The sequence below is a fragment of the Triticum urartu genome, chromosome 3A (assembly GCF_056163025.1).
Source record: "Triticum urartu cultivar PI428250 chromosome 3A, HENAU_Tu73, whole genome shotgun sequence".
NCBI lineage: Eukaryota > Viridiplantae > Streptophyta > Magnoliopsida > Poales > Poaceae > Triticum > Triticum urartu.
In genome coordinates this window covers 728,784,253-728,856,083 of record NC_141875.1, presented here as the reverse complement: position 1 = coordinate 728,856,083, position 71,831 = coordinate 728,784,253, and the positions used below count along the sequence as shown (strand labels likewise).

Sequence of the window (71,831 nt, the reverse complement as noted above, 5' to 3'; positions counted from 1 at the left end):
ACGTTAGCCACCATATATGCTAGTCGCTTGGTGCAGCTCCACCTTATACCTTTTACCCTTCCTATAAGCTTAAATAGTCTTGATCGCGAGGGTTTGAGATTGCTGAGTCCCCGTGACTCACAGATTACTTCCAAAACCAGTTTGCAGGTGCCGATGATACCGTGCAGGTGACGCAACCGAGCTCGGGGAGGAGCTCGATGAAGTTCGTGTTCGTTATGTTGTTCCGTTTCTAGTTGATCAGTAGTGGAGCCCAGTTGGGGCGATCGGGGATCTGTAGCATTAGGGGTAGTCTTCTTTTATTTTGGTTCCGTAGTCGGACCTTAATTGTATCTGTATGATGTAATGCTTTATTCATGTATTGTGTGAAGTGGTGATTGTAAGCCAACTATGGTATCCCTTTCCTTATTCAGTACATGGGATGTGTAAAGATTACCCTCTTGCGACATGCCTACTATGCGGTTATGCCTCTAAGTCGTGCTCCGACACATGGGAGATATAGCCGCATCGTGGGTGTTACAAGTTGGTAACCAGAGCCTTCCCCGACTTAGGAGCCCCCTACTTGATCGAATCGCTGGCGTTGTTGAGTCGAGAAAAATGTTTTGAGCATTTAGGATTATATATATCGGAGAGTAGGATTCTTTTTACTCCTCAGTTCCTTCATCGCTCTGGTGAGGTATCCTGACGTAAAGTTTTGACTCTTCTCTTCTCAAATTTCACTAATTTTTTTTAGGATCACGCGGGTATCTTAGAATCGTTCCGATGGTTTTGTGACGAGAACATTGTTCTTGGTGCCTCCTGACATTTAGGGGTTGTGGCAGTGTCCCAGGGAGTTGAGCTCTGAGGTGTTGTCGTCACAATTTTATCGTTGCAATTCTGGAATACACGAGTTACGCCAACATCGAAAATCTCTTTTATGCAGTTGTTGGTGAGATAACCTCGACACCACCCAGTACTGGGGCGGGAGTTCGGGAGTATTGCCATAACTCGTATAACGAATGCTTTTCGAAGGTTGAGGTAAATGATTTCCGAAGGTGTCTTGGTTATGTGTTGATGGATGGATACCGCTGGATGTAGGATTTGCTAGTTTTGGGTGAGATATTATGCTTCCCCTGTATCCCCAACACCTGATTGCATAACCGGAAAGTTTCGGGAGTTTATAAGTAGGAATTCAAGTAGCTCTTAGGATATCTTTCCGACAGATGTATGATATGAAATTGGGGTTCGACGTCTAGTGGCCCGCCTATCCACGGTTGGTTTTACAGTGGTCTCGTTGTGTCTTAAAGAGTCCTTGGCTATGCTGACTCGGGGATGCTCCGTATGTCATGTGCACTGCCTTGTACATGATGGTACTGTATGATCGAGCCCGTGTGGGCCCCACCACAAAAACTTCGGACGAAATCTCTATCATATGTTTGTTCCGGCTTATTCTGCAAGCCAATCCTTTGTTTTGTCTTGAGTTGTGGTATTCGAGTTGCTTCGAAGTCAAGTGTTGATTCCATACCTTTCCTAAACGGTGTTCTCATACTCCGATGTGAATACCAATCCTTCTTAATCATCAAGTTTGTCATGTTAATTCTTTTTCAACCGGTGTGCTCCTCTTCAAATGGATCCAATCTTGTCAACTTTCGCAAGATCAATTATCAGTTCTTCTCAACGGTGTTTGTTTCATCCGTCTCCAAGTTGCCTTTGTTTTCCCGCCCACCCACCCTTTTTCTTCAAGGACTCGGATTTCTTAATTCGTTATCCATTTTATGGATGTGAAGGCTCTCCATTATTTTCAATCAACGTTCTTACCCGGTGGTTCTCTTGAAGATGCTCTACTCATTCATCATTCTCCATTATTTTCTTCTCCGGTGGTTTTCAATTCAAGCTTTCGGTGTTTGATCACATTCTTTTCCTTGTTTCAAATGTTTTCTTGTGCCGGTGCACCTCTTAATCATCCACTTCTCGCTATTCAATTATTCCGGAGTGTTGAAGATATCTCAGAAGATTCGTGTTCCCACTCTGCATTCGTTCAAACTTTTGCGAGGATGTTATCTCATTCAAGCCATTTAATTCAACCGGCGCAATCTCTCTTTCAAATCGTTCGACGGTGTTTCTTTTGAGTGGGCCCTAACCCACAGGTCTTTTTCCAGGATCTTACCTGACTCTTTTCTTTTACCGGAGCTATTCTCAAATTATTCAAAGTTTGACGTAACAATGAGTTATCATCAGTCAAATGCCTTCTCCAAGATCTGTCAAATTCTTATCACTGTGGGCTTAACCTTTCTATTCGTCATCCTGGATTATTTCAATAATTCATGGTGGTGTTTCTCGTCGTCATTCTTAGATTTTGAAGACCGAAGAAGAGTTTTTCCTCCAAATCTTTCCCGTTCTCTCAAGACTCGTGGTTCTAGCTTGATGACATCCTCTCATAATTGTTTTTCGATTGTGAGAATTCTTTTCACCCATCCGGAGCAGTTCAGGAGTCTTTTCAGTTTGATTCTTCGAAGCCCATCATTTCAGAAGACCTATTCACTCTCAGCTTTCAGCTATCATTCTCCAAATATTACCGGTGCATCATTCAATATTCTCTAACCAGTTCGTGATCTCTTCGTTTCAGTTGTATCTAAATCCCCTCAAGTATCCTCATTCGTTCTCTAATTCTTACCGGTGATTCATCCCTTTACTTCGTTCATTTTAATTATTACGGTGGGTCATTCAAGATCTCTCTTCCTTGGTTATCATATCAATTCTTTCGTTCTTTCCAAACCCACCGGTGGTTCGTTGAAGACCTTCCCAAGTTGGCACTATATCTACCTTAATCTTTTCTACAAGAATAAGTAGTTTGCTAAATCCGCTGCTTACCATCAATCTAAATTGGTGAAGGATGCGCATAACGTAATTCTTATTATTGTTTCATACAAGTGATCTAATTTCTTCTTTCGGGAGTGGTTCATCATATCACATTCTCGGTTCGAGATGCTTTATCTTTTCTTCCGGAGTTCCAAGTTTCCACTTTATCTCATCATGAAGATCCATCTTAATCACTACAAGGCTTCACCTTGTGTTTTCAACTTCTCTTTCTTTCTATCATCCTTTTGTTATCGAGTTCTTCATGGAGGCTCTACATGGTGGTTCATCAAGGATTCCTTTCATTCTTCAATTGTTCATCAAGATTTCTCTCAAAGCTATGATCCACCAAGCTATACTTCAAGTATTCTTCATCTTGCATTTGGAAGTGCAATTATTTCATATCTCATCTTTTGAGATGGTGTTATGTCACTGTTGATAATTTTCCCTTCGTGTTTCATGATTCACATGTTTTCAAGAGTGACATATCTAAATCCATAATTTTTTTCTCTTCGCTCAAGACTTCTTCTCAACCAATCAATATCTTCTTTGGGACTATCTTGTGTCATGTTTCACCTAAAGCCTTCCCTAAGAATTGTTGCTAATTATGGTGCTTATAAATGATCCAAGTTCTTCATTTATCCTCCCGGTGGAATAAGCTTCTCGTTTCCTTGTTGATATAAATCCAATCTATTGTTTCGTTAGTGGCAGGTTTTCAGCTCAAGTTTTTTTGAGATGTTTTCCATAAGCCCTCAACAAGCATGTTCTTTTCGTTGTTGATTTCCCTACAACTCCGTTCAATCCTTCTTTTAAGGATGCTCTCTCAAATTCATTTGAGGTAGAACATGTTGTTTTCTTCTCCGTTCTTTTCATTGCAGTCTTTCATTTCTTCCGGAGGCATTGTGATGATGCTCTTGTCGGTGTACTAGAGTAGGGGTACCCTAGTATCCCGAACTTGTGCACGGGCAGTCGCAGCATCCCGCGGCAAGGCTTGCCGGGTGACCGCCAAGGTCCTCCGTGGTTCCCCTGGAGCCTTTCAAGGAGACAAGACCCCGGCAAGAGGAGCTTGCCGGGAAGGCCAACTAAGGCACTGCAAGACTCCGGCAAGAGGAGCTTGCCGGGAAGGCCACCAAAGGCATCTCAAGGAACTTGCCACGGCGCGCCACGCGTCCCGGCAAGGCCCAGTGAGCGACAAGCTCCCGGACGCGACAAGACAACGACCGCGGCAAGGCGTTTGCCGCGGCAGGCCACCACTCTGTGTCCATGCTCCAGCACATCCACTGTAATAGGTAGCTGTACCAACCGCGGCACCTTTCCCTTTTTGCCCTTGTCTATGTTGCCACCTGTCGGTGACCCCTTGAGCATATAAAAGGAGGCCCATGCGCAACATAGAGGGGGGTTAGCTGGTTCGAACACTCACGCTCGGTCTCGTTAGCTGCTGGTGTGTACTGTAGCACTCAGCGCTCCCGAGCAAGAAATCAATACAAACCACAAAGCAGGAGTAGGGTTTTACGCATCTGTGCGGCCCGAACCTGGGTAAACTGCTCATGTGTTTCGCCTCGATCCGCTCTTTGCACGACCTCCGCCCCCGCCGAACCGAAAGGGACTCAGCCCGTCGGTCCCATAGGTGCCCGTGGATCAGTACCTCGGCATCTTTGGCATGCCAGGTAGGGGGCGTCGAAGTTGTGTGAACCAGATCCGGCGTTCACGCGAGCTAGATCTTCATCATCTTCATCGACATGCCGCTGAAGAAGAAGGCTTCGGAGGCGGCTGCTCCGTCCGCCCTGCTACCAACGGAGCAAACGGCTGATGGGGCGGACACCATCGGAAGAACGGGCGGGGACGAGGGAGCTCACGGTGCTGCCAGGTCCAAGGACAAGGCTGCGCTGCCCATCGGCGGCGTAGCCGGCTCCCACAAAGACCGGGCGCACTCCAAGACCTCGGCGTCCGTACATGCATCGCGCCCATCTCAGGAGGCGCGGGACCGGCAGCGTCATGGTACTCACGGTACCATGCGATTGCTGGACCAAGATCGAGCTGGTGGATCTCGGAGTGCTCAAGACCAGCATGCACGCGAACATGCTGGCACGAGCGAGGCACGGTCGCCTGGACAGGATACTGCTCCTTCTAACATAGTTAGAAGTCCGAGCATATCCCGCTCCTCGCACTGTTCGCCACCACCACCTGCCACTGTAGCAGAAGCTTTGGCGCGAGCTCAACTGCTCCTTGACTACCCTCCAACAGCAGACAAGATCGACGACTGGAGGGCCACCATCCAGAGTCTCATCGGCTTCGCCAACGGCGACACTCAGCGGCAGTCGAGCACGTCGCAGCCGCGACATCTTTGGCGAGCTCTCTTCACTCATCATCTCGTATTGTGAAGATCATGTTATTTCCTTTGCTTATCCATTCAACCGGAGTGTCGTGTTTTCATTCCAGCTCTCTCATCTTATCAAGTTTTACCTCCCTTCTCAACCGGAATGCTGTCTGAAATCTTTCTTACCCCTTGTGCCATTATTTCAATAGTTCCGGAGGCAGTGTTTTGTTGATTCATCAAGTGTCCTCTCATCTTGTCTAGTTCATGCTCAAATTCTTCCATTTACAGTCAAAGTGTTGTCCAAATTATATCAGTCTTATTCCTTCTCTATCTTGTTTTAACCAGGGTGTTGTGTCTATCATTCCTCTTCTAACCGGAGTCTCATCCAAGTGCTTTCATATTGCAAATCTCATATTCTTTACCTTCCATTTCCAACCGGAGCGTTGCCGTAATTGATCTTTATCATTCCTTGTACATCTCGTGTCAACCGAGGTGCTTGCATGTACTTCTTGTCCATTGCAACCCTTTTCTCATGTCTTCCAACCTACAGGGTTCTCGTGATGTTCCTTGTTCCTCTTTTTCTAAAGGAGTGTTTTCGACTTTGTTCACCTTCGTTGTATCCTTTCTCTAATTTGTTCAACCTCGCATGGTTCTTTGGTTTCACTCATTCATCAAAGAAGCAACTTAGTTTTACCTCTTCTCTTCCTCTTCCTTTTCCCTCCGGTGCCATCCTAGATCTCGGCACGAGATCCTCTCGTAGTGGTGGAGTGTTGTAACGCCCCAAGACCGGAGCTTCGGTTGCCTTCCAGGGTTTTCGGGTTTCGTCGTGTGTTTTGTTTGGTTCTTTGCATTCATCTTTGATTCTTGTGCATTGCATCATGTCATCATGCAACCCGTTTTAAAACTCTCTAAATAAATTGCATAGATCGTTGATCTATTTAAATTGAGGGAACGCACATGGTGGTTTCTCTTTAAAACATACCCTCCCAATATTTAGGGAGCTATTATAAAGTATTCCATTAATTTGGAATTATCCGCAACCCACTTGCATATAATCACATGCCTTTTTCCCGCTTCAAGTTTGGTCCTCAAACTTTGCCCATATCTTCTTTCATCGCTTTCCCGATCTTATTTGAATCACATTCAAATGTGTTTGAATGCAATCCTTTCAAGCGGTGCCAAATGCATTTTCTGGGAACGAACTTATTTTTATGAGTCCGGGAGATTTAACCGCATGCCCAAATTGTTTCTCTAACCCCTCCTTTTCTTTTTTTCTCTCCTCTCTTTGCTTTCTGTTGAAGGGTGTTGAGAGAGAGAGAGAGAGAGAGCAGAGCCCAGCCGCTGGCCACTTGGGCCTCCCACCAGGCCCATCCATTCCCGCAGCCAGTCCTACCTCCTGGGCCGGCCACTAAGGCCCACTTCTCCCGTAACCTAGCCTCGCCCGAACCCCTCTGCCTCTCGATCCCCAACACCGCCGCCATCTCCCTCGCACGCATCCAGATCCCCATCTCCCTCGATCTCTCTTTCACGCACGCAGGCACATCCTCTCCTTTCCTCATCCCGCGCGCCGCTCCTCCTCTTCTCGCTCTCTCCCTCACACAGCGCCGCCAACCTCTCTCATCTCCCTCGATTTGATCCCCTCACCCCCTCCTAGCGCCGCCGCCAAGGCACCGCGCCCGACCCTACGCCACCTCGTCGCGCCGGCCGGCCACCGGAGTTGTAGCTGGCTGCCACACCACAGCTCCCTGCCTCCTGCTCCCTCCTTGATTCAGTTCGAGAGGAGCTCGAACCCCAAGCCGACCCCGAGCGCTTCCTCAGAACGAGCACGCCCCTGTCCGTGTCCTCCCGAGCGCAAGACAAGCAGCACCGCCACCGGGAATGGACCCATCAGCTCTGGGTTCGTCTAGCTCCGTCCCTGCCGGAGCTGCGCCTGAGCTCCTCGCCTCGTCCGCGCTGGAAGCGGCCTCCCCCGCCCCAGCATCGTCGCCGGCCACCACCAGCATCTCCAGCACCGCCTCTTGCTGGTCACCTCCACCCCTGGACCCACTGGTCCTCCTCGTTACCGAGCCGTGCACCTTTGGCTGCTTCCCGCCGCACCACCGCCTCCTTGCTGCTGCCCTCCTGCACCGCCCGTCGCCATCCACCCCTCCACCTGCGTCCTGCAAGTTCTCGCTGCTACCCGAGCGCCCCTGTCCTCGAGCACCTGATGGTTTTGGATCCGGTCAAGCGCTCTGACCCGCCGCTGCCATGGCCTTGAATCCTTCTGGCTCTGTTGTTTTCACGGAGCTACTGTTTCATGGCCACAAATGAGACCCATCGGACATCACCAAGACCCGCTGCTTGGACTAGAACGGTGCCGCTCCAGGCCATCACACGGTACAACTACGTTGAGAGAACCCGAATACGCCGAGACTCGGGCCGACAAGAACCACGACATCCGTCGATTGCCAAGTACCCCTTTGTTTCGTCGAGACCGGCAAGTCCGAAGACCCCAAGTACCACGACAACCTCGAAGGGATTCAACTCCGTCAAGTTCCTCTAACGATGACCCGAACGGCTACGAAACGTGTACCACTACTATCGCCGAAGACCCGTGCAACAGAACCGTCAAGTTCGACTACCTTCGTGTGTACCTTTACTTCCCATGATGACCGTGTACAACTACCATCCCGTGCATGTCGCGAAGTACCTCTTCGAAACGACCTAGTACCACTACCGTCGACCCTCGAAGACCCCGCGGATGACAAGTTCCTCGTTGTGACCCCGAACACCTACGGAGTGTGTACAACTACGAAACGAGAACAACTACTTTCTCTACTTTGCACCGAACGAGAACCGTCCCGTTTGCACGCTTCGAAGGTATAACCCCGAGATGACGCTCGTGAACGAATGAATGCATGTTGTATGAGATGCACCCTTGTTTTGCCTCGAGTCTGAACTATCGGTGCACGTTGCCCCTCTTTTGCCTTGCCACCGACATGTGGGAACCCGGTATCCGGGAGCGCCCCACCATCTTTTGCATCCATCCACACACTTCCCCTTTGCATCAGTATCTCAATCGAGTACCGGAACCGGAACGTTGCCGTGGCACCGTTACCGTTATCGTTGCCGTGGCACCCCTTTTCTTTCCACCACGGTGACAAATGCTTCATAATGCTCTTGTCAACTTTTAATGAAAATTGCATAAACTTGCACATATCATCCGCATCATGATAACAACATTTAAAATGTTTAAAATTGTTTTTGCATTAAATTGCTAATGCATGTGGGGATTTACCGGATTTGTTGTTTGTTATAGCCGGCCCCATTTAAATTGTTTAAACGGTATAGTTTTGTTATGCTTCACCTCTTGCCATGTTAACCAACATTTAATATTGTTGAGTACCTAACCGAGAGAGAACTAAATAAGTCATGTGGTGTTTTCTTCAATATGCAACTCCGTTGCATATTGAGCTCCACTTAATTTGTAGTGTTGTTTGTTGCACTTTGCCATGCCATGCATATTTAAACCGGACATGCATCATATTTGGTTGTGCATCATGCCATGCTTATGTGGTAGTTGTTTTACTATGTTGTTTGCTTCTTTCCGGGTTACTTCTCGCGTTAGCTTCAGTTTCGTTCCGGAGTTGTGAGGATTCGTTGGATTACGTCCGTTTGTCTTCTCCATGGACTCGTTCTTCTTCCTTGCGGGATCTCAGGCAAGATGACCATACCCTCGAAATCACTTCTATCTTTGCTTGCTAGTTGCTCGCTCTATTGCTATGCCTATGCCGCGATACCTACCACTTGCTATATCATGCCTCCCATATTGCCATGTCAAACCTCTAACCCACCTTGTCCTAGCGAACCATTGTTTGGCTATGTTACCGCTTTGCTCAGCACCCTCTTATAGCGTTGCTAGTTGCAGGTGAAGATTGGAGTTTGTTCCTTGTTGGGAACATGGATATTTGTTGGGATATCACAATATCTCTTATTTTAATTAATGCATCTATATACTTGGTAAAGGGTGGAAGGCTCGGCCTTATGCCTGGTGTTTTGTTCCACTCTTGCCGGCCTAGTTTTCGTCATACCGGTGTTATGTTCCTTGATTTTGCGTTCCTTACACGGTTGGGTTATAATGGGAACCCCTTGATAGTTCGCCTTGAATAAAACTCCTCCAGCAAGGCCCAACCTTAGTTTTACCATTTGCCACCTAAGCCTTTTTCCCTTGGGTTCTGCAGACTCAAGGGTCATCTTTATTTAAACCCCCGGGCCAGTGCTCCTCTGAGTGTTTGTCCAAACTAGAGCACCGTGCAGGGCCATCCCTTGGCAACTTGGGTTACGTCGGCTCCTGTACGCTTAGCTTATCCGGTGTGCCGTGAGAACGAGATATGTGCAGCTCCTATCGGGATTTGTCGGCACAGCGGGTGGTCTTGCTGGTCTTGTTTTACCATTGTTAAAATGCCTTGTAATCGGGATTCCGAGCCTGATCGGGTCTTCCTGGGAGAAGGAATATCCTTCGTTGACCATGAAAGCTTGTGATGGGTTAAGTTGGGACACCCCTGCAGGGATTTGATCTTTCGAAAGCCATGCCCGCACTTATGGGCAGATGGGAATTTGTTAATATCCGGTTGTAGAAAACTTGAAACCTTAACTTAATTAAAATGCATCAACCGCGTGTGTAGCCGTGATGGTCTCTTCTCGGCGGGGTCCGGGAAGTGAACACGGTGTTGGAGTTATGCTTGAACGTAATTAGTCTAGGATCACTTCTTGATCATAGATTCTCAACCGTGCCTTTGCCTTCTCTTCTCGCTCTCATTTGCGTACGTTAGCCACCATATATGCTAGTCGCTTGGTGCAGCTCCACCTTATACCTTTTACCCTTCCTATAAGCTTAAATAGTCTTGATCGCGAGGGTTTGAGATTGCTGAGTCCCCGTGACTCACAGATTACTTCCAAAACCAGTTTGCAGGTGCCGATGATACCGTGCAGGTGACGCAACCGAGCTCGGGGAGGAGCTCGATGAAGTTCGTGTTCGTTATGTTGTTCCGTTTCTAGTTGATCAGTAGTGGAGCCCAGTTGGGGCGATCGGGGATCTGTAGCATTAGGGGTAGTCTTCTTTTATTTTGGTTCCGTAGTCGGACCTTAATTGTATCTGTATGATGTAATGCTTTATTCATGTATTGTGTGAAGTGGTGATTGTAAGCCAACTATGGTATCCCTTTCCTTATTCAGTACATGGGATGTGTAAAGATTACCCTCTTGCGACATGCCTACTATGCGGTTATGCCTCTAAGTCGTGCTCCGACACATGGGAGATATAGCCGCATCGTGGGTGTTACAAGTTGGTAACCAGAGCCTTCCCCGACTTAGGAGCCCCCTACTTGATCGAATCGCTGGCGTTGTTGAGTCTAGAAAAATGTTTTGAGCATTTAGGATTATATATATCGGAGAGTAGGATTCTTTTTACTCCTCAGTTCCTTCATCGCTCTGGTGAGGTATCCTGACGTAAAGTTTTGACTCTTCTCTTCTCAAATTTCACTAATTTTTTTTAGGATCACGCGCGTATCTTAGAATCGTTCCGATGGTTTTGTGACGAGAACATTGTTCTTGGTGCCTCCTGACATTTAGGGGTTGTGGCAGTGTCCCGGGGAGTTGAGCTCTGGGGTGTTGTCGTCACAATTTTATCGTTGCAATTCTGGAATACACGAGTTACGCCAACATCGAAAATCTCTTTTATGCAGTTGTTGGTGAGCTAACCTCGACGCCACCCAATACTGGGGCGGGAGTTCGGGAGTATTGCCATAACTCATATAACGAATGCTTTTCGAAGGTTGAGGTAAATGATTTCCGAGGGTGTCTTGGTTATGTGTTGATAGATGGATACCGCTGGATGTAGGATTTGCTAGTTTTGGGTGAGATATTATGCTTCCCCTGTATCCCCAACACCTGATTGCATAACCGGAAAGTTTCGGGAGTTTATAAGTAGGAATTCAAGTAGCTCTTAGGATATCTTTCCGACAGATGTATGATATGAAATTGGGGTTCGACGTCTAGTGGCCCGCCTATCCACGGTTGGTTTTACAGTGGTCTCGTTGTGTCTTAAAGAGTCCTTGGCTATGCTGACTCGGGGATGCTTCGTATGTCATGTGCACTGCCTTGTACATGATGGTACTGTATGATCGAGCCCGTGTGGGACCCACCACAAAAACTTCGGACGAAATCTCTATCATATGTTTGTTCCGGCTTATTCTGCAAGCCAATCCTTTGTTTTGTCTTGAGTTGTGGTATTCGAGTTGCTTCGAAGTCAAGTGTTGATTCCATACCTTTCCTAAACGGTGTTCTCATACTCGATGTGAATACCAATCCTTCTTAATCATCAAGTTTGTCATGTTAATTCTTTTTCAACCGGTGTGCTCCTCTTCAAATGGATCCAATCTTGTCAACTTTCGCAAGATCAATTATCAGTTCTTCTCAACGGTGTTTGTTTCATCCGTCTCCAAGTTGCCTTTGTTTTCCCGCCCACCCACCCTTTTTCTTCAAGGACTCGGATTTCTTAATTCGTTATCCATTTTATGGATGTGAAGGCTCTCCATTCTTTTCAATCAACGTTCTTACCCGGTGGTTCTCTTGAAGATGCTCTACTCATTCATCATTCTCCATTATTTTCTTCTCCGGTGGTTTTCAATTCAAGCTTTCGGTGTTTGATCACATTCTTTTCCTTGTTTCAAATGTTTTCTCGTGCCGGTGCACCTCTTAATCATCCACTTCTCGCTATTCAATTATTCCGGAGTGTTGAAGATATCTCAGAAGATTCGTGTTCCCACTCTGCATTCGTTCAAACTTTTGCGAGGATGTTATCTCATTCAAGCCATTTAATTCAACCGGCGCAATCTCTCTTTCAAATCGTTCGACGGTGTTTCTTTTGAGTGGGCCCTAACCCACAGGTCTTTTTCCAGGATCTTACCTGACTCTTTTCTTTTACCGGAGCTATTCTCAAATTATTCAAAGTTTGACGTAACAATGAGTTATCATCAGTCAAATGCCTTCTCCAAGATCTGTCAAATTCTTATCACTGTGGGCTTAACCTTTCTATTCGTCATCCTGGATTATTTCAATAATTCATGGTGGTGTTTCTCGTCGTCATTCTCAGATTTTGAAGACCGAAGAAGAGTTTTTCCTCCAAATCTTTCCCGTTCTCTCAAGACTCGTGGTTCTAGCTTGATGACATCCTCTCATAATTGTTTTTCGATTGTGAGAATTCTTTTCACCCATCCGGAGCAGTTCATGAGTCTTTTCAGTTTGATTCTCCGAAGCCCATCATTTCAGAAGACCTATTCACTCTCAGCTTTCAGCTATCATTCTCCAAATCTTACCGGTGCATCATTCAATATTCTCTAATCAGTTCGTGATCTCTTCGTTTCAGTTGTATCTAAATCCCCTCAAGTATCCTCATTCGTTCTCTAATTCTTACCGGTGATTCATCCCTTTACTTCGTTCATTTTAATTATTACGGTGGGTCATTCAAGATCTCTCTTCCTTGGTTATCATATCAATTCTTTCGTTCTTTCCAAACCCACCGGTGGTTCGTTGAAGACCTTCCCAAGTTGGCACTATATCTACCTTAATCTTTTCTACGAGAATAAGTAGTTTGCTAAATCCGCTGCTTACCATCAATCTAAATTGGTGAAGGATGCGCATAACGTAATTCTTATTATTGTTTCATACAAGTGATCTAATTTCTTCTTTCGGGAGTGATTCATCATATCACATTCTCGGTTCGAGATGCTTTATCTTTTCTTCCGGAGTTCCAAGTTTCCACTTTATCTCATCATGAAGATCCATCTTAATCACTACAAGGCTTCACCTTGTGTTTTCAACTTCTCTTTCTTTCTATCATCCTTTTGTTATCATAGTTCTTCATGGAGGCTCTACATGGTGGTTCATGAAGGATTCCTTTCATTCTTCAATTGTTCATCAAGATTTCTCTCGAAGCTATGATCCACCAAGCTATACTTCAAGTATTCTTCATCTTGCATTTGGAAGTGCAATTATTTCATATCTCATCTTTTGAGATGGTGTTATGTCACTATTGATAATTTACCCTTCGTGTTTCATGATTCACATGTTTTCAAGAGTGACATATCTAAATCCATCATTTTTTTCTCTTCGCTCAAGACTTCTTCTCAACCAATCAATATCTTCTTTGGGACTATCTTGTGTCATGTTTCACCTAAAGCCTTCCCTAAGAATTGTTGCTAATTATGGTGCTTATAAATGATCCAAGTTCTTCATTTATCCTCCCGGTGGAATAAGCTTCTCGTTTCCTTGTTGATATAAATCCAATCTATTGTTTCGTTAGTGGCAGGTTTTCAGCTCAAGTTTTTTTGAGATGTTTTCCATAAGCCCTCAACAAGCATGTTCTTTTCGTTGTTGATTTCCCTACAACTCCGTTCAATCCTTCTTTTAAGGATGCTCTCTCAAATTCATTTGAGGTAGAACATGTTGTTTTCTTCTCCGTTCTTTTCATTGCAGTCTTTCATTTCTTCCGGAGGCATTGTGATGATGCTCTTGTCGGTGTACTAGAGTAGGGGTACCCTAGTATCCCGAACTTGTGCACGGGCAGTCGCAGCATCCCGCGGCAAGGCTTGCCGGGTGACCGCCAAGGTCCTCCGTGGTTCCCCTGGAGCCTTTCAAGGAGACAAGACCCCGGCAAGAGGAGCTTGCCGGGAAGGACAACTAAGGCACTGCAAGACCCCGGCAAGAGGAGCTTGCCGGGAAGGCCACCCAAGGAATCTCAAGGAACTTGCCGCGGCGCGCCACATGTCCCGGCAAGGCCCGGTGAGCGACAAGCTCCCGGACGCGACAAGACAATGACCGCGGCAAGGCGTTTGCCGCGGCAGGTCACCACTCTGTGTCCGTGCTCCAGCACATCCACTGTAATAGGTAGCTGTACCAACCGCAGCACCTTTCCCTTTTTGCCCTTGTCTATGTTGCCACCTGTCGGTGACCCCTTGAGCATATAAAAGGAGGCCCATGCGCAACATAGAGGGGGGTTAGCTGGTTCGAACACTCACGCTCGGTATCGTTAGCTGCTGGTGTGTACTGTAGCACTCAGCGCTCCCGAGCAAGAAATCAATACAAACCACAAAGCAGGAGTAGGGTTTTACGCATCTGTGCGGCCCGAACCTGGGTAAACTGCTCATGTGTTTCGCCTCGATCCGCTCTTTGCACGATCTCCGCCCCCGCCGAACCGAAAGGGACTCAGCCCGCCGGTCCCATAGGTGCCCGTGGATCAGTACCTCGGCATCTTTGGCGCGCCAGGTAGGGGGCGTCGAAGTTGTGTGAACCAGATCCGGCGTTCACGCGAGCTAGATCTTCATCATCTTCATCGACATGCCGCCGAAGAAGAAGGCTTCGGAGGCGGCTGCTCCATCCGCCCAGCTACCAACGGAGCAAACGGCTGATGGGGCGGACACCGTCGGAAGAAGGGGCGGCGACGAGGGAGCTCACGGTGCTGCCAGGTCCAAGGACAAGGCTGCGCTGCCCATCGGCGGCGTAGCCGGCTCCCACAACGACCGGGCGCACTCCAAGACCTCGGCGTCCGTACATGCATCGCGCCCATCTCAGGAGGTGCGGGACCGGCAGCGTCATGGTACTCACGGTACCATGCGATTGCTGGACCAAGATCGAGCTGGTGGATCTCGGAGTGCTCAAGACCAGCATGCACGCGAACATGCTGGCACGAGCGAGGCACGGTCGCCTGGACAGGATACTGCTCCTTCTAACATAGTTAGAAGTCCGAGCATATCCCGCTCCTCGCACCGTTCGCCACCACCACCCGCCACTGCAGCAGAAGCTTTGGCGCGAGCTCAACTGCTCCTTGACTACCCTCCAACAGCAGACAAGATCGACGACTGGAGGGCCACCATCCAGAGTCTCATCGGCTACGCCAACGGCGACACTCAGCGGCAGCCGAGCACGTCGCAGCCGCGACATCTTTGGCGAGCTCTCTTCATTCATCATCTCGTATTGTGAAGATCATGTTATTTCCTTTGCTTATCCATTCAACCGGAGTGTCGTGTTTTCATTCCAGCTCTCTCATCTTATCAAGTTTTACCTCCCTTCTCAACCGGAATGCTGTCTGAAATCTTTCTTACCCCTTGTGCCATTATTTCAATAGTTCCGGAGGCAGTGTTTTGTTGATTCATCAAGTGTCCTCTCATCTTGTCTAGTTCATGCTCAAATTCTTCCATTTACAGTCAAAGTGTTGTCCAAATTATATCAGTCTTATTCCTTCTCTATCTTGTTTTAACCGGGGTGTTGTGTCTATCATTCCTCTTCTAACCGGAGTCTCATCCAAGTGCTTTCATATTGCAAATCTCATATTCTTTACCTTCCATTTCCAACCGGAGCATTGCCGTAATTGATCTTTATCATTCCTTGTACATCTCGTGTCAACCGAGGTGCTTGCATGTACTTCTTGTCCATTGCAACCCTTTTCTCATGTCTTCCAACCTACAGGGTTCTCGTGATGTTCCTTGTTCCTCTTTTTCTAAAGGAGTGTTTTCGACTTTGTTCACCTTCGTTGTATCCTTTCTCTAATTTGTTCAACCTCGCATGGTTCTTTGGTTTCACTCATTCATCAAAGAAGCAACTTAGTTTTACCTCTTCTCTTCCTCTTCCTTTTCCCTCCGGTGCCATCCTAGATCTCGGGACGAGATCCTCTCGTAGTGGTGGAGTGTTGTAACGCCCCAAGACCGGAGCTTTGGTTGCCTTCCAGGGTTTCCGGGTTTCGTCGTGTGTTTTGTTTGGTTCTTTGCATTCATCTTTGATTCTTGTGCATTGCATCATGTCATCATGCAACCCGTTTTAAAACTCTCTAAATAAATTGAATAGATCGTTGATCTATTTAAATTGAGGGAACGCACATGGTGGTTTCTCTTTAAAACATACCCTCCCAATATTTAGGGAGCTATTATAAAGTATTTCATTAATTTGGAATTATCCGCAACCCACTTGCATATAATCACATGCCTTTTTCCCGCTTCAAGTTTGGTCCTCAAACTTTGCCCATATCTTCTTTCATCGCTTTCCCGATCTCCACAAAAATTCCAAACATTTTTGGACTCTCCAAAAATGTTTTTCTAATTCAAACTTATTTGAATCACATTCAAATGTGTTTGAATGCAATCCTTTCAAGCGGTGCCAAATGCATTTTCTGGGAACGAACTTATTTTTATGAGTCCGGGAGATTTAACCGCATGCCCAAATTGTTTCTCTAACCCCTCCTTTTCTTTTTTTCTCTCCTCTCTTTGCTTTCTGTTAAAGGGAATTGACAGAGAGAGAGAGAGAGAGCAGAGCCTAGCCGCTGGCCACTTGGGCCTCCCACCAGGCCCATCCATTCCCGCAGCCAGTCCTACCTCCTGGGCCGGTCACTAAGGCCCACTTCTCCCGTAACCTAGCCTCTCCCGAACCCCTCTGCCTCTCGATCCCCAACGCCGCCGCCATCTCCCTCGCACGCATCCGGATCCCCATCTCCCTCGATCTCTCTTTCACGCACGCAGGCGCATCCTCTCCTTTCCTCATCCCGCGCGTCGCTCCTCCTCTTCTCGCTCTCTCCCTCACACAGCGCCGCCAACCTCTCTCATCTCCCTCGATTTGATCCCCTCACCCCCTCCTAGCGCCGCCACCAGGGCACCGCGCCCGACCCTACGCCACCTCGTCGCGCCGGCCGGCCACCGGAGTTGTAGCCGGCTGCCACACCACAGCTCCCTGCCTCCTGCTCCCTCCTTGATTCAGTTCGAGAGGAGCTCGAACCCCAAGCCGACCCCGAGCGCTTCCCCAGAACGAGCACGCCCCTGTCCGTGTCCTCCCGAGCACAAGACAAGCAGCGCCGCCACCGGGAATGGACCCATCAGCTCTGGGTTCGTCTAGCTCCGTCCCTGCCGGAGCTGCGCCTGAGCTCCTCGCCTCGTCCGCGCTGGAAGCGGCCTCCCCCGCCCCAGCATCGTCGCCCGCCACCACCAGCATCTCCAGCACCGCCTCTTGCTGGTCACCTCCACCCCTGGACCCACTGGTCCTCCTCGTTACCGAGCCGTGCACCTTTGGCTGCTTCCCGCCGCACCACCGCCTCCTTGCTGCTGCCCTCCTGCACCGCCCGTCGCCATCCACCCCTCCACCTGCGTCCTGCAAGTTCTCGCTGCTACCCGAGCGCCCCTGTCCTCGAGCACCTGATGGTTTTGGATCCGGTCAAGTGCTCTGACCCGCCGCTGCCATGGCCTTGAATCCTTCTGGCTCTGTTGTTTTCACGGAGCTACTGTTTCATGGCCACAAATGAGACCCATCGGACATCACCAAGACCCGCTGCTTGGACTAGAACGGTGCCGCTCCAGGCCATCACACGGTACAACTACGTTGAGAGAACCCGAATACGCCGAGACTCGGGCCGACAAGAACCACGACATCCGTCGATTGCCAAGTACCCCTTCGTTTCGTCGAGACCGGCAAGTCCGAAGACCCCAAGTACCACGACAACCTCGAAGGGATTCAACTCCGTCAAGTTCCTCTAACGATGACCCGAACGGCTACGAAACGCGTACCACTACTATCGCCGAAGACCCGTGCAACGGAACCGTCAAGTTCGACTACCTTCGTGTGTACCTTTACTTCCCACGATGACCGTGTACAACTACCATCCCGTGCATGTCGCGAAGTACCTCTTCGAAACGACCTAGTACCACTACCGTCGACCCTCGAAGACCCCGCGGATGACAAGTTCCTCGTTGTGACCCCGAACACCTACGGAGTGTGTACAACTACGAAATGAGAACAACTACTTTCTCTACTTTGCACCGAACGAGAACCGTCCCGTTTGCACGCTTCGAAGGTATAACCCCGAGACGACGCTCGTGAACGAATGAATGCATGTTGTATGAGATGCACCCTTGTTTTGCCTCGAGTCTGAACTATCGGTGCACGTTGCCCCTCTTTTGCCTTGCCACCAACATGTGGGAACCCGGTATCCGGGAGCGCCCCACCATCTTTTGCACGCATCCACACACTTCCCCTTTGCATCAGTATCTCAATCGAGTACCGGAACCGGAACGTTTCCGTGGCACCGTTACCGTTATCGTTGCCGTGGCACCCCTTTTCTTTCCACCACGGTGAAAAATGCTTCATAATGCTCTTGTCAACTTTTAATGAAAATTGCATAAACTTGCACATATCATCCGCATCATGATAACAACATTTAAAATGTTTAAAATTGTTGTTGCATTAAATTGCTAATGCATGTGGGGATTTACCGGATTTGTTGTTTGTTATAGCCGGCCCCATTTAAATTGTTTAAACGGTATAGTTTTGTTATGCTTCACCTCTTGCCATGTTAACCAACATTTAATATTGTTGAGTACCTAACCGAGAGAGAACTAAATAAGTCATGTGGTGTTTTCTTCAATATGCAACTCCGTTGCATATTAAGCTCCACTTAATTTGTAGTGTTGTTTGTTGCACTTTGCCATGCCATGCATATTTAAACCGGACATGCATCATATTTGGTTGTGCATCATGCCATGCTTATGTGGTAGTTGTTTTACTATGTTGTTTGCTTCTTTCCGGGTTACTTCTCGCGTTAGCTTCAGTTTTGTTCCGGAGTTGTGAGGATTCGTTGGATTACGTCCGTTTTTCTTCTTCATGGACTCGTTCTTCTTCCTTGCGGGATCTCAAGCAAGATGACCATACCCTCGAAATCACTTCTATCTTTGCTTGCTAGTTGCTCGCTCTATTGCTATGCCTATGCCGCGATACCTACCACTTGCTATATCATGCCTCCCATATTGCCATGTCAAACCTCTAACCCACCTTGTCCTAGCAAACCGTTGTTTGGCTATGTTACCGCTTTGCTCAGCCCCCTCTTATAGCGTTGCTAGTTGCAGGTGAAGATTGGAGTTTGTTCCTTGTTGGGAACATGGATATTTGTTGGGATATCACAATATCTCTTATTTTAATTAATGCATCTATATACTTGGTAAAGGGTGGAAGGCTCGGCCTTATGCCTGGTGTTTTGTTCCACTCTTGCCGGCCTAGTTTTCGTCATACCGGTGTTATGTTCCTTGATTTTGCGTTCCTTACACGGTTGGGTTATAATGGGAACCCCTTGACAGTTCGCCTTGAATAAAACTCCTCCAGCAAGGCCCAACCTTAGTTTTACCATTTGCCACCTAAGCCTTTTTCCCTTGGGTTCTGCAGACTCAAGGGTCATCTTTATTTAAACCCCCGGGCCAGTGCTCCTCTAAGTGTTGGTCCAAACTAGAGCACCGTGCAGGGCCATCCCTTGGCAACTTGGGTTACGTCGGCTCCTGTACGCTTAGCTTATCCGGTGTGCCGTGAGAACGAGATATGTGCAGCTCCTATCGGGATTTGTCGGCACAGCGGGTGGTCTTGCTGGTCTTGTTTTACCATTGTTAAAATGCCTTGTAATCGGGATTCCGAGCCTGATCGGGTCTTCCTGGGAGAAGGAATATCCTTCGTTGACCATGAAAGCTTGTGATGGGTTAAGTTGGGACACCCCTGCAGGGATTTGATCTTTCGAAAGCCATGCCCGCACTTATGGGCAGATGGGAATTTGTTAATATCCGGTTGTAGAAAACTTGAAACCTTAACTTAATTAAAATGCATCAACCGCGTGTGTAGCCGTGATGGTCTCTTCTCGGCGGGGTCCGGGAAGTGAACACGGTGTTGGAGTTATGCTTGAACGTAATTAGTCTAGGATCACTTCTTGATCATAGATTCTCAACCGTGCCTTTGCCTTCTCTTCTCGCTCTCATTTGCGTACGTTAGCCACCATATATGCTAGTCGCTTGGTGCAGCTCCACCTTATACCTTTTACCCTTCCTATAAGCTTAAATAGTCTTGATCGCGAGGGTTTGAGATTGCTGAGTCCCCGTGACTCACAGATTACTTCCAAAACCAGTTTGCAGGTGCCGATGATACCGTGCAGGTGACGCAACCGAGCTCGGGGAGGAGCTCGATGAAGTTCGTGTTCGTTATGTTGTTCCGTTTCTAGTTGATCAGTAGTGGAGCCCAGTTGGGGCGATCGGGGATCTGTAGCATTAGGGGTAGTCTTCTTTTATTTTGGTTCCGTAGTCGGACCTTAATTGTATCTGTATGATGTAATGCTTTATTCATGTATTGTGTGAAGTGGTGATTGTAAGCCAACTATGGTATCCCTTTCCTTATTCAGTACATGGGATGTGTAAAGATTACCCTCTTGCGACATGCCTACTATGCGGTTATGCCTCTAAGTCGTGCTCCGACACATGGGAGATATAGCCGCATCGTGGGTGTTACAAGTTGGTAACCAGAGCCTTCCCCGACTTAGGAGCCCCCTACTTGATTGAATCGCTGGCGTTGTTGAGTCTAGAAAAATGTTTTGAGCATTTAGGATTATATATATCGGAGAGTAGGATTCTTTTTACTCCTCAGTTCCTTCATCGCTCTGGTGAGGTATCCTGACGTAAAGTTTTGACTCTTCTCTTCTCAAATTTCACTAATTTTTTTTAGGATCACGCGGGTATCTTAGAATCGTTCCGATGGTTTTGTGACGAGAACATTGTTCTTGGTGCCTCCTGACATTTAGGGGTTGTGGCAGTGTCCCGGGGAGTTGAGCTCTGAGGTGTTGTCGTCACAATTTTATCGTTGCAATTCTGGAATACACGAGTTACGCCAACATCGAAAATCTCTTTTATGCAGTTGTTGGTGAGATAACCTCGACGCCACCCAGTACTGGGGCGGGAGTTCGGGAGTATTGCCATAACTCGTATAACGAATGCTTTTTGAAGGTTGAGGTAAATGATTTCCGAAGGTGTCTTGGTTATGTGTTGATGGATGGATACCGCTGGATGTAGGATTTGCTAGTTTTGGGTGAGATATTATGCTTCCCCTGTATCCCCAACACCTGATTGCATAACCGGAAAGTTTCGGGAGTTTATAAGTAGGAATTCAAGTAGCTCTTAGGATATCTTTCCGACAGATGTATGATATGAAATTGGGGTTCGACGTCTAGTGGCCCGCCTATCCACGGTTGGTTTTACAGTGGTCTCGTTGTGTCTTAAAGAGTCCTTGGCTATGCTGACTCGGGGATGCTTCGTATGTCATGTGCACTGCCTTGTACATGATGGTACTGTATGATCGAGCCCGTGTGGGCCCCACCACAAAAACTTCGGACGAAATCTCTATCATATGTTTGTTCCGGCTTATTCTGCAAGCCAATCCTTTGTTTTGTCTTGAGTTGTGGTATTCGAGTTGCTTCGAAGTCAAGTGTTGATTCCATACCTTTCCTAAACGGTGTTCTCATACTCCGATGTGAATACCAATCCTTCTTAATCATCAAGTTTGTCATGTTAATTCTTTTTCAACCGGTGTGCTCCTCTTCAAATGGATCCAATCTTGTCAACTTTCGCAAGATCAATTATCAGTTCTTCTCAACGGTGTTTGTTTCATCCGTCTCCAAGTTGCCTTTGTTTTCCCGCCCACCCACCCTTTTTCTTCAAGGACTCGGATTTCTTAATTCGTTATCCATTTTATGGATGTGAAGGCTCTCCATTATTTTCAATCAACGTTCTTACCCGGTGGTTCTCTTGAAGATGCTCTACTCAATCATCATTCTCCATTATTTTCTTCTCCGGTGGTTTTCAATTCAAGCTTTCGGTGTTTGATCACATTCTTTTCCTTGTTTCAAATGTTTTCTCGTGCCGGTGCACCTCTTAATCATCCACTTCTCGCTATTCAATTATTCCGGAGTGTTGAAGATATCTCAGAAGATTCGTGTTCCCACTCTGCATTCGTTCAAACTTTTGCGAGGATGTTATCTCATTCAAGCCATTTAATTCAACCGGTGCAATCTCTCTTTCAAATCGTTCGACGGTGTTTCTTTTGAGTGGGCCCTAACCCACAGGTCTTTTTCCAGGATCTTACCTGACTCTTTTCTTTTACCGGAGCTATTCTCAAATTATTCAAAGTTTGACGTAACAATGAGTTATCATCAGTCAAATGCCTTCTCCAAGATCTATCAAATTCTTATCACTGTGGGCTTAACCTTTCTATTCGTCATCCTGGATTATTTCAATAATTCATGGTGGTGTTTCTCGTTGTCATTCTCAGATTTTGAAGACCGAAGAAGAGTTTTTCCTCCAAATCTTTCCCGTTCTCTCAAGACTCGTGGTTCTAGCTTGATGACATCCTCTCATAATTGTTTTTCGATTGTGAGAATTCTTTTCACCCATCCGGAGCAGTTCAGGAGTCTTTTCAGTTTGATTCTCCGAAGCCCATCATTTCAGAAGACCTATTCACTCTCAGCTTTCAGCTATCATTCTCCAAATCTTACCGGTGCATCATTCAATATTCTCTAATCAGTTCGTGATCTCTTCGTTTCAGTTGTATCTAAATCCCCTCAAGTATCCTCATTCGTTCTCTAATTCTTACCGGTGATTCATCCCTTTACTTCGTTCATTTTAATTATTACGGTGGGTCATTCAAGATCTCTCTTCCTTGGTTATCATATCAATTCTTTCGTTCTTTCCAAACCCACCGGTGGTTCGTTGAAGACCTTCCCAAGTTGGCACTATATCTACCTTAATCTTTTCTACGAGAATAAGTAGTTTGCTAAATCCGCTGCTTACCATCAATCTAAATTGGTGAAGGATGCGCATAACGTAATTCTTATTATTGTTTCATACAAGTGATCTAATTTCTTCTTTAGGGAGTGGTTCATCATATCACATTCTCGGTTCGAGATGCTTTATCTTTTCTTCCGGAGTTCCAAGTTTCCACTTTATCTCATCATGAAGATCCATCTTAATCACTACAAGGCTTCACCTTGTGTTTTCAACTTCTCTTTCTTTCTATCATCCTTTTGTTATCGAGTTCTTCATGGAGGCTCTACATGGTGGTTCATCAAGGATTCCTTTCATTCTTCAATTGTTCATCAAGATTTCTCTCGAAGCTATGATCCACCAAGCTATACTTCAAGTATTCTTCATCTTGCATTTGGAAGTGCAATTATTTCATATCTCATCTTTTGAGATGGTGTTATGTCACTATTGATAATTTTCCCTTCGTGTTTCATGATTCACATGTTTTCAAGAGTGACATATCTAAATCCATCATTTTTTTCTCTTCGCTCAAGACTTCTTCTCAACCAATCAATATCTTCTTTGGGACTATCTTGTGTCATGTTTCACCTAAAGCCTTCCCTAAGAATTGTTGCTAATTATGGTGCTTATAAATGATCCAAGTTCTTCATTTATCCTCCCGGTGGAATAAGCTTCTCGTTTCCTTGTTGATATAAATCCAATCTATTGTTTCGTTAGTGGCAGGTTTTCAGCTCAAGTTTTTTTGAGATGTTTTCCATAAGCCCTCAACAAGCATGTTCTTTTCGTTGTTGATTTCCCTACAACTCCGTTCAATCCTTCTTTTAAGGATGCTCTCTCAAATTCATTTGAGGTAGAACATGTTGTTTTCTTCTCCGTTCTTTTCATTGCAGTCTTTCATTTCTTCCGGAGGCATTGTGATGATGCTCTTGTCGGTGTACTAGAGTAGGGGTACCCTAGTATCCCGAACTTGTGCACGGGCAGTCGCAGCATCCCGCGGCAAGGCTTGCCGGGTGACCGCCAAGGTCCTCCGTGGTTCCCCTGGAGCCTTTCAAGGAGACAAGACCCCAGCAAGAGGAGCTTGCCAGGAAGGCCAACTAAGGCACTGCAAGACCCCGGCAAGAGGAGCTTGCCGGGAAGGCCACCCAAGGCATCTCAAGGAACTTGCCGCGGCGCGCCACGCGTCCCGGCAAGGCCCGGTGAGCGACAAGCTCCCGGACGCGACAAGACAACGACCGCGGCAAGGCGTTTGCCGCGGCAGGCCACCACTCTGTGTCCGTGCTCCAGCACATCCACTGCAATAGGTAGCTGTACCAACCGCAGCACCTTTCCCTTTTTGCCCTTGTCTATGTTGCCACCTGTCGGTGACCCCTTGAGCATATAAAAGGAGGCCCATGCGCAACATAGAGGGGGGTTAGCTGGTTCGAACACTCACGCTCGGTCTCGTTAGCTGCTGGTGTGTACTGTAGCACTCAGCGCTCCCGAGCAAGAAATCAATACAAACCACAAAGCAGGAGTAGGGTTTTACGCATCTGTGCGGCCCGAACCTGGGTAAACTGCTCATGTGTTTCGCCTCGATCCGCTCTTTGCACGACCTCCGCCCCCGCCGAACCGAAAGGGACTCAGCCCGCTGGTCCCATAGGTGCCCGTGGATCAGTACCTCGGCATCTTTGGCGCGCCAGGTAGGGGGCGTCGAAGTTGTGTGAACCAGATCCGGCGTTCACGCGAGCTAGATCTTCATCATCTTCATCGACATGCCGCCGAAGAAGAAGGCTTCGGAGGCGGCTGCTCCGTCCGCCCCGCTACCAACGGAGCAAACGGCTGATGGGGCGGACACCGTCGGAAGAACGGGCGGCGACGAGGGAGCTCACGTGCTGCCAGGTCCAAGGACAAGGCTGCGCTGCCCATCGGCGGCGTAGCCGGCTCCCACAACGACCGGGCGCACTCCAAGACCTCGGCGTCCGTACATGCATCGCGCCCATCTCAGGAGGCGCGGGACCGGCAGCGTCATGGTACTCACGGTACCATGCGATTGCTGGACCAAGATCGAGCTGGTGGATCTCGGAGTGCTCAAGACCAGCATGCACGCGAACATGCTGGCACGAGCGAGGCACGGTCGCCTGGACAGGATACTGCTCCTTCTAACATAGTTAGAAGTCCGAGCATATCCCGCTCCTCGCACCGTTCGCCACCACCACCCGCCACTGCAGCAGAAGCTTTGGCGCGAGCTCAACTGCTCCTTGACTACCCTCCAACAGCAGACAAGATCGACGACTGGAGGGCCACCATCCAGACTCTCATCGGCTACGCCAACGGCGACACTCAGCGGCAGCCGAGCACGTCGCAGCCGCGACATCTTTGGCGAGCTCTCTTCATTCATCATCTCGTATTGTGAAGATCATGTTATTTCCTTTGCTTATCCATTCAACCGGAGTGTCGTGTTTTCATTCCAGCTCTCTCATCTTATCAAGTTTTACCTCCCTTCTCAACCGGAATGCTGTCTGAAATCTTTCTTACCCCTTGTGCCATTATTTCAATAGTTCCGGAGGCAGTGTTTTGTTGATTCATCAAGTGTCCTCTCATCTTGTCTAGTTCATGCTCAAATTCTTCCATTTACAGTCAAAGTGTTGTCCAAATTATATCAGTCTTATTCCTTCTCTATCTTGTTTTAACCGGGGTGTTGTGTCTATCATTCCTCTTCTAACCGGAGTCTCATCCAAGTGCTTTCATATTGCAAATCTCATATTCTTTACCTTCCATTTCCAACCGGAGCATTGTCGTAATTGATCTTTATCATTCCTTGTACATCTCGTGTCAACCGAGGTGCTTGCATGTACTTCTTGTCCATTGCAACCCTTTTCTCATGTCTTCCAACCTACAGGGTTCTCGTGATGTTCCTTGTTCCTCTTTTTCTAAAGGAGTGTTTTCGACTTTGTTCACCTTCGTTGTATCCTTTCTCTAATTTGTTCAACCTCGCATGGTTCTTTGGTTTCACTCATTCATCAAAGAAGCAACTTAGTTTTACCTCTTCTCTTCCTCTTCCTTTTCCCTCCGGTGCCATCCTAGATCTCGGGACGAGATCCTCTCGTAGTGGTGGAGTGTTGTAACGCCCCAAGACCGGAGCTTTGGTTGCCTTCCAGGGTTTCCGGGTTTCGTCGTGTGTTTTGTTTGGTTCTTTGCATTCATCTTTGATTCTTGTGCATTGCATCATGTCATCATGCAACCCGTTTTAAAACTCTCTAAATAAATTGCATAGATCGTTGATCTATTTAAATTGAGGGAACGCACATGGTGGTTTCTCTTTAAAACATACCCTCCCAATATTTAGGGAGCTATTATAAAGTATTTCATTAATTTGGAATTATCCGCAACCCACTTGCATATAATCACATGCCTTTTTCCCGCTTCAAGTTTGGTCCTCAAACTTTGCCCATATCTTCTTTCATCGCTTTCCCGATCTCCACAAAAATTCCAAACATTTTTGGACTCTCCAAAAATGTTTTTCTAATTCAAACTTATTTGAATCACATTCAAATGTGTTTGAATGCAATCCTTTCAAGCGGTGCCAAATGCATTTTCTGGGAACGAACTTATTTTTATGAGTCCGGGAGATTTAACCGCATGCCCAAATTGTTTCTCTAACCCCTCCTTTTCTTTTTTTCTCTCCTCTCTTTGCTTTCTGTTAAAGGGAATTGACAGAGAGAGAGAGAGAGAGCAGAGCCTAGCCGCTGGCCACTTGGGCCTCCCACCAGGCCCATCCATTCCCGCAGCCAGTCCTACCTCCTGGGCCGGTCACTAAGGCCCACTTCTCCCGTAACCTAGCCTCTCCCGAACCCCTCTGCCTCTCGATCCCCAACGCCGCCGCCATCTCCCTCGCACGCATCCGGATCCCCATCTCCCTCGATCTCTCTTTCACGCACGCAGGCGCATCCTCTCCTTTCCTCATCCCGCGCGTCGCTCCTCCTCTTCTCGCTCTCTCCCTCACACAGCGCCGCCAACCTCTCTCATCTCCCTCGATTTGATCCCCTCACCCCCTCCTAGCGCCGCCACCAGGGCACCGCGCCCGACCCTACGCCACCTCGTCGCGCCGGCCGGCCACCGGAGTTGTAGCCGGCTGCCACACCACAGCTCCCTGCCTCCTGCTCCCTCCTTGATTCAGTTCGAGAGGAGCTCGAACCCCAAGCCGACCCCGAGCGCTTCCCCAGAACGAGCACGCCCCTGTCCGTGTCCTCCCGAGCGCAAGACAAGCAGCGCCGCCACCGGGAATGGACCCATCAGCTCTGGGTTCGTCTAGCTCCGTCCCTGCCGGAGCTGCGCCTGAGCTCCTCGCCTCGTCCGCGCTGGAAGCGGCCTCCCCCGCCCCAGCATCGTCGCCGGCCACCACCAGCATCTCCAGCACCGCCTCTTGCTGGTCACCTCCACCCCTGGACCCACTGGTCCTCCTCGTTACCGAGCCGTGCACCTTTGGCTGCTTCCCGCCGCACCACCGCCTCCTTGCTGCTGCCCTCCTGCACCGCCCGTCGCCATCCACCCCTCCACCTGCGTCCTGCAAGTTCTCGCTGCTACCCGAGCGCCCCTGTCCTCGAGCACCTGATGGTTTTGGATCCGGTCAAGTGCTCTGACCCGCCGCTGCCATGGCCTTGAATCCTTCTGGCTCTGTTGTTTTCACGGAGCTACTGTTTCATGGCCACAAATGAGACCCATCGGACATCACCAAGACCCGCTGCTTGGACTAGAACGGTGCCGCTCTAGGCCATCACACGGTACAACTACGTTGAGAGAACCCGAATACGCCGAGACTCGGGCCGACAAGAACCACGACATCCGTCGATTGCCAAGTACCCCTTCGTTTCGTCGAGACCGGCAAGTCCGAAGACCCCAAGTACCACGACAACCTCGAAGGGATTCAACTCCGTCAAGTTCCTCTAACGATGACCCGAACGGCTACGAAACGCGTACCACTACTATCGCCGAAGACCCGTGCAACGGAACCGTCAAGTTCGACTACCTTCGTGTGTACCTTTACTTCCCACGATGACCGTGTACAACTACCATCCCGTGCATGTCGCGAAGTACCTCTTCGAAACGACCTAGTACCACTACCGTCGACCCTCGAAGACCCCGCGGATGACAAGTTCCTCGTTGTGACCCCGAACACCTACGGAGTGTGTACAACTACGAAATGAGAACAACTACTTTCTCTACTTTGCACCGAACGAGAACCGTCCCGTTTGCACGCTTCGAAGGTATAACCCCGAGACGACGCTTGTGAACGAATGAATGCATGTTGTATGAGATGCACCCTTGTTTTGCCTCGAGTCTGAACTATCGGTGCACGTTGCCCCTCTTTTGCCTTGCCACCGACATGTGGGAACCCGGTATCCGGGAGCGCCCCACCATCTTTTGCACGCATCCACACACTTCCCCTTTGCATCAGTATCTCAATCGAGTACCGGAACCGGAACGTTTCCGTGGCACCGTTACCGTTATCGTTGCCGTGGCACCCCTTTTCTTTCCACCACGGTGAAAAATGCTTCATAATGCTCTTGTCAACTTTTAATGAAAATTGCATAAACTTGCACATATCATCCGCATCATGATAACAACATTTAAAATGTTTAAAATTGTTGTTGCATTAAATTGCTAATGCATGTGGGGATTTACCGGATTTGTTGTTTGTTATAGCCGGCCCCATTTAAATTGTTTAAACGGTATAGTTTTGTTATGCTTCACCTCTTGCCATGTTAACCAACATTTAATATTGTTGAGTACCTAACCGAGAGAGAACTAAATAAGTCATGTGGTGTTTTCTTCAATATGCAACTCCGTTGCATATTAAGCTCCACTTAATTTGTAGTGTTGTTTGTTGCACTTTGCCATGCCATGCATATTTAAACCGGACATGCATCATATTTGGTTGTGCATCATGCCATGCTTATGTGGTAGTTGTTTTACTATGTTGTTTGCTTCTTTCCGGGTTACTTCTCGCGTTAGCTTCAGTTTTGTTCCGGAGTTGTGAGGATTCGTTGGATTACGTCCGTTTTTCTTCTTCATGGACTCGTTCTTCTTCCTTGCGGGATCTCAAGCAAGATGACCATACCCTCGAAATCACTTCTATCTTTGCTTGCTAGTTGCTCGCTCTATTGCTATGCCTATGCCGCGATACCTACCACTTGCTATATCATGCCTCCCATATTGCCATGTCAAACCTCTAACCCACCTTGTCCTAGCAAACCGTTGTTTGGCTATGTTACCGCTTTGCTCAGCCCCCTCTTATAGCGTTGCTAGTTGCAGGTGAAGATTGGAGTTTGTTCCTTGTTGGGAACATGGATATTTGTTGGGATATCACAATATCTCTTATTTTAATTAATGCATCTATATACTTGGTAAAGGGTGGAAGGCTCGGCCTTATGCCTGGTGTTTTGTTCCACTCTTGCCGGCCTAGTTTTCGTCATACCGGTGTTATGTTCCTTGATTTTGCGTTCCTTACACGGTTGGGTTATAATGGGAACCCCTTGACAGTTCGCCTTGAATAAAACTCCTCCAGCAAGGCCCAACCTTAGTTTTACCATTTGCCACCTAAGCCTTTTTCCCTTGGGTTCTGCAGACTCAAGGGTCATCTTTATTTAAACCCCCGGGCCAGTGCTCCTCTAAGTGTTGGTCCAAACTAGAGCACCGTGCAGGGCCATCCCTTGGCAACTTGGGTTACGTCGGCTCCTGTACGCTTAGCTTATCCGGTGTGCCGTGAGAACGAGATATGTGCAGCTCCTATCGGGATTTGTCGGCACAGCGGGTGGTCTTGCTGGTCTTGTTTTACCATTGTTAAAATGCCTTGTAATCGGGATTCCGAGCCTGATCGGGTCTTCCTGGGAGAAGGAATATCCTTCGTTGACCATGAAAGCTTGTGATGGGTTAAGTTGGGACACCCCTGCAGGGATTTGATCTTTCGAAAGCCATGCCCGCACTTATGGGCAGATGGGAATTTGTTAATATCCGGTTGTAGAAAACTTGAAACCTTAACTTAATTAAAATGCATCAACCGCGTGTGTAGCCGTGATGGTCTCTTCTCGGCGGGGTCCGAGAAGTGAACACGGTGTTGGAGTTATGCTTGAACGTAATTAGTCTAGGATCACTTCTTGATCATAGATTCTCAACCGTGCCTTTGCCTTCTCTTCTCGCTCTCATTTGCGTACGTTAGCCACCATATATGCTAGTCGCTTGGTGCAGCTCCACCTTATACCTTTTACCCTTCCTATAAGCTTAAATAGTCTTGATCGCGAGGGTTTGAGATTGCTGAGTCCCCGTGACTCACAGATTACTTCCAAAACCAGTTTGCAGGTGCCGATGATACCGTGCAGGTGACGCAACCGAGCTCGGGGAGGAGCTCGATGAAGTTCGTGTTCGTTATGTTGTTCCGTTTCTAGTTGATCAGTAGTGGAGCCCAGTTGGGGCGATCGGGGATCTGTAGCATTAGGGGTAGTCTTCTTTTATTTTGGTTCCGTAGTCGGACCTTAATTGTATCTGTATGATGTAATGCTTTATTCATGTATTGTGTGAAGTGGTGATTGTAAGCCAACTATGGTATCCCTTTCCTTATTCAGTACATGGGATGTGTAAAGATTACCCTCTTGCGACATGCCTACTATGCGGTTATGCCTCTAAGTCGTGCTCCGACACATGGGAGATATAGCCGCATCGTGGGTGTTACAAGTTGGTAACCAGAGCCTTCCCCGACTTAGGAGCCCCCTACTTGATTGAATCGCTGGCGTTGTTGAGTCTAGAAAAATGTTTTGAGCATTTAGGATTATATATATCGGAGAGTAGGATTCTTTTTACTCCTCAGTTCCTTCATCGCTCTGGTGAGGTATCCTGACGTAAAGTTTTGACTCTTCTCTTCTCAAATTTCACTAATTTTTTTTAGGATCACGCGGGTATCTTAGAATCGTTCCGATGGTTTTGTGACGAGAACATTGTTCTTGGTGCCTCCTGACATTTAGGGGTTGTGGCAGTGTCCCGGGGAGTTGAGCTCTGAGGTGTTGTCGTCACAATTTTATCGTTGCAATTCTGGAATACACGAGTTACGCCAACATCGAAAATCTCTTTTATGCAGTTGTTGGTGAGATAACCTCGACGCCACCCAGTACTGGGGCGGGAGTTCGGGAGTATTGCCATAACTCGTATAACGAATGCTTTTTGAAGGTTGAGGTAAATGATTTCCGAAGGTGTCTTGGTTATGTGTTGATGGATGGATACCGCTGGATGTAGGATTTGCTAGTTTTGGGTGAGATATTATGCTTCCCCTGTATCCCCAACACCTGATTGCATAACCGGAAAGTTTCGGGAGTTTATAAGTAGGAATTCAAGTAGCTCTTAGGATATCTTTCCGACAGATGTATGATATGAAATTGGGGTTCGACGTCTAGTGGCCCGCCTATCCACGGTTGGTTTTACAGTGGTCTCGTTGTGTCTTAAAGAGTCCTTGGCTATGCTGACTCGGGGATGCTTCGTATGTCATGTGCACTGCCTTGTACATGATGGTACTGTATGATCGAGCCCGTGTGGGCCCCACCACAAAAACTTCGGACGAAATCTCTATCATATGTTTGTTCCGGCTTATTCTGCAAGCCAATCCTTTGTTTTGTCTTGAGTTGTGGTATTCGAGTTGCTTCGAAGTCAAGTGTTGATTCCATACCTTTCCTAAACGGTGTTCTCATACTCCGATGTGAATACCAATCCTTCTTAATCATCAAGTTTGTCATGTTAATTCTTTTTCAACCGGTGTGCTCCTCTTCAAATGGATCCAATCTTGTCAACTTTCGCAAGATCAATTATCAGTTCTTCTCAACGGTGTTTGTTTCATCCGTCTCCAAGTTGCCTTTGTTTTCCCGCCCACCCACCCTTTTTCTTCAAGGACTCGGATTTCTTAATTCGTTATCCATTTTATGGATGTGAAGGCTCTCCATTATTTTCAATCAACGTTCTTACCCGGTGGTTCTCTTGAAGATGCTCTACTCAATCATCATTCTCCATTATTTTCTTCTCCGGTGGTTTTCAATTCAAGCTTTCGGTGTTTGATCACATTCTTTTCCTTGTTTCAAATGTTTTCTCGTGCCGGTGCACCTCTTAATCATCCACTTCTCGCTATTCAATTATTCCGGAGTGTTGAAGATATCTCAGAAGATTCGTGTTCCCACTCTGCATTCGTTCAAACTTTTGCGAGGATGTTATCTCATTCAAGCCATTTAATTCAACCGGTGCAATCTCTCTTTCAAATCGTTCGACGGTGTTTCTTTTGAGTGGGCCCTAACCCACAGGTCTTTTTCCAGGATCTTACCTGACTCTTTTCTTTTACCGGAGCTATTCTCAAATTATTCAAAGTTTGACGTAACAATGAGTTATCATCAGTCAAATGCCTTCTCCAAGATCTATCAAATTCTTATCACTGTGGGCTTAACCTTTCTATTCGTCATCCTGGATTATTTCAATAATTCATGGTGGTGTTTCTCGTTGTCATTCTCAGATTTTGAAGACCGAAGAAGAGTTTTTCCTCCAAATCTTTCCCGTTCTCTCAAGACTCGTGGTTCTAGCTTGATGACATCCTCTCATAATTGTTTTTCGATTGTGAGAATTCTTTTCACCCATCCGGAGCAGTTCAGGAGTCTTTTCAGTTTGATTCTCCGAAGCCCATCATTTCAGAAGACCTATTCACTCTCAGCTTTCAGCTATCATTCTCCAAATCTTACCGGTGCATCATTCAATATTCTCTAATCAGTTCGTGATCTCTTCGTTTCAGTTGTATCTAAATCCCCTCAAGTATCCTCATTCGTTCTCTAATTCTTACCGGTGATTCATCCCTTTACTTCGTTCATTTTAATTATTACGGTGGGTCATTCAAGATCTCTCTTCCTTGGTTATCATATCAATTCTTTCGTTCTTTCCAAACCCACCGGTGGTTCGTTGAAGACCTTCCCAAGTTGGCACTATATCTACCTTAATCTTTTCTACGAGAATAAGTAGTTTGCTAAATCCGCTGCTTACCATCAATCTAAATTGGTGAAGGATGCGCATAACGTAATTCTTATTATTGTTTCATACAAGTGATCTAATTTCTTCTTTAGGGAGTGGTTCATCATATCACATTCTCGGTTCGAGATGCTTTATCTTTTCTTCCGGAGTTCCAAGTTTCCACTTTATCTCATCATGAAGATCCATCTTAATCACTACAAGGCTTCACCTTGTGTTTTCAACTTCTCTTTCTTTCTATCATCCTTTTGTTATCGAGTTCTTCATGGAGGCTCTACATGGTGGTTCATCAAGGATTCCTTTCATTCTTCAATTGTTCATCAAGATTTCTCTCGAAGCTATGATCCACCAAGCTATACTTCAAGTATTCTTCATCTTGCATTTGGAAGTGCAATTATTTCATATCTCATCTTTTGAGATGGTGTTATGTCACTATTGATAATTTTCCCTTCGTGTTTCATGATTCACATGTTTTCAAGAGTGACATATCTAAATCCATCATTTTTTTCTCTTCGCTCAAGACTTCTTCTCAACCAATCAATATCTTCTTTGGGACTATCTTGTGTCATGTTTCACCTAAAGCCTTCCCTAAGAATTGTTGCTAATTATGGTGCTTATAAATGATCCAAGTTCTTCATTTATCCTCCCGGTGGAATAAGCTTCTCGTTTCCTTGTTGATATAAATCCAATCTATTGTTTCGTTAGTGGCAGGTTTTCAGCTCAAGTTTTTTTGAGATGTTTTCCATAAGCCCTCAACAAGCATGTTCTTTTCGTTGTTGATTTCCCTACAACTCCGTTCAATCCTTCTTTTAAGGATGCTCTCTCAAATTCATTTGAGGTAGAACATGTTGTTTTCTTCTCCGTTCTTTTCATTGCAGTCTTTCATTTCTTCCGGAGGCATTGTGATGATGCTCTTGTCGGTGTACTAGAGTAGGGGTACCCTAGTATCCCGAACTTGTGCACGGGCAGTCGCAGCATCCCGCGGCAAGGCTTGCCGGGTGACCGCCAAGGTCCTCCGTGGTTCCCCTGGAGCCTTTCAAGGAGACAAGACCCCGGCAAGAGGAGCTTGCCAGGAAGGCCAACTAAGGCACTGCAAGACCCCGGCAAGAGGAGCTTGCCGGGAAGGCCACCCAAGGCATCTCAAGGAACTTGCCGCGGCGCGCCACGCGTCCCGGCAAGGCCCGGTGAGCGACAAGCTCCCGGACGCGACAAGACAACGACCGCGGCAAGGCGTTTGCCGCGGCAGGCCACCACTCTGTGTCCGTGCTCCAGCACATCCACTGCAATAGGTAGCTGTACCAACCGCAGCACCTTTCCCTTTTTGCCCTTGTCTATGTTGCCACCTGTCGGTGACCCCTTGAGCATATAAAAGGAGGCCCATGCGCAACATAGAGGGGGGTTAGCTGGTTCGAACACTCACGCTCGGTCTCGTTAGCTGCTGGTGTGTACTGTAGCACTCAGCGCTCCCGAGCAAGAAATCAATACAAACCACAAAGCAGGAGTAGGGTTTTACGCATCTGTGCGGCCCGAACCTGGGTAAACTGCTCATGTGTTTCGCCTCGATCCGCTCTTTGCACGACCTCCGCCCCCGCCGAACCGAAAGGGACTCAGCCCGCCGGTCCCATAGGTGCCCGTGGATCAGTACCTCGGCATCTTTGGCGCGCCAGGTAGGGGGCGTCGAAGTTGTGTGAACCAGATCCGGCGTTCACGCGAGCTAGATCTTCATCATCTTCATCGACATGCCGCCGAAGAAGAAGGCTTCGGAGGCGGCTGCTCCGTCCGCCCCGCTACCAACGGAGCAAACGGCTGATGGGGCGGACACCGTCGGAAGAACGGGCGGCGACGAGGGAGCTCACGGTGCTGCCAGGTCCAAGGACAAGGCTGCGCTGCCCATCGGCGGCGTAGCCGGCTCCCACAACGACCGGGCGCACTCCAAGACCTCGGCGTCCGTACATGCATCGCGCCCATCTCAGGAGGCGCGGGACCGGCAGCGTCATGGTACTCACGGTACCATGCGATTGCTGGACCAAGATCGAGCTGGTGGATCTCGGAGTGCTCAAGACCAGCATGCACGCGAACATGCTGGCACGAGCGAGGCACGGTCGCCTGGACAGGATACTGCTCCTTCTAACATAGTTAGAAGTCCGAGCATATCCCGCTCCTCGCACCGTTCGCCACCACCACCCGCCACTGCAGCAGAAGCTTTGGCGCGAGCTCAACTGCTCCTTGACTACCCTCCAACAGCAGACAAGATCGACGACTGGAGGGCCACCATCCAGACTCTCATCGGCTACGCCAACGGCGACACTCAGCGGCAGCCGAGCACGTCGCAGCCGCGACATCTTTGGCGAGCTCTCTTCACTCATCATCTCGTATTGTGAAGATCATGTTATTTCCTTTGCTTATCCATTCAACCGGAGTGTCGTGTTTTCATTCCAGCTCTCTCATCTTATCAAGTTTTACCTCCCTTCTCAACCGGAATGTTGTCTGAAATCTTTCTTACCCCTTGTGCCATTATTTCAATAGTTCTGGAGGCAGTGTTTTGTTGATTCATCAAGTGTCCTCTCATCTTGTCTAGTTCATGCTCAAATTCTTCCATTTACAGTCAAAGTGTTGTCCAAATTATATCAGTCTTATTCCTTCTCTATCTTGTTTTAACCGGGGTGTTGTGTCTATCATTCCTCTTCTAACCGGAGTCTCATCCAAGTGCTTTCATATTGCAAATCTCATATTCTTTACCTTCCATTTCCAACCGGAGCATTGCCGTAATTGATCTTTATCATTCCTTGTACATCTCGTGTCAACCGAGGTGCTTGCATGTACTTCTTGTCCATTGCAACCCTTTTCTCATGTCTTCCAACCTACAGGGTTCTCGTGATGTTCCTTGTTCCTCTTTTTCTAAAGGAGTGTTTTCGACTTTGTTCACCTTCGTTGTATCCTTTCTCTAATTTGTTCAACCTCGCATGGTTCTTTGGTTTCACTCATTCATCAAAGAAGCAACTTAGTTTTACCTCTTCTCTTCCTCTTCCTTTTCCCTCCGGTGCCATCCTAGATCTCGGGACGAGATCCTCTCGTAGTGGTGGAGTGTTGTAACGCCCCAAGACCGGAGCTTTGGTTGCCTTCCAGGGTTTCCGGGTTTCGTCGTGTGTTTTGTTTGGTTCTTTGCATTCATCTTTGATTCTTGTGCATTGCATCATGTCATCATGCAACCCGTTTTAAAACTCTCTAAATAAATTGCATAGATCGTTGATCTATTTAAATTGAGGGAACGCACATGGTGGTTTCTCTTTAAAACATACCCTCCCAATATTTAGGGAGCTATTATAAAGTATTTCATTAATTTGGAATTATCCGCAACCCACTTGCATATAATCACATGACTTTTTCCCGCTTCAAGTTTGGTCCTCAAACTTTGCCCATATCTTCTTTCATCGCTTTCCCGATCTCCACAAAAATTCCAAACATTTTTGGACTCTCCAAAAATGTTTTTTTAATTCAAACTTATTTGAATCACATTCAAATGTGTTTGAGTGCAATCCTTTCAAGCGGTGCCAAATGCATTTTCTCGGAACGAACTTATTTTTATGAGTCCGGGAGATTTAACCGCATGCCCAAATTGTTTCTCTAACCCCTCCTTTTCTTTTTTTCTCTCCTCTCTTTGCTTTCTGTTAAAGGGAATTGACAGAGAGAGAGAGAGAGAGCAGAGCCTAGCCGCTGGCCACTTGGGCCTCCCACCAGGCCCATCCATTCCCGCAGCCAGTCCTACCTCCTGGGCCGGTCACTAAGGCCCACTTCTCCCGTAACCTAGCCTCTCCCGAACCCCTCTGCCTCTCGATCCCCAACGCCACCGCCATCTCCCTCGCACGCATCCGGATCCCCATCTCCCTCGATCTCTCTTTCACGCACGCAGGTGCATCCTCTCCTTTCCTCATCCCGCGCGTCGCTCCTCCTCTTCTCGCTCTCTCCCTCACACAGCGCTGCCAACCTCTCTCATCCCCCTCGATTTGATCCCCTCACCCCCTCCTAGCGCTGCCGCCAGGGCACCGCGCCCGACCCTACGCCACCTCGTCGCGCCGGCCGGCCACCGGAGTTGTAGCTGGCTGCCACCCCACAGCTCCCTGCCTCCTGCTCCCTCATTGATTCAGTTCGAGAGGAGCTCGAACCCCAAGCCGACCCCGAGCGCTTCCTCGGAACGAGCACGCCCCTGTCCGTGTCCTCCTGAGCGCAAGACAAGCAGCGCCGCCACCGGGAATGGACCCATCAGCTCTGGGTTCGTCTAGCTCTGTCCCTGCCGGAGCTGTGCCTGAGCTCCTTGCCTCGTCCGCGCTGGAAGCGGCCTCCCCCGCCCCAGCATCGTCGCCGGCCACCACCAGCATCTCCAGCACCGCCTCTTGCTGGTCACCTCCACCCCTGGACCCGCTGGTCCGCCTCGTCACCGAGCCGTGCACCTTTGGCTGCTTCCCGCCGCACCACCGCCTCCTTGCTGCTGCACTCCTGCACCGCCCGTCGCCATCGACCCCTCCACCTGCGTCCTGCAAGTTCTCGCCGCTACCCGAGCGCCCCTGTCCTCGAGCACCTAATGGTTTTGGATCCAGTCAAGCGCTCTGACCTGCCGCTGCCATGGCCTTGAATCCTTCTGGCTCTGTTGTTTTCACGGAGCTACTGTTTCATGGCCACAAATGAGACCCATCGGACATCACCAAGACCCGCTGCTTGGACTAGAACGGTGCCGCTCCAGGCCATCACACGGTACAACTACGTTGAGAGAACCCGAATACGCCGAGACTCGGGCCGACAAGAACCACGACATCCGTCGATTGCCAAGTACCCCTTCGTTTCGTCGAGACCGGCAAGTCCGAAGACCCCAAGTACCACGACAACCTCGAAGGGATTCAACTCCGTCAAGTTCCTCTAACGATGACCCGAACGGCTACGAAACGCGTACCACTACTGTCGCCGAAGACCCGTGCAACGGAACCGTCAAGTTCGACTACCTTCGTGTGTACCTTTACTTCCCACGATGATCGTGTACAACTACCATCCCGTGCATGTCGCGAAGTACCTCTTCGAAACGACCGAGTACCACTACCGTCGACCCTCGAAGACCCCGCGGACGACAAGTTCCTCGTTGTGACCCCGAACACCTACGGAGTGTGTACATCTACGAAACGAGAACAACTACTTCCTCTACTTTGCACCGAACGAGAACCGTCCCGTTTGCACGCTTCGAAGGTATAACCCCGAGACGACGCTCGTGAAATAATGAATGCATGTTGTATGAGATGCACCCTTGTTTTGCCTCGAGTCTGAACTATCGGTGCACGTTGCCCCTCTTTTGCCTTGCCACCGACATGTGGGAACCCGGTATCCGGGAGCGCCCCACCATCTTTTGCACGCATCCACACACTTCCCATTTGCATCGGTATCTCAATCGAGTACCGAAACCGGAACGTTGCCGTGGCACCGCTATCGTTGCCGTGGCACTGCTTTTCTTTCCACCATGGTGACAAATGCTTCAGAATGCTCTTGTCAACTTTTAATAAAAATTGCATAAACTTGCACTTATCATCCACATCATGATAACAACATTTAGAATGTTTAAAATTGTTGTTGCATTAAATTGCTAATGCATATGGGGATTTACCAGATTTGTTGTTTGTTCTATCCGGCCCCATTTAAATTGTTTAAATGGTATAGTTTTGTTATGCTTCACCTTTTGCCATGTTAACCAACATTTAATATTGTTGAGTACCTAACCGAGAGAGAACTAAATAAGTCATGTGGTGTTTTCTTCAATATGCAACTCAGTTGCATATTGAGCTCCACTTAATATGTAGTGTTGTTTGTTGCACTTTGCCATGCCATGCATATTTAAATCGGACATGCATCATATTTGGTTGTGCATCATGCCATGCTTATGTGGTGGTTGTTTTACTATGTTGTTTGCTTCTTTCCGGGTTACTTCTCGCGTTAGCTTTGGTTTCGTTCCGGAGTTGTGAGGATTCCTTGGACTACGTCCGTTTGTCTTCTTCGTGGACTCGTTCTTCTTCCTTGCGGGATCTCAGGCAAGATGACCATACCCTCGAAATCACTTCTATCTTTGCTTGCTAGTTGCTCTCTCTATTTCTATGCCTATGCCGCGATACCTACCACTTGCTATATCATGCCTCCCATATTGCCATGTCAAACCTCTAACCCACCTTGTCCTAGCAAACCGTTGTTTGGCTATGTTACCGCTTTGCTCAGCCCCCTCTTATAGCGTTGCTAGTTGCAGGTGAAGATTGGAATTTGTTCCTTGTCGGGAACATGGATATTTGTTGGGATATCACAATATCTCTTATTTTAATTAATGCATCTATATACTTGGTAAAGGGTGGAAGGCTCGGCCTTATGCCTAGTGTTTTGTTCCACTCTTGCCGCCCTAGTTTCCGTCATACCGGTGTTATGTTCCTTGATTTTGTGTTCCTTACACGGTTGGGTTATAATGGGAACCCCTTGATAGTTCGCCTTGAATAAAACTCCTCCAGCAAGGCCCAACATTGGTTTTACCATTTGCCACCTAAGCCTTTTTCCCTTGGATTCTGCAGACTCAAGGGTCATCTTTATTTAAACCCCCGGGTCAGTGCTCCTCTGAGTGTTGGTCCAAACTAGAGCACCGTGCAGGGCCATCCCTTGGCAACTTGGGTTACGTCGGCTCCTGTACGCTTAGCTTATCCGGTGTGCCCTGAGAACGAGATATGTGCAGCTCCTATCGGGATTTGTCGGCACAGCGGGTGGTCTTGCTGGTCTTGTTTTACCATTGTCGAAATGCCTTGTAACCGGGATTCCGAGCCTGATCAGGTCTTCCTGGGAGAAGGAATATCCTTCGTTGACCGTGAGAGCTTGTGATGGGCTAAGTTGGGACACCCCTGCGGGGATTTGATCTTTCGAAAGCCGTGCCCGCAGTTATGGGCAGATGGGAATTTGTTAATGTCCGGTTGTAGAAAACCTGAAACCTTAACTTAATTAAAATGCATCAACCACATGTGTAGCCGTGATGGTCTCTTCTCGGCGGGGTCCGGGAAGTGAACACGGTGTTGGAGTTATGCTTGAATGTAATTACTCTAGGCTCACTTCTTGATCATAGATTCTCGACCATGCCTTTGCCTTCTCTTCTCGCTCTCATTTGCGTACGTTAGCCACCATATATGCTAGTCGCTTGCTGCAGCTCCACCTTATGCCTTTTACCCTTCCTATAAGCTTAAATAGTCTTGATCGCGATGGTTTGAGATTGCCGAGTCCCCATGACTCACAGATTACTTCCAAAACCAGTTTGCAGGTGCCGATGATACCGTGAAGGTGACGCAACCGAGCTCAAGGAGGAGCTCTATGAAGTTCATGTTCGTTATGTTGTTCCGTTTCCAGTTGATCAGTAGTGGAGCCCAGTTGGGGCGATCGGGGATCTGTAGCATTAGGGGTAGTCTTCTTTTATTTTGGTTCCATAGTCAGACCTTAATTGTATCTGTATGATGTAATGCTTTATTCATGTATTGTGTGAAGTGGCGATTGTAAGCCAACTATGGTATCCCTTTCCTTATTCAGTACATGGAATGTGTAAAGATTACCCCTCTTGCGACATGCCTACTATGCGGTTATGCCTCTAAGTCGTGCTCCGACACGTGGGAGATATAGCCGCATCGTGGGTGTTACACCCATCTCTTCCATTCCAGAGCACATGGCAATTTCCAGATCTTGTTATATTCTGCTTCAGTTTTTTAAATATGTTTGGGCATATGATTCCTGACCATTTCAAACACTTGGTAATGCATTCTTGTATCCTCACCATAATTTTGCATCTTATCCACTCCATCATAGATATAATAGGTAGATATCTTGATTCCATAATCCAGTTGTTGAATAACTCACACATATTATTGTCAACTGAATCACAGTAGCTTCCCAGCTTCATGTAAGCCCTACTCCAGTGAATTGGTTTTGTATTCATCATGTCCTTTGCTCCTTCAACTGTGAATTGAGCCAACCGTGCTCTGTTATAGTTGAATAGAGACCCGTTAGGAGCCTTTGCACATCTCCAGAATCTCTTTTGCAAATCTTTGTCATTATGTTTTTTCTTCCAGTTGGAGTAAATGTGCCTTGCACACATCCTATGTTATGCTTTTGGAGGAATATCCTCTATAGCCCCTATTAGTCCTTTCTGCTGGTCTGAGATGAACACCCATCCATCCCCTTGATTACTGATTTTGAGGTCTCTGTTTAACTTCTCAACAAACCAGAACCAGGACTCATATGTTTCTTTTTCGACTACAGCCCAAGCTACAGGGTACATCTGATTGTTGGCATCTCTTCCCAAAGCAACAAGTAGCTGACCAAAGCAAGCACCTTTAAAGAAACAACCATCTAGTCCTATAACCTTTCTGCAGCCAGGAAGAAATCCTTTTTTAATAGCACCAAAGCACATGTAAAACCTCTCAAAAACATGCTCATCATCCTTCACATCATCTGCCAGTTTGATAGCAACAGTGCTACCTGGGTTAGTTCTCAGCAATTCCAATTGGTAGTAAAAAACCAAGGAATATTCTCCTTTAGTGCTATCTTTGTATTTCTCCATCACTAATTTCTTGGCCCTTTTGCATTGTGCAATAGTGACATCTGCAAACATGTCCTTCAAAACAGTTTGCTTCAAGTTTTCTAATTTCCATGTTGGATTTGCTTTAACAAGGCTGCATACTTCTTAGCAATAACAACAGATGTCACTAATTTGTTGTCTCTTCTTGGAATACAGTGATGCTCATCGACAAATGTTGAGACTTGCAACCATTTGTGCCTAGTTGTCTTTGATGCATAAATGAACCACTTACATCCAGGCCAAGAACAGTATGCTCGGACTTTGTCATGTTCATCTTTGCTGAACAACAAATGCCTGTGAGTTTTAATTCCATATGAAATCACTGCTTTCTTCATGTGCTCTCTGCTTCTAAAAACCATGCCAAGCTGAAAGTTGGGTTTTTCAGCTTTTTTATCAAATCTAGGCCATATGCTCTTCCTTCTAACCATAGTGGTACCTCCTTCTCCATCACTTTCTTCATCATAAGAGAAGTCATCCTCATCAGAGTCAAAATATGGAGTTTCAAAACCAGCATCGAAATCATCATCAGATTTACATTGCACTTTATTTTCTTGCATTATAATTCCACTTCTCCGCCCAAGCTTATTAGCTCTCTCATTCCTCCTAATCTCTCTTGCAAGCTTTCTCAGTTCCTCTGCCTCCGAATCCTCTCTAGAACTACAATCAGGTATTGGCTCATATTCACTATCCTCTTCATCGGATTTGTCAACAGGAGGTGCTTCTGCTGCTGGAACATGTTCAGTTGATATATCATTATCTGCACCAACTATTGCAGCAACTTCTTTCTCTGTTTCAGTAGCTCTTACATCAAACTGTCCCACTATTTCAGATGTAGTTGCAACAGATTGTGCTACTGTTTCAGTTCCATTTGCAGCAACCGCCCTTCTTCTTACTTCCATCTTAGGAGGTATAACAACTTCAGTTGCACCAAAGTGTGCCTCCAACTCAGTTGGACTTGCAGCAACTTCTCTCTCTGTTTCATGAGCAGATGATGCACTAACTTGAGCTTTTTCAGCAGCACTTACCATCTCATCAACCATTTTAGTGTCAACAACTTTCACACTAATAAGTGGTAATTTTGTCCCTTTGTGCCTAGAGTAAGTTTCTCTTACATTTACTGACAACAAACCTGCATATATGTCAAATTGCTCATCACCTACACATATGTCAAACTGCTCATCACTACCAGATAGCATGGTTTGGTCTTGGTGCATTTCTTTATCACAGGGAAAGTGCTCCTGCTGAATTGGCGTGTTCATTTCTTCAACAAAAACATCAGCATAACCACCACCTTTTATTCCAATGGCCATCCTCTTCACCGAATCATCATCCGACAGGAACATAAGACCATCACTGACTTTTTTTCCTGGAAGTAACCAATGTAATTTATAGCTGTAAGTACCTCTGCAGTGACCTCTTTCCACTTGATGAATATCTTCTGCATAGTTACATAATTCTCTATAGGACAAATTATCCCTTGGAATGAACATCTCTGCCACCAATTCACCAATGTAATCCAACTTTTCGTCCACTTGCTGAAATGATCCATAGTAATGAAACTTGACAAAGAAGTTTTCCAATGGATCGGGACCAGGAGAACCTACAAATTCAGACAGGAAGAATCGACATTCAGAAAACAAATAAAGTCGAATCTTTAGCTCTGACCATACAAAATTCAGGAAAGTATGTACAGGAAAAAGTAACATTCAGTCAAGCATGGCAGATCATTTACTCTGCATTGAAAGTATGTATCGTGCAACTTTAGTTCATTCAGGCAAAATATGTCCACTTTTCTCCTAAACCAAACAGGAAAAATATCTACAATAAATTCAGACAAATATGTGCACTGAAAGTTCATTCAGCCTCATTTACTCTGTAGGAGAAAGTGCAAGTTTTCCTACACCAAATTATCTTGAAAGGTCGCTCCTTTCCCTACCAATTCTCCTTGCATTCAAAGTTCAGTCAGCCCCACTTTTTTCTGAACTATCATAGGAACAGGGCAACCACCCACAACAAATTCTCCCATTTACTCTGTAGGAGAAACAGGGCATAAGATAGAGAGAGATATGGCCGTCGGTTCCCAGATATGGCCACTTTTTTCCGAACTAACATAGAAAGCAGTTGACAAAACAGGGCATCAATCAAAAAGCCACATCTACCCCTAAAATTGTAGCACTAAAGCGCTCAATTCCCATCATATGAACCCATGCCTCTACAACACACGCGATTCTGCCGGCGCTCGCGATTCCGTCAGCGAACGACACCTGAACCCAAACAGAGGAGCAGCAGAGATGGAGGGAGACGCACCTGGACACATGGTTTGGTTCCGCCCGCTACGGATGAGCGACAGATGAGGGAGGCGACGACGGACGGCGCATGCGATTGCCAAGCCCTAGCGAACGAAAGAGGGGAGGCGATTCTTCTAGAGGCGGAGCTCTGACGAAGAAAAAGGGAAGGAGACGATAGAAAAAGGAAGAAACGAGACAACCATCTGACTAATGGGACCCACACTGGCCTACTCAGCGTTCTCTGCCCAGTCAGCGCCTAATCAGAATCATGGGCGCACATAAACCGCTCAAGGGGGTTATTAACCCGGTTTGAGTAATTTCAGGGTGTTATTTATCCCGGTTTTGAGTTCAGGGGGGTATGTATCCCAAAGAGTGGATTTGAGGGTGATTTGTATACTTTTTTTTTTTTGAACAATCTGCTTGACTGTTTCCACCCAATCCAGTCCTAGCCATGAGGCCGAAGGTTATCTGGGCCGGGAGCCCGGGAACAACTCAGATTCGCGCCCGCCCAAACCTTCAGATAAGACCCACTTGAGCCCTACGCCTCCCCACCGGAGCCGGAGCCGGAGCCGGTGCGCCGCCGCCCACTGCGAGCGCCCTCGGCCCTCCCCGCGGCCAAGGAGATCCTGCTCCTCCGCCGAGCAGCAGTACGAAACCCCCTCCCTTCTCCTCCACCCATCCCACTTGAATCCCACTCCCTCTCGTGCGAGCTACTCAATTTGTCTGGATTGGATGTTACTGTACTACATAAGCAGTCCTAGTGCCAGGAGGCCACTTGAAAAGAAAAGAAAAACCAAGCGCAAATTCATTAGTTTTATTCGGCAATCTTTTACTTCAAGCTTAGTCGGCTGTCATCCGTATTATTCCGGCGTACTATTTCATACCAAATCCGAAACAAAATTTCTCTTGATTAGCCGCGATGGCTGGGTTTCAGAGTGCCATTTGTGCCTGGATGCTTTATCTGAAGATAATTGCGGTCATGTAAATTCCAAATTTACTGCTGAGAAATCAGTTTCATGTGCCAGAGCCCAGAGGCACACACCCTAGATAGTCTGGCTGACAGTGTACTGGCCTAAACCATAAGAACAAATTTTGAGCTTCAGTAAATGTGAATCTGTATTGTCTGTGTCAGTTTATCTATCTGATTTTCATGTTTGTTTGCTGAATTAGGACGGGTGAACATGGGACCGCAGAAGAACAGGTAGGCCGACCAGCAATGCCGTGGATTCACCTGAGGATGTTTTGAAGGAGAATGTTAGCCCGGCCAACTAAGGAGTCTGATGAGCACTGAAGACAATGGATACGTAATTGGAGATACAAGCTTTGACTCATTAGCCTATTTGAGCGCCTCCTGTATTTTTCCATATATGTTCCATGTTATATTATTTCACCAAGTCCCTTTATTTTTCCATTGGACAGATGCACGATCGATTTGCTGGCTCCAACTTAATTGTAATATGCACAAAACCAACCAAACATTTGAGGTGAGATCACCAACAACAACTGCAGTACTTCTACTCAACCAGGCCCCTATTGACATTCTAAACTCAGATATGTTGACAAATTACCTATTTGATTTATGTCAATACTTGAGACACTGAGCAAACTGGCTCCTTTCTATCTACCGAGGAGACAATAAATTTAACACGGTATCAATGTATCCACAACAGCACATCAGCCACAGCCCACGATGAAGTTGAGCGGAAATCCAACTAAGCATAAGAATAACCAACCCTATTTGTACATAAACATTACACAGCGTCGACCCCCCTCGGGATGATCGTGGAGCTGCACAACAAGGTTTGTGATTTCTGTTGCTCGAGTGTTTGGCAAGTTGGCAACCACCATTCTTTGCTGAGTGTTTGGGCACTGAAACCTTAGTTACGCAAGAATTCCCTGAGTCCAGAAAGATGCTCCAAGCCAGAAAACTGAAATGAAGACACACTGGGGCAGTCGACCTTGAACTTCTCAAGTTTTTTCATTGCTTTGCATCCAAAAGTCACTTGAAAGCTGCTGGAGCTGGAGCTGCAAGCAATCTCCAGGACTTTGACATTTTCATAACAGTTGTTTTCTTCTCCATTCACATGGACATGGAAATGGAGCTGAGGATCTTGAAGCTGCTTGATGCGAAGAATACATAGTTGTGGTAGCTTGCCAAGGAACTCTATGTCACCTTCCATTAAAGTGGCCATCTCTAAATCCAATTTTACGAGCTTGCTAAGTTGGTCACTTCCCCATTCTGGCAATTTATCATTAAGCCCGTGCAGTTTAAGGCTCCGCAGGTTCTTCAAAGGCAGGGGAATGCCATCCAAGCAACAACCTTGGTTGTTGTCCTTGTTGAGGCGCACAGACAGGGATTCAAAATGGTCATGATCTGAGATTGCAGAGAAGAACTGCTTGCTGTTATGCTTGTTGATGCCGGACACTCCGAGCTTGCGCAATTGGAGTGCAAGTGGAGTGCAAGCTCGCCAAGGAACTTTATGTCATCTTCCATTAAAGTGGTCATCTTTAAATCCAATTTTACGAGCTTGCTAAGCTGGTCACTTCCCCATTCTGGCAATTTGTCATTAAGCCCGTGCAGTTTAATGGAAGACACACTTGGGCAGTCGACCTTGAACAGTTCAAGTTTTTTCATTGCTTTGCATCCAAAAGTCACATGAAAGATGCTGGAGCTGGAGCTGCAAGCAATCTCCAGGACCTTGACCTTTTGGTAGCAGTCGTCCTCTTCTCCATTCACAAGGACTTGGAAATGTAGCTCAGGATCTTGAAGCTGCTTGATGCGAAGAATACATAGTTGTGGTAGCTTGCCAAGGAACTTTATGTCACCAGGCAATAAAGTGGCCATCTCTAAATCACATTTTGCGAGCTTGCTAAGCCGGTCACTTCCCCATTCTGGCAATTTATCATTAAGCCCGTACAGTTTAAGCCTTTAAGGCTCCGCAGGTTCTTCAAAGGCAGGGGAATGCCATCCAAGCAACAACCTTGATTGTTGTCCTTGTTGAGGCGCATAGACAGGGATTCAAAATGACCATGCTCTGAGATTGCATAGAAGAACTGCTTGCTGTTATGTTTGTTGATGCCGGACACTCTGAGCTTGCGCAATTGGGTTAGCTTCTTGAGCTCTGGCAAGAAGACCTTTGCCCCTGAAGCGGCGACGTTAATGACACCAAGCGTGTGCAATGCTGTCAGTTTCCCGATCTCTCCAGGCACCTCAACACCAACTAGGCAACGATGTCTGCACACATTAGGCAACCAAGAGGAAACAGGCGGTACTGTTGATGCTGTTGAATCGTCGGTGATGCCGGCACGGATATACTACAGCTTGTTTAGGTTGATGATGTTTTCTGCCATTGTGACAATGGATGTGCCCGTGACGTCCAGTGTCTGCAGCTGCCTGAGCTTACCCACTGAATCGGGCAGGTATGTGTTGTGGATGCATCCTCGTAGCGAGAGGAACTTAAGGCGAGGTGGTAGCTTTCCGATCTTGTGTAGGTGATCATCTGTTAGATTCGTGGTGTCCTCGAGATCAAGCACCCGAAGCAGTCTCATATTGCTGCTGGAAGAAGAGATAAGGAATGACTTCCACTCCCCAAACACTGTGAAAGACCGTAGCCGTGACAAGTCCATGTTCTTGAACACAGCCTCATCTCTGTCCCAGGTGTTGCCTATGGTGAGGTGTTGTCCAGTGCGATGCGAGTTGAGGCTGCAATGCCCTTCAAGTGCAAACACAAGGTTATCCTCCATTGGCCGTGAGATGATGTATTCGCGGAAGAAACCATTGACTTGGCATGTGCTGATGAGCTTGGTGCTTATAATCGGTGACTGCTGCTGAATTACACTCAACTCCATGAGCTCTGAGAATAGCCTTTCCCCATTCTCCTCTGCGGTAATACCTGCAGATGTGTCCCTGGAGTAACCTTCTGCAATCCACCGTCTGAGCAAACGCCTCTTCCTAACATTGTAATCTGCAGGGAAGACCGCCAGATAGAAGATGCATGGCTTGACTGAATCTGAGCAATCATCGAAGTAGGACTGCATCCAAGAAAATAGACCCTTTAAGGTATTGAATTCTTGGCTGGTCTCCAAAATGCGCATGAACTCGTCACTGAAACCCTCCAACAAATCACTGTTGGTGCATTCACCTATAGCAGTTATTACTTTGGGAAGCCCGCCACACTTGGCAACGGTACGCTTCATCATCTCATCGTCAAATTGCTGTGTGCCACTGCCACCACCACAAGCGATCTGCACTTATATATTCAGGAATTAATTAATTATGAGATATACACAGAGAAATTTCTGCTAGCCAGCTAGCTTGCCTGAACTGGATAGATCGAGCATATGCATGCATTGCATGGCCAGTTAATCAATAAAAATGGCTTTGACAGCACCTAGTGTTTTATCTTTGTGAATAGATGACAGGCAGTGTCAGCTTCCAGGCCCTTGACGTTGAGCACTCGGTCATCTTTATTTTCTACACAATGTCTAGCAACACTTCCTTCAGTTGTAATGACAACGATACAACCTGTAGTAGGCTTGGAAAATAGTGCATCTCTTATCAATTCCCAGTCATCCTTGGACCGCAAACCATCAATGACAACGAAACATTTGTATTCACGCACAAACCTACAACATTCCTGAATTGGGTCCTGTCCTTCCATCATACCAACTGCTGCAGTTTCCATGGCTTGGAAATCATCTGAATGGAAGTCCAGAAGTAAACGCCGACAAAAGTCATTCACATTAAAAGGTTGGGGCACATCCACCCAGCTGTAGACAGTAAAACTCATTTCAGAAAATTCTTTTTTTTTCATTGCTACGGACCATCTCAAATTCTCGAACTCTAGCCATTCGGTTATAGTAAATGTTTCTGACAAGAGCTGATTTCACAACACTTGCACTCCCCCACACGGAGATCACACCAGGATGTGTTAGACTTTCCTCAAGTTTGGTCAATTCATTCTTACGCCCAACAAGTTCAACGTCACTGGTCCATTTAAGTGCCTTTGTACGTCTGTTGGTGAATGCGTGACCACCCGAAGAACCCTCATCCTTGCCATAGTCCTACAATTATCAGATTAGTTACTACATCACTATTAACCGCCAATAAAATAGAGATAGATTTATTGCTCTGTTAGGGTTTCATCACCGGGAATTGTAGATCAGCAAGGCGGCACATGAAATCATGCCCGGTACGGCATGGGAAATTCTTTGATGTCCTTGTGTCATGCCTAGGCCTTGCACAGACGAGTGCTCTTCGGCCTAAACGAAGCCGAAATGAGCTCTTCGGCCCTGAACCACCTCTCTTCGGCCAAAACTAGACCGAAGACCCTTCTTCGGCCAAGAGTTGGCCGAAAAGCTCATCTTCGGCCAACACGAGGCCAACGGGTGCATAGTTTTGATTTTTATGCATTAGGTCATATAGTTTCTGAATTTGCTATAAAAAACATCATAGTTTCAAAACTATATCTTGATGTCTATTGGTTTCATACTAAACATTTTTTAAATATATTATTAACATTTTTTCAAATATATATTTTGATGTCTATTGTTTTCATACTAACGATATTTTTGAATAGATGATTAACTATTGTTATAGATACATTTTTTACCGTTTTTCTAAAAACAAGTTATTTTGGTTTGAATCATCCACAACATTTTAAACTTCACATTGTGTAAACATTTTTTAAACATGTAACGTACATATTTTTGAAACTTGTGAACATTTTTTGAAAATTAGCGTCCATTTTCTTGCATGTTACTAAACTTTTTTTTAAAATGCACGATCGTTTTTTACATCGTGAATTTTTTCTTAAAAAATCCATGTACATTTTTGAAACGCGTAAACACTTTTTAAACATCAGAAATATTTTTTAATGCTATCAACATTTTATTTTAAATTACGCTGACAAACTTTTTGCACTGCATTAATATTTCTCATATTCGCACTAATTTTATTTTTAAATTAAGTTAATTTACTAAATAATTTTTGGAATTATATGGATTTAGAATTTGCATATTAAAAAATAAACAAGAAAAATAAATATAAATAAAAACCAAACGAAACTGTTGAACAAACACTATTGGGTCGGCCAACTTAGCGCGCAGGCGAGGCAAAGACACGTCCGTCCGCACTCTGTTCGATTCTTGTTTCTGTCGTGCACATTGTGTCAGGGAACGTATCTGGTGCACCAAGGCAATTGGTGCTACCGGTGCACCGAACCCCATTGCACATTCAAAAATGTTCAAAAATTTTGGAAAAAAATTAGTGTATCAATACAACATAAATGTGTGTTGTCACAAAAATTCAAAACAATGGTCAAGACACAAAAATGACAAATTTGACGTCAATGTGCTAATGGGCCAAAACTGAAGCCCAACTTGTGTTAGATGGTTTTGGTGCTTGGCGTGGTGTTAGTGTCATCGCATGCATTTGGCGGCAATTTGACGCCAAGATGTGCTCCCTTCACGGCTTCACCTCGCTCTTCCTGTTCCGCTCGCACACACGTCTTGAACTAGATCAAGGCCAATAATCTCCATGAAGCCAGAGCCAGACCCATTGATGTCGCAACCGGCAAATCTGCGATAAGAACAAGTGATGTCGTTTTGTATAGATATATGATAACAAGTGATGTCTTTTGGTATACATGTGCAACCTGGTCTTTCATACTCGCCCCAGCCACGAGATGCTACCAAACTAACATGCATATAGTTTCTGGTTTGTTCACTAAAATCGGTCAATGTCTTAGTACACCCCAAATCATCCACTGGCTGATAAGAGATAGTAGAATCTAAATGTTGCTGTCCAAACGACACCCATATGTTTTGCTAATCATCTTTGAAACTGAAGAGGAAATCTTACGAACATGCAGTGACATCATTACTGTTAGAGTTATATTATTGATGTCCTTTGGCCTTTCACATTCTAGTCTCTTGGCATTTTCTTGTAGCCTTTTGACATCCTCATGTATGTGTATATATGTTGGCTTTGGCCTCCTAATAATACAAGTTGCTATTCTCAACATGGTATTAGAGTTCTAGGTATTTTTTTTGCGCACGCGCAACTCGTGCTGCTCCCGATCCAATCTCCTCCACGGCCGCAGTTGTTCTCTTTCCTGCCGGCCCGTGCTTTTCTTTTGCCTGCGTCCATCTCCACCTACAGGAGCTTCCCATCCAAGCTAGGTAGCTACTGTGTTGGATCCTATTGGACTTGGTCCCAATCGATCCAGCCGCTGGCCGCTGGTCTTCCTCCAAGTTCCAGACGTTGCTGCCGGCCGCCAGTCTCGTCCGTGCCGCTGCTACCTTCTGCGGCACCACTGGCCGCCGGTCCCGTCCGCGCCGCTGCTGCCGGCCGCCGGTCTCGTCCGTGCCGCTGCTACCTTCTGCGGCACCACCGGCTACCGGTCCCGTCTGCGCCGCTGCTGCCGGCCGCCGGCCCCGTCCACACCGTTGTTGTCTTACGCGGTTGTCCGCGCTCGCTATTGTCGTTTCACGTCCGTGTGTCTACTGCTTTAGATCGTGGTTATTCTCCTTTGGCTGGCTTTTCGTCTGATTGATCTGCTGGTAGTTCTGACCGGTCTTGTCCTGGCCAGTTGACTCTTGGGTGACCTTTGCTAATTCCACAGAAAAAAGGACAGAAAAGGAGCACCATGTCTTCTGCATCATCTGGCTATGTCGCCATCCCGCGCTGTCAGGTGATATTCGATGGGGCTAACTATGCTGAGTTCGTTGCCTTTATGCGCATTCACATGCGTGGCATTCGTCTCTGGGGTGTTCTATCCGGCGAGGTCCCCTGTCCTCCACGCCCAGTGCCTCCTGTGGCTCCTACCCCACTGCCGACGCCACCGGCTCCTGCCGCAGATGCTTCTGATGCTGATAGGGCTGCAGCCACGGTTGCTGCTGATGATGCGGCTGCTGCTTATGACCAGCAGATCTTGGATTTTTCGGATGCTCTTTCAGTTTACCGTGATGCTCTGGCTGCTTACACTCAGTAGTGCGATGATGATGATCGTGTTGCGGCTGTCCTCACTGCCAGTGTTCTACCTCAGTTTGCTTCTGAGTTTATGGGCCTCAATACTGTCTTTGAGATGTGGTCTCATCTTCGCCAGCGCTATTAGCCCTCCGGTGATGCTCTCTACTTGTCTGTGGTCCGTCAGGAGCATGCTCTCCAGCAGGGAGACTCCACTATTGATGAGTTCTACACTCAGAGTTCTACTATCTGGCGCCAGTTTGACTCCCTTCGCACTACTGTTTGTGGCACTCGCCCATGTTGCCAGACTGTGAGATCAGACTTGGAGTTTCAGCGTGTCTATGAGTTCTTGTCACGGCTTCGTGGGGAGTTTGAGCCTCGACGTGCTCAGTTGTTTGCTCGTGGTCGTGTTCCTATTTCTGAGGTGCTTTCTGAGCTTCGTGCTGAGGAGACTCGCCTCCATGTTGCTGGTGTACTTCAGGTTCCCTCTGTGCTCGCTGCTCGAGCTGCTACTCCACCAGTGTCTTCTCGCTCCAGTGCTCCACCGCTACTGCCCACTCCTCCGGGTAGTGAGGCCCGCTCTCGTGAAGGCCGATCTCGTCCTCGTACTCATTGTGACTACTGCAACAGGGATGGTCACCCTGAGTCTGACTGCTTCAAGAAGAAGCGTGATATGCGTAATAGGGAGCGCAATTCTTCTTCTGGGACTCATGCTTCTTCCTCGACGCGGTCTACTATCTCCTTAACTGAGCAGGATATTATGAAGCTCAAGCGTCTACTTGCTGCTTCAGGTTCTTCGACAGGTACTGCAGGCTCTGTGACTGGTGCTTCTAGTGCTGAGCGACCACAGTCTAAACAGTCAGGTACATCCCCATGGGTTCTAGATTCTGGAGTTTCATTTCATATGTCATCCGATTCTTCTGTCTTGTCCTCTCGTAGATCTCTCGGTTTTCCTATTAATGTTCTTACTGCTGATGGTACTCCTCTTCCTGTTGCGAGTCAAGGCACTCTTGCCACATCTTCCTTTTATGTTCCAGATGTTTCTCATGTGCCTCGTCTTACCATGAACCTATTTTCTGCGAGACAGCTTACTGATTCTGGTTGTCGTGTCATTCTTGATGTTGATTCTTGCACTATTCAGGATCGCCACACGAAGGCTCTGGTTGGGGTTGGCCCGTGCCGCCATGATTCTCAGGGGCTTTGGGAGTTGGACTGGCTTAATGTTCCTTCCGCTACCACCACACTCGCCAGTCCATCTGCCTTCGTTGCTTCAGCTACCAGCTCCTTCCAGCAATGGCATCATCTACTTGGTCACCTTTGTGGTTCTCGACTATCGTCTTTAGTTTGTCGTGGTCTTCTGGGGCCTGTCTCAGGAGATGTCTCCTTACAGTGTCAGGGTTGTAGGCTTGGTAAACAAGTTCAGTTACCTTATCCTACTAGCGAGTCGGTGTCTCAGCGCCCTTTTGATTTAGTACATTCAGATGTGTGGGGTCCTGCTCCCTTCTCTTCCAAAGGGGGCCATCGCTACTATATTATTTTTATAGATGATTTCTCTCGCTACACTTGGCTTTATTTCATGTCTTCTCGTAGCGAGGTTCTCTCTATTTATAAGCGTTTTGCCGCCATGGTCAACACTCAGTTCTCTACACCTATTCGTGTGTTTCATGCTGATTCTGCTGGCGAGTATATCTCCAAAATGTTGCGTGGTTTTCTTGCCGAGGAGGGTACTCTTGCTCAGTTCTCTTGTCCCCGCGCTCACGCTCAGAATGGTGTGTCTGAGCGCAAGCATCGTCACCTTCTTGAGACAGCTCGTCCGATGATGATTGCCTCCTCTCTTCCGACTCATTTCTGGGCTGAGGCTGTCTCCACTGCCACATATCTCATAAACATTCAACCCTCATCTGCTTTACAGGGAGTTATTCCTCTAGAGCGTCTTTCTGATCATTCTCCTGATTATTCCGCTCTTCGGTTGTTTGGTTGTGTTTGTTATGTTCTCCTTGCCCCCCGAGAACGCACCAAACTAACTGCTCAGTCTGTCGAGTGTGTTTTTCTGGGCTATAGTGATGAGCATAAGGGTTATCGGTGTTGGGATCCTGTCGGTCGACGGATGCGTATTTCTAGGGATGTGACTTTTGATGAGTCTCGTCCATTCTACCCACGACCATCCTCTTCGACCTTTTCAGTAGAGGATATCTCTTTTCTCACGCTTCCTGATACACCTCCCTCTATGCCTCATATTCCTACTCCTCCTTCTCGTCCCACTATTGCAGATCCGACACCGTCTTCTCCTATCGTTTCTTCTCCTTCCTTATTGCATGACACTCCTCCTTCATCACCGATGTCTTCTCCATCTCCATCACCTCCAGTGGTTCCTTCTCATGCCACTTTTCCTTTTCATTATACCCATCGTCGACGTGTTATAGATGAATCTACTGACGTGCCATCTACTTCTCGTGCACCGTCTTCCTCATCCCAGCCGACTTATGGTCTTTGGGCTCGACCTTGCCCTCCTCCTGACCGCTATTCTCCTAGCCAATATGGCCTTTCGGTTGTACTTGAGCCTACCTCTTATCGTGATGCTTTTGTTCATCCTGAATGGCAGTTAGCGATGGCAGAGGAGATTGCCGCTCTTGAGCGCAACGGTACATGGGATCTGGTTTCTCTTCCTCCTCGTGTTCGTCCCATCACTTGTAAGTGGGTCTATAAGATTAAGACTCGCTCTGATGGTTCTCTTGAGCGTTATAAAGCTCGTCTTGTGGCTCGTGGCTTTCAGCAGGAGCATGGTCGTGATTATGATGAGACATTTGCTCCTATGGCCCATATGACCACTGTCTGCACACTTCTCGCCGTGGCCTCTGTTCGCCATTGGTCTGTGTCACAGCTTGATGTTAAAAATGCCTTTCTTAATGGTGAGTTGCGTGAGGAGGTTTATATGCAGCCACCACCTGGGTATTCAGTTCCTGATGGCATGGTTTGTCGTCTTTGTCGCTCTCTCTATGGCCTTAAGCAAGCCCCCCGCGCTTGGTTTGAGCGTTTTGCCTCTATGGTCACTGCTGCTGGTTTTTCACCCAGTGATCACGATCCAGCGTTGTTTATCCACCTTTCTGCTCGTGGTCACACTCTTCTTCTTTTATATGTTGATGACATGATCATCACTGGCGATGATTCTGAGTACATTGCCTTTGTTAAGGCCCGTCTCAATGAGCAGTTCCTTATGTCTGATCTTGGTCCTCTTCGTTACTTTTTTGGGATTGAGGTTTCCTCCACCTCTGATGGCTTTTTTATTTCCCAAGAAAAGTATATCCAGGATCTTCTTACTCGTGCGGCTCTTAGTGATGAGCGCACTGCTGAGACTCCTATGGAGCTCAATGTCCATCTTTGTGCTTCTGACGGTGAGCCCTTGTCTGATCCGACGCGTTATCACCATCTTGTTGGGAGTCGTGTATCTTGCTGTCACTCATCCGGATATCTCCTATCATGTCCATATTCTGAGTCAATTTGTTTCTACTCCCACTTCAGTTCACTATAGTCACCTTCTTTGTGTTCTACGATATCTTCGTGGCACGATCTCTCATCGTCTCTTTTTTCTCCGTTCCAGCTCGTTACAGCTCCAGGCCTATTCGGATGCTACGTGGGCTAGTGATCCTACGGATCGCCGTTCACTTTCTACCTACTGTGTCTTTCTTGGTGGTTCTCTCATTTCCTGGAAGACGAAGAAACATACTGCAGTTTCTCGTTCGAGTGCAGAGGCCGAATTGCGAGCTATGGCTCTTCTGACGGCAGAGGTGACTTGGTTACGATGGTTACTGGAGGATTTTGGTGTTTCTGTTACTACACCTACCACCCTCCTCTCAGACAGCACAGGTGCTATCAGTATTGCGCGGGACCCCGTGAAGCATGAGCTTACCAAACACATTGGTGTTGATGCTTCTTATGTGCGTGCTGCTGTGCAGGATCATGTTGTTGCTCTTCAGTATGTGCCTTCTGAGTTACAGCTAGCGGACTTCTTCACGAAGGCTCAGACCATGAGTTTGGGGGGGGGGGGGGGGGGGGGGTTAGAGTTATATAATTTATGTCCTTTGGCCTTTCACATTCTAGTCTCTTGGCATTCTCTTGTAGCCTTTTGGCATCCTCATGTATGTGTATATATGTTGGCTTTGGCCTTCTAATAATACAAGTTGCTATTCTCAACAACTACAACGAACACTGGCAGCTATGCTACATCCAATACGATTATCATGTTGTATTTGTTTGAAGTTGTAGATGTTACATTTTATGGATAAACTTGGTCAAACCTAAACAAGTTCGACTTGGATAAACCAAATTGAGAACTAGGCCCGAGTAAGAATTGAGCCCCAACATAAGATCTAGGCTAGTAAAATGGTGGCCAATACAATACAAGCATGATAAGAAAGCCCAAACGACAAGACAAGTAGAGTTTTTTGTTAATTCCCAGTCATCTAAGAATTCTTAGTTCTTTGGTCGTGCTGAGAACTGTCAATTCGAGGTGAAGATACATGCAAAGTTCAATTTTTCTTTAACTCTATGAACAAATGCTCAATCTGACTAAGAACACATGTGCCAATTAAAGTAATCTCTCGTCCCATAAGACATATAGTAGCATACTAAAAATTGACACTTCACAATTATCCGATGACACTAACGCCACGCCAAGCACCAAAACTATCTAAGAACCATGATCGAAAGAAAACATCTAGAGCTAACAAGTATATGAAACTAAACTGAGACGCACAACGACGTAAAATGATCATTTTCAGTTGGCGGCGGTGCCGTCCTTGGGCAGTGTGCCCATCCACGCCGGCGGGAGCATCCCGGTCTGCTCGTGCACCGTCTCCAGCAACGGCGGGAGCATCTTGTACACCCCAGCCACCTGCTGCAGTGCGCCGCCCTCGCCGCCACCATCTCCGTTGCTCGAGACGCTGATCTTGGGCTGCAGGCCGTTGACGGCGCTGGCGTTGATGCGCGCCATCTCGGCGTACATGCCGCCGTCGATCATGAGGTAGTCCCTGAGTGCGCGGTAGTCGCCGCCGAGCGCCGCCAGCATGGACGCCACGTAGTCCGCCTTGGCCTTGCCCACCAGCGACAGCGCCTCCGCCTCTCGCTGCTTGGCGTAGAGCTTGGCGTCCTCGGCCATCTTCTGCTCGAAGAAGAGCGCGTCGGCCTGCACCTTGCGCGCCTCCGCGGCCTTCATCTCCTCGTACAGAGCCGCCTCCGCCACCTTCTGCCGGCCGTAGAACAGCGCATTCGACTCTTGAACCTACGTACACAATACAAATGTCAATGATCTTATATGATAGATGATCGATAAAGCTGTCAACAAGAAGATCCAACAAATCAATTAGTAATTTTCAAAAATATACTGTATATGATGATCGAATAGCAACCTGTGTGTCGTATTGCACGGTGGCCTTGCTGAGCTGCTCGGCCTTGAGCTTCTCGGTCTGGCAGAGGGCGTTCTTGATCTCGACCTCCATCTGCAGCTCGGCGTCGCGGATGGCGACGGCCTTGGCGGCCTCGACCTCGGCGACCTTGGCCTGCCTGTCCCAGCCGGCCTTCTTCATGGCGAGGTCGGTCATTGCGGCGGCGACGTCGGCCTCCCTGGCGTTCTGAAACACCTGCACCTCGGCATTGACCTTGGCCTCCTCCTTGAGGGCCTCGCCCTGCTGCCGCGCCGACAGCACCTTGGTCTCGGCGTCCACCTTAGCGGCGTTCTGGAGCGTGAGGCCGGTCCGCTCCTTGGCGCCGACCTCGCCCTTCATCCTCGCCTCCGCCACGTCCACCTTGGCCCTGCTGGCCGCCTCCTGCTGCGTCTTCTGGCCGAGGTAGGAGAAATACTCGTGGCCGGGCACGTCCACCAGCTGCTTCACGTTGGTGTTGTAGATGAAGAGGCCGAACTGGTTGAGCTCCTTCTGCACGCTGTGGAACACCTCCTGCTTGAACTTCTTGGTGCCGGTGAAGATCTCGTCCATGGTCAGCTGCGCCGCCAGCACGCGGGTCTCGCCCTCGATCACGCCCTTCACCAGGTCGTGCACGCGGCTGGCCGAGGCGCCGCCCAGGTGCAGCGGCGCGATGAGCTTGGCGTAGAGCAGGAGCTTGGCCTCCACGGCCGCCTTGGCGGCGTCGCCGAGCTCCAGGGTGGTCATCTGGGGCCCCATGGTGAAGACGGCGGGCAGGACGAAGGGCAGCTTCTCGGAGCTCATAGCGTTCACCTCGAACTCGTAGTTGACGGGCGTGACGCTGAACTTCTTGCACTGCTGCCCCGCGAACACCCACGCCTTCTTGGCCAGCTTCACGTCGTTGATGCCCCAGCCGGTGATGGCCAGGTACTCCGACGCGTCCGCCATGATGAAGCTCGCCATCGCTTCGCCGGCGGTATTGCTGCCTGATTGCTGCTAGGGTTTTCTCCGCTTCGTACGTAGGTGTTGAATCAATCGGTGGCGGCGGTATATAATATAATGGCGGTGAAACTGGCGGCAATGGATACCATTAAAAGAAAATTCTTTATTTGACACTGTCTTAAAATCTGGTTTCTTATTTGACACTGGAAATTTTCTTCTTCCCTATTTGACACTAGTCCTAAATTTTATTCCCTATACGACACTTCCGTCCATTTTGAGCTTAAATGATACCCGAAAAGACGATTTTGCCCTTCATGCGGTATGTGTGTGCACGCGCGTGTGCTGTTGCGTGTGTGGGTGCACGCACACATGTGTGCTGCTCCTGCATGTGTGTGTGCATGTGTGCTGCTGCGTGTGTGTTTGCTACTGCGTGTGTACGTGTGCGCGTGTGTGTGCTGTTGCGTGCCTATGTGCTGCCTGTGTGTGTGCTGCTGCTGCGTGTGTGTATGTGTGTGTATGCTGCCTGCGTGTGTGTTGCTGCGTGTGTGTGTGCATGTGTGTTGCTGCGTGTGCGTGTGTGTGCACGCGCGCATGCGTGTTGTTGCGTGTGTGTTGGTGCATGTATATGTGTTGCTGCGTGTGTGCTCCTGCCCTCGCACTGATGCTGCGTGTGTGCACTATTGTCTCCCACACACATATCACATGAGGGGCAAAAGAGTTTTTTCATGTGTCATTTAGTCTTAAAATGAACGAAAATATCATATAGGGAATAACATTTAAAACTTGTGTCAAATAGGGAAGAAAAACTTTTCCCGTGTCAAATAAGAAAGCAGATTTTAAAATAGTGTCAAATATGGAATTTTCTCTACCATTAATGGCGGTGATAAATAAGGATACGGATACCATCGTGCATGGAAACGAATGAATCAAGGAAGGAAAGACTTCCTAGTAGTAGTACGTCTGATAGGAAGCTTAGGAAGGTGCTTGGTAAAATCGCTGAGATTTAATTTGACCTCCTTCGCAAGTTCATCCGTTGGATTATTAAAACGCACGCCGCATGCAATTAGCTTTTTTTAGATGAACTAGGGATTTTATTGTTCAACCAAAGCCGAAGGAATACAAATAATGCTAGCCACATGTGGCGCCCCGTAGGGAGAGACGAGGCTGTCTTTGCCAAGGCACGAGCCTCGTAGTTTGCCTCCCTACTTTCAAAACGAAAACTAACTTTAACAAAGTTTGTAGCTCTAGCTTTAATCTCCTAAATTACAAAAACATATGAAGAAGAGGGCGAAGTCCCGTTGATATCTGAAACAACCTGCATGCAATCCGAGCCTATTATCGCATGTGTCAAGAGAAGATCTTGAGCCAAGGCAAGCGCCTCATTGCACGCTTGAGCTTCTAAACTTGGGGCGTCGACTAGGCCGTCGAAAACCACCGCCGAGGATCCCAAATAGTTGCCCTCCTTATCCCGGCAAACAGCAGCAGATGCACCAGTTCCTCCTTGGCGGGAGATAGCACCGTCTACATTGATCTTCACTGCATCCTCTCCCGGCGGGATCCACCGGTGTGGCCTTGATATCGCTGCTTGTGTAGGTCTCGTGGAAGCACGCCTGGTGGAAATCTCCAGATCCTCCAAGTACCTGTTCACAAAAACTCATCGTCGAAAGTGGACTTTGAAATTCGTCGTCATGAATTGTTCTCCTTCTTGCCCACCAGATCGCCCACATGGTGATAAGCACCCTTGCAAGGTCCTGTTGATTCAATGTGTCAAAGAGCCAAAACAACCACCGCCTTGCATCTTCACTCATGTTTGATATCACATGCTCCAGAATCTCCTCGTCTCCCAACGCCCAAACACATCGCGCCATCCGGCATTCAAACAAGGAATGATGCCAGGAGTCCACCTCCTCATCGCAGAGTCCGCAAGCTGGGGATGTGGCCATATTACGTTCATTGCGGACTAAACCAGTTGGTAATGACATTTGTGCTAATCTTCACACAAACACTCTTATTTTAGATGGAACTTTCACCTTCCATAACCGAGACCAGGACTTGCTTTCAGCTTCAACATTCCAATGACTCGTTCTGTGCTCCAACCAATCCTCTATCTGGTGCTTAATTCCGCTAATCATCTTATATGCTGATCGCATGGTAAACACCCCTTGCCTGTCGTAGTGCCATGCCCAGAAGTCATGTTGCACTCGAGAACTTAAAGGTATATTCATGATAATGTCCACGTCCGGCCCGACGAAGTGCTCGATCAGAGCTTGTTTATTCCATGTGCGTGTTGTTGCATCAATCAACTCTGAGACAAGCTGCGGCGGATCAGGTGCGATGGTGCATATAGGTTTCAGCTTATAGTCACGAGGCAACCAGTTATCGTCCCATATGCGTGTGTCTGAACCCGACCCAGTCGTCCTGATTAAGCCCTGAACAAGTAGTTCTTTCCCCTCCATCAGCGAGCGCCAGACTTGGGAAGGGTGTGCGCCTAGTGTGGCCTCGATTATGTTGCTGTTCGGGTAATAACGAGCTCGTAGAACCCGTGCACTTAATGACTCAGGATCTTGAAGTAGCCGCCAAACTTGCCGGGCTAATAAAGCCAGGTTAAAAAGCTCAATATCCCGGAATCCTATTCCATCCATATTTTTTTGTTTGCACATGGTCTTCCAAGAAACCCATGCTGGCTTCCTCTGGCCCCTTTTGCTGCCCCACCAAAACTTCCGGAGAAGGCTGTTTAAGTGTTCGATTAGACCTCGGGGCAGCTTGAAACATGACATTGAGTAAGTCGGGATGGATTGTGCTACAGATTTGATAAGCACTTCTTTACCCCCAACTGATAGGCATTTCTCCATCCAACCTTGGATGTGTTTCCAAATTCTATCCATCAAGTATTTAAAAGTTCCCTCCTTGTTTCTACCTACGTCCGTCGGTAGTCCCAAATATTTTTCTGACAATGATTCGTTGTGAACATCTAGCACATCTTTTATCTCTTCTCGTGTGGTCTCTGGCACCCCCTTACTGAAAAAGATCAAGGATTTGTCGGTGTTAATGCGTTGTCCCGAAGCATCACGATACATTTTCTGCACCTCCCGTACTTGTGCAGCGCTCTCACTGTTAGCTTCAAAGAACAAGAGACTATCATCTGCAAAAAGTAAATGGTTGATTGCTGGAGCAGAATTTGCCACGGACAGCCCTCGGACCCCAACACCTTGGGCCTTTAGTAGGCACGAGAGACCTTCATCTGCTAACAGAAATAGATACGGGGATATGGGGTCCCCTTGTCTCATTCCCCTCTTTGGCCTGAAATCATGCAGACTACCATCATTAAAAAGAACTGAAAACGTGACTGATGACACGCACCTCATAACCGTCTCTGTGAATCGAGGGCTAATGCCCATCTTCAACATCACTACTTTCAAATAAGGCCATTCAAGCCTATCATAAGCTTTTAACATATCTAACTTCAGAGCCACAACACGGTTTGCTTTAACTCTCCTTGTCTTCATATAATGTAGACACTCATAAGCCGTTATGAAGTTATCCGTAATAAAACGTCCAGGCACAAAGGCGGACTGCTCCTCAGAAATTACCTCGGGGGAATAATCTTCAGCCTGTTGGCTAAGACCTTTGATGCAATATCTTATAGATCACGTTGCAAAGACTTATAGGCCGAAATTATTCTAAGACTTTTGGACTAGCTATCTTGGGAATAAGAACGATGAACGTGCGGTTGATATCCTCCGATGAGTCCTCTCCATTGAGCAATCGTATAATCACGCCAGTTACCTCATCACCACAAAGCACCCAGTGTCTCTGAAAGAAATGCGTCGGGAAGCCACCAGGCCCCGGTGCTTTGTTGGAAACATTTGAAAGAGTGCCTCTTTAAATTCTTCATTTGTGTATGGTGCGTTCAGCCTGGCATTCATATCACCATCCACCCTAATAGGTATGTGTGGCAACACTTCCTCTATGCCAATACACCCTTCGGATTTGTACAGATTGCCATAAAACTCATTTGTCATCTCGGCCATCTCCTCCAAGTCAAACGTGACCGTCCCATCTGGCTTCTAGAGATGCATTATGGTGTTCTTGGCCCTTCTAGCACTCGCTTTCCTCTGAAAATATTGTGTATTGTGATACGTCTCCAACGTATCTATAATTTTTGATTGCTCCATGCTATGTTATCTACTGTTTTGGGCAATATTGGGCTTTATTATCCACTTTTATATTATTTTTGGGGCTAACCTATTAACCAGAGGCCCAGCCCAGAATTGCTGTTTTTTGCCTATTTCAGTGTTTCGAAGAAAAGGAATATCAAACGGAGTCGAAACGGAACGAAATCAATTGGAGAAGTTATTTTTGGAAGGAAAGCTACCGGATGGACTTGGACCCCACGTCAGGAGCCAAGGGAGGTGCTCACGAGGGTGGGGGGCGCCCCCCCTAGGGCGCGCCCCCTGCCTCTTGGGGCCCCCGAAGCTCCACCGACATACTTCCTGCACCCATATATACTCACGTACCCTAAAACTTCCAGAAAAAGACAATAGATCGGGAGTTCCGCCGCCAGAAGCCTCCGTAGCCACCGAAAGCCAATCTAGACCCATTCCAGCACCCTGCCGGAGGGGGCAATCCCTCTCCGGTGGCCATCTTCATCATCCCAGAGCTCTCCATGACGAGGAGGGAGTAGTTCTCCATCGGGGTTGAGGGTATGTACCAGTAGCTATGTGTTTGATCTCTCTCTCTCTCGTGTTCTTGAGGTGTTATGATCTTGATGTATCGCGAGCTTAGTTATTATATTTGGATCCTATGATGTTTCTCCTCCCCCTCTTCTCTCTTGTAATGAATTGAGTTTCCCCTTTGAAGTAATCTTATCGGATTGAGTCTTTAACGATTTGAGAACACTTGATGTATGTCTTGCCGTGGATATCTATGGTGACAATGGGATACCACGTGATTCACTTGATGTATGTTTTGGTGATCAACTTGCGGGTTCCGCCAATGAACCTATGCATAGGGGTTGGCACACGTTTTCGTCGTGATTCTCCGGTAGAACTTTGGGGCACTCTTTGAGGTTCTATGTGTTGGTGGAATAGATGAATCTAAGATTGTGTGATGCATATCGTATAATCATACCCACGGATACTTGAGGTGACATTGGAGTATGTAGGTGACATTAGGGTTTTGGTTGATTTGTGTCTTAAGGTGTTATTCTAGTACAAACTCTAGGGCTGTTTGTGACACTTATAGGAATAGCCCAACGGATTGATTGGAAAGAATAACTTTGAGGTGGTTTCGTACCCTACCATAATCTCTTCGTTCGTTCTCCGCTATTAGTGACTTTGGAGTGACTCTTTGTTGCATGTTGAGGGATAGTTATGTGATCCAATTATGTTAGTATTGTTGAGAGGACTTACACTAGTGAAAGTATGAACCCTAGGCCTTGTTTCAACGCATTGCAATACCGTTTACGCTCACTTTTATCATTAGTTACCTTACTGTTTTTATATTTTCAGATTACAAAAACCTTTATCTACTATCCATATACCACTTGTATCACCATCTCTTCGCCGAACTAGTGCACCGATACAATTTACCATTGTATTGGGTGTGTTGGGGACACAAGAGACTCTTTGTTATTTGGTTGCAGGGTTGCTTGAGAGAGACCATCTTCATCCTACGCCTCCTACGGATTGATAAACCTTAAGTCATCCACTTGAGGGAAATTTGCTACTGTCCTACAAACCTCTGCACTTGGAGGCCCAACAACGTCTACAAGAAGAAGGTTGTGTAGTAGACATCATATTGCTGTCACCAGCGGCTAGCCAGTCCATGCGTGACCTTTGTCTCATCGTGATCTCTTCTCGAAGAGACAGCTCAACGATCTGGTCCAAGACCTTCTTCTCTTCCACTCCCGGCCCAACACGGGCCGGGTCTTCTCTCAGCACGGCCAGTCTCTGTCGCAGCCTTCTCAGCTCTTGTCTAACTGACCCAAAGGACAGCTTGCTCCAATGTTTCAATGCAGTCCCGACCGAGGACAACTTGGTCGCTAGCTCAAACAGTGTTGCCGCTGGCTGATCCCGATCCGAGGCTTGCTCAAGTATGCCACCAAACCTGGCATTGCTTTCCCACATACATTCATAGCGGATCGACTTCTTCAGCGCAATTCTTTGATTGCTTTGCCTCCATCTCGTTAATCAATAAGATCGGATGGTGGTCAGATTTCGCTGCTGTGAGGTGCTCAACCGTAGCGTACGAGAACAAAGCTGACCAATTGGTCGTGGCCAAAACTCGGTCCAGCCTTACCCTACAATAATCTCCTCCCACAATTTTCTTCTCGAAAGTCCAATCCAATCCTTTATACCCGAGATCCGCTAGCTCGCATACGTCAACTGCTTCTCTGAAACCTTCTATTTGAGCACTATCTCGCTCATTTGGTCCCATTTGCTCCTCTAGCCTCAGAATTTCATTAAAGTCTCCCTTGCAGACCCATGGAAGTGCATTCTCCCCACGTAATATTTTCATGGTGTCCCATGACTTGTATCTCATGCTCCTGTCTGCCGCACCATAGAAGGAAGACAAACTGTGACGCCCCGATTCAATCATACACGCAAATGTGTACGATCAATATCAGGGACTCACGGGAAGATATCACAACACAACCCTACAAATAAAATAAGTCATACAAGCATCATATTACAAGCCAGGGGCCTCGAGGGCTCGAATACAAGAGCTCGATCATAGACGAGTCAGCGGAAGCAACAATATCATAGACGAGTCAACGGAAGCAGCAATATCTTAGTACAGACATAAGTTAAACAAGTTGCCATAAGATGGCTAGCACAAACTGGGATACATATCGAAAGAGGCGTAGGCCTCCTACCTGGGATCCTCCTAAACTACTCCTGGTCATCGTCAGCGGCCTACACGTAGTAGTAGGCACCTCCAGTGTAGTAGGAGTCGTCGTCGACGGTGGCGTCTGGCTCCTGGACTCCAACGTCTGGTCGCAACAACCGGGTATAAAAAGGGGAAAAGGGGGGAGCAAAGCAACCGTGAGTACTCATCCAAAGTACTCGCAAGCAAGGAGCTACACTACATATGCATTGGTATCAATGAAAGGGGTAGTATATGTGGACTGAACTGCAGAATGCCGGAATAAGAGGGGGATAGCTAGTCCTATCAAAGACTATGCTTCTGGAAGCCTCCATCTTGAAGCAGTAGAAGAGAGTAGATGGTAAGTTAACCAAGTATCATCGCATAGCATAATCCTACCCGGCGATCCTCTCCTCGTCGCCCTGTGAGAGAGCGACCACCGGGTTGTATGTGGCACTTGAAAGGGTGTGTTTTATTAAGTATCTGGTTCTAGTTGTCATAAGGTCAAGGTACAACTCCGGATCGTCCTTTTACCAAGGGACACAGCTATTCGAATAGATAAACTTCCCTATAGGGGTGCACCACATTTCCCAACACGCTCGATCCCTTTGGCCGGACACACTTTTTTGGGTCATGCCCGGCCTCGGAAGATCAACACATCGCAGCCCCACCTAGGCACAACAGAGAGGTCAGCACGCCGGTCTAAATCCTATGCGCGCAGAGGTCTGGGCCCATCGCCCATTGCACACCTGCACGTTGCGTGGGCGGCCGGTGAGCAGACCTAGCAACCTCCATTATAAAGGAAGTTGCATTATGCGGTCCAACCCGGCGCGTGCCGCTCAGTCGCTGATGTCACGAAGGCTTCGGCTGAAACCACGATGTCGAGTGCCCATAACTGTTCCCGCGTAGTTGGTTAGTGCGTATAGGCCAGTGGCCAGACTTAGATCAAATACCAAGATCTCGTTAAGCGTGTTATTTTGAAGTAACCGCGAACGCCGACCAGGGCCAGGCCCACCTCTCTCCTAGGTGATCTCAACCTGTCCTGTCGCTCCGCCACAAAGTAACAGTTGGGGGCCGTCGGGAACCCAGGCCCACCACTACCTGGATGGAACCACCTGCCCCTTCAGCCCCTACATCGGAATCACTTGCGGGTACTCTACGAGTCGACCCGACTTTAGTCACCACATGTATCACATATTATGTATATAAGTATAAGTATATACCCGTGATCACCTCCCAAGTGATCACGGCCCGATAGTATAGCATGGCAGACGGACAAGAATGTAGGGCCACTAATGGAATACTAGCATCCTATACTAAGTATTTAGGATTGCAGGTAAAGGTAACAACAGTAGTAGCAAAGACAGGCTATGCATCATAATAGGATTATCGGAAAGCAGTAACATGGTACACTACTCTAATGCAAGCAGTAGAGAGAAGAATAGGAGATATCAGGTTGATCAAGGGGGGGGGGGCTTGCCTGCACTACTAGGGAAAACCTTATACATAGAATTTTAGCAGTAGCGAGGGTCAAAAAAGCACGCTCGTGCTAAGTAGCAGTAGCGCGCCTGTGCAAACCGCGCTGCAGATAAAGTTCTAGCAGTAGCGCGTTATGTCATAAACACGTTACTACTAAAATTCCCACGACCCCGCCACGAAGCTAGTTCTTGCAGCAGCGCGTTTACTCGGATAGCGCTATTGATAGGTAGTTTAGCAGTAGCGCCTTCGCCTTTAGAGCGCTACTGCTAAAACTAGCTATCTCCACCCCCACTACCGCTCCTCTTCGCGATACGCACTCACACACTCAGACTCATTCCCCCTCAACACCCCCCCCCCCCGCGCGCGTTGGTCCTCCCCCGCCGGCCGCCGTCGCCTACCCCTCTTCCCTCTGTGCCGCCGTCAACTCCTCCTCCTCGCTGGACTCGGTACCGCCCTCCTCCTCCGTCCTCCCTCGACTCGCCGTCGGCCGGCCCCTCCTCGCTCCGCCTTCCTCCTCCGTCCTACTCTCTTATCCCTCCTCGAGTCGCCCATCCTTCTTCCTCCTCCCTACTACATTTTGATTTAGTAGGCTAGTTCATATGCAACATTTTGATTTAGTTGATTTAGTAGGCTAGTTGATTTAGAACATTTTGATTTAGTAGATTTAGTAGGCTAGTTGATTTAGAACATTTTGATTTAGTTGATTTAGTAGGCTAGTTGATTTAGTATGCATCATTTTATTGTTATTTTTTTTGTACATGGATATGTAGATGTTTTTGTTTTTTTTGTAATAGGTTATTTTTTGGCAAAATGTAGGTGCCAATTTAGTTACAATCACATGCTACTGTTTTTCTTTCCTGTGAAGTGGATCGTTAATACTTTGCTCATATTGCTTTAGGAAAATGGCGCCGCCACCACCACCACTATGTCGACTGTGCAAGTCAAGGTGCGCCAGCAGCCTTGCAACTGGAAGAGATTCCTCGTTGGCAAGAATCTTCGTGTTGGACAGGCCATCCTAATTACTATCAGGAACACCCGCCGTCCAGGCTTGAGGATGATGATCGTCGTCGATATCATCTAGAACTACATATGTGTGTGTGTGTGGCTATATCATCTAGAACTACATATGATGATTGCCGTCGATATCATGTAGAACTACATATGATGATCATCGTCGATATCATCTAAAACTACATATGATGATCGTCGTCGATATCACCTAGTACTGCTTGAGGACGCATGTTGAGTATATATGAAATTGTTATCTAGTACTCCCTCCATTTCAAATTACTCGTCGTGGTTTTAGTTCAAATTTGAACTAAAACCACGACGAGTAATTTGGAACCGAGGGAATACTACCTAGTACCTATAATGCTTTATGCCTTTATGAAATTGATATCTAGTAGTACCTAGTATCTCGAAATTGTAGTTTATTGAATCTGAAACGGGGTTGAAATGATGAAAGATATAGCAGTAGCGCAGGGCTAGGAAATCGCTACAGCTAACTAATAGCAACGCGTTCTGTAAAAGCGCTGCTGCTATAGTCAATAGTAGTAGCGCGGGTGAATACAACGCTACTACTAGGAGTTAGCTGTAGCGCCTTATTGGTAGCGCGGCCCTCCGCGCTGCTGATAGCCTAAAAACCCGCGCTACTACTAGGCTTTTCCCTAGTAGTGTTGGTTGCTCTGGCAAGAAGGGTTCGTCGTTGATGTAGTCAATCACAGGGGTACCGACAGCGGGCCCGAGGTCTACCGAAAAGTAGTAACGGAGGGGAACACAATAAATAACAGAGCAATCAAAGCATAAGATGGCAATACACGGTGCTAGAGTTGACCTAATGCAGTACTAGGTGATACCAGCAAAGGGTGGAAACATCCGGGAAAGTATTCTCAGTGTTTTGCGTTTTTGGACAGACGGATCGGAGGGGGAAAGTTGCGTGTTCGCTATGCTAGGGACGTGTGGCGGACGAACATGCTGCGTGTTCGGATTTATCTCATCGTTCTGAGCAACTTTCATGTTCAAAGTTTTTCCACCCGAGCTACGGATTATTTTATATTAATTTTCAAAGTTTTAAATCATTTTTTGAATTTCTGAAATTTACTTAATTCGAAAATATATTAAATACTAAGTGCTAGGTGTACACATAGAAGTGTACACAACAATGGCATTACAGGCTGACAGGTTGGGCCAGCCTATTGAGTCAGTAGGTCAAGAATTGACCAGTTGACTGGTAAACAGGTCAGCAGGGGGCCCACCTGTCATAGACTAGGGCTAGCCCAGTCAGCAGGTTGACTAGTCAAACTGACCAGTCGGACCCAGTAGTCAGCGAGTAAGCTAAACAACAGTGGTTTAGTTAATTGAATTAGTTAGTTAACAGGGTGGGGTTCGGCTGTCAGTGACCTTGTTTAATAACAGGGTTAGTTTAATTAACTTAAACTCTACAGTAGGTGGGCCCACTGGTCAGTGGGTGCTAGGGACGGGTGTTAGCGGCTAATGGCCTGACAGGTGGGTCCTGCCAGCGTTTAAACGCCGAAGCGCGCGCCGGCGACCAAATCGACGGCGGTGCGACGCAGGACAGGGCCGGAAATTGGCCACATTGGCCCATTTGGAGCTCGGTTAGGTCCTAAGGTGAGCTGACGCTCGCACGCTTCCGGTGGGGCAAGCTGCAGGTGCGGGGGTGGCCGGAGTTGAGTGGGGCTTCGACATCGGCGGCGACCGGAGTCGGGCGAACTCGGACCCGGGGCTAGGAGGAACTAGGAGGGGAGTTGGGGGTCGCGTTGTGCTCCGATCAGGCACTGCTCGGGCGCGGGCTCGGAGGCCAGTGGCCGCGATTCTGAGGCAAGCATTGGCGGTGAGGTTCAGCTGCGGTGGCTCGGGCGTCTAGGGGCGATTAGGAGGGGAGGGGAGGAGCACAACCGGCGCGGCAGCTCACAGTGGGGGTCGAGGAGCAGCTCTTGGAGGCCGGGAGGTCGCGGTGGCGTGGATCGGCGACGCAGAGTCGGAGCTCGACGAAGGGGATCAGCGAGGGCGGCGTCGATGTGGCGTCCCGGTGCCATCCAGCAGGAGCAAGCGTCGTGGTCGACAGCGGCGGTCCCCGTGGACAGCTCGGAACGGCGGAAGGTGGACGGTGGCCACGCCAATGACGAGGCGCGTCGACTGGTGCGTTCGGGCGAGTGAGATCTGAGAGGGAGAGGGCGAGGGAGATAGTGAGGGTTCGAGCTAGGGGTTGCAGGGTGGTCGACGATGGCGCTCTTATCCATCTGCGGCGCTGTAGCGACGCGTGGGTGCGATCGGGTGCGGTGGAGACGACGACCCGCCTCGGGAGCGCGCGTGCTGCGTCCAGGGGTGGGAGGAAGGGGAAAGGCTGAGCTGGGCCAGGCCAGGCTGCACTGTCGCTGAGCAGGCCGCGGTGTATAGTGGCCGGTGGCCTTTTCCTTTTGTTTTCATTTCATTTCTGTTTTTCTTTTATGTTGTTGTTTTGCTTTTATTTTTAATAGTAAATGAGTTCTATAAAATATGAAACTTGGCCCATATTTAGTGATCCAATATTAGACACTGCAAGAAAGTTTTGGGGGGTTAATTAAATTAGTTTGTATTTTACATAAATTAGGAAAAGCATTTTAAACAATGAATTGGCCCATGTTTCATTTATTTTAGGACACTCAGCTACCTTATAAAATGTTGGTTAATAAATGACAATTAGTTAGTGAATATTTGCAACCCAAGTAACATTTTTAATTTACTGTTTGAAGAAATAATATTTTGGCTTGTTATTTGAATTTGAATTTGACTCATTTTTGAACCAAGATGAGATTAGCAACAGTAATGCCGATGACATGGCACCATTAACGTGGAATTACTGTAGCTTAATTATCCGGGCATCACAATTCTCCTCCACTACAAGAAATCTCGTCCCGAGATTTAAGAGGGGGAGTAATGGGGAAATGATTTGGTTACGAAATTCTAATGAGTCTTCTCGGTCTTGGTTGCTCTTCCCGAAGAGGTTGATCCATTACGTTGATGTCTTTATTTCTCTGCTCCAGGTCATCATGATGAAGTCGGCATCATTTCTTCGGGAACTCCATCATACTTACGAAAGAATAAAGGGTGGGTATATTCCGGGAGAACGGACCTGCAAGGTTGACTATCTGGTAGCTAACATCGGGGAAGGTGGCGGAAAGTAACTCTCGAACTGAAACATAAGAACATATCGAGAGCAAATTAAGAAAGTACCATGAGAAGTTTCAAGCGGGTAGGCAATCGTTCGAAGCCTAAAACAAAGTGTAAAAGGGTGGTCCAGAGCAATGGGAATAAATTTTGTGTTTGATACCAGAATAGATCACTAGGCAGGTGGCCCGTGAATTATATACGAAGTCAAGCGTGAGGAATAACTTTGACAACAGGTTGTACATGAGAGTCAGGTTTCAATCCCATGGAACTGTCGGTTATGGGCCCACCATGTGGGTTAAAAGTCGGAAGGGCGATGACGTCTTGCACGATCATGTAAGCAAGGCATGTCAGAGGATAGCCTATCAGTTATGTCGGGAACAACATCGGTACCAAGGCCGAGGGACGAAGAGAACCATTTTCCCGGTCGTTGAACGAGGCGGACCAATAGGCAAAGTTCTCGTCCATCGGTGGTTACCGGAATGTCATCAACAATTGTAACAGGGTCTTGCTGACAGAATTGTACATTGAGGCGTTTATTACTACCTCTTGAGCACTGCGTTGGTTTTCCCCGAAGAGGAAGGGATGATGCAGCAAAGTAGCGTAAGTATTTCCCTCAGTTTTTTAGAACCAAGGTATCAATCCAGTAGGAGGCTACGCGCGAGTCCCTCGTACCTGCACAAAACAAATAAATCCTCGCAACCAACGCAAATAGGGGTTGTCAATCCCTATAAGGCCACTTACGAGAGTGAGATCTGATAGATATGATAAGATAATATTTTTGGTATTTTTTGATAAAGATGCACAGTAAAATAAAGGCAAAGTAAATAGCAAAGGAAATAACTAAGTAGTAGGAGATCAATATGATAAAGATAGACCCGGGGGCCATAGGTTTCACTAGTGGCTTCTCTCGAGAGCATAAGTATTCTACGGTGGGTGAACAAATTACTGTTGAGCAATTGACAGAATTGAGCATAGTTATGAGAATATCTAGGTATGATCATGTATATAGGCATCACGTCCGAGACAAGTAGACCGACTCTTTCCTGCATGTACTACTATTACTCCACTCATCGACCGCTATCCAGCATGCATCTAGAGTATTAAGTTAAAAACAGAGTAACGCCTTAAGCAAGATGACATGATGTAGAGGGATAGACTCATGCAATATGAAGAAAACCCCATCTTGTTATCCTCGATGGCAACAATACAATACGTGCCTTGTTGCCCTTACTTTCACCGGGAAAGGACACCGCAAGATTGAACCCAAAGCT

The 71,831-nt window shown here is 47.4% G+C and overlaps 1 protein-coding gene, 1 long non-coding RNA gene and 4 pseudogenes across 2 annotated transcripts; 2 read left to right on the top strand and 4 right to left on the bottom strand.

Moving 5' to 3' along the window:
* Positions 1-40,441: 40,441 nt before the first annotated feature.
* On the bottom strand, positions 40,442-41,461 carry LOC147982301 (uncharacterized; annotated as a pseudogene).
* Positions 41,462-41,490: 29 nt separating this feature from the next.
* On the bottom strand, positions 41,491-42,977 carry LOC147982300 (uncharacterized; annotated as a pseudogene).
* A 1,246-nt stretch (positions 42,978-44,223) lies between these two features.
* On the top strand, positions 44,224-45,147 carry LOC147982299 (uncharacterized). Its single transcript, XR_015600026.1, has 2 exons — positions 44,224-44,363; positions 44,887-45,147. It is a non-coding gene; the product is annotated as an uncharacterized LOC147982299 (long non-coding RNA).
* A 133-nt stretch (positions 45,148-45,280) lies between these two features.
* On the bottom strand, positions 45,281-48,027 carry LOC125547351 (disease resistance protein Pik-2-like; annotated as a pseudogene).
* Positions 48,028-51,779: 3,752 nt separating this feature from the next.
* Positions 51,780-53,089, top strand: LOC147982298 (uncharacterized; annotated as a pseudogene).
* A 3,370-nt stretch (positions 53,090-56,459) lies between these two features.
* On the bottom strand, positions 56,460-58,065 carry LOC125549490 (flotillin-like protein 2). Its single transcript, XM_087517312.1, has 2 exons — positions 57,091-58,065; positions 56,460-56,963 (listed from the first exon to the last, which is right to left on the bottom strand). Exons 1-2 carry the CDS (start codon positions 58,063-58,065, stop codon positions 56,460-56,462), a joined length of 1,479 nt encoding a protein of 492 aa, XP_087373438.1.
* Positions 58,066-71,831: the final 13,766 nt, after the last annotated feature.

Excerpts from the sequence above, each read along its gene's own strand:
- LOC125549490 (XM_087517312.1), bottom strand. The coding sequence starts at position 58,065 with ATGGCGAGCTTCATCATGGCGGACGCGTCGGAGTACCTGGCCATCACC. Across the intron at positions 56,964-57,090 it reads CCGTGCAATACGACACACAG|GTTCAAGAGTCGAATGCGCT; the intron begins GTTGCTATTCGA and ends TTGTGTACGTAG.